Raw genomic sequence first — 72,089 nt, 5'->3', positions numbered from 1 at the left:
TGCGTATCTATCTATCCAAATGTTGTGTGGAAGGAGAAGGAAAGCGAGAAGAAGGAAAGAGGAACAATTCCAAAGAAAGATGTAAAGAAAAGAAAGTCCCAAGCTGTTCACAAGGAGAGCAGAATTTAATGAAGGCGGATGCTCTAAGCAATGTGCCTGCTGCCTTAGCTCTCGATAGGGAATGAATGAGTTATTTAGATGGTCGATATAAAATTTGTATGACCAAACCTTCTGGATTAGTCGACCCAAATATTTAGATATCTGATCAGAATGACCGTGGCAATTATTTGGGAGGGCAGACCGGACGGCCGGTCCGTAGAGGATAGAACCAAGAAGGCTCAGAAAAAAAAACTCCGGCCTGATTAGGTGGTCCAGCCGACGATTAAAATGCCTGATTGGTGCGGTAATTATTATTAATCAACAATTTTCGCGATAGGGGAGAATTGGACCGATCACATGCGCCGCACGTGATGAGAGGAAGACGCGACACGGAAAAGCGGTGGAAAAAAATGGGTCGAGATGCGTTAGTTGGGATTGGGTTTAATTGGGCTTCTTCTTATTGGACCTCAAATCATCTAATACTATTTAATGATACTTTAATTTTAATATTCAATTTTCTCCTTAAAAATATAATTTAATAACTCACCATTGTTTGATTATCACGAGAGTTAGGACATGATTTAGTAATACATTTGATACGGTTGGCGATGGAGGGGCCCAAGAGGAAAGGATTAGAAAAGTCAAGGTCATATGGCGGTCAAAAGTCAAGAGGATGTGGCAGTCAATAGTCAAGGCAACTTGGCGGTCGAATAGTCAAGCTGACGGGGCAGTCAGAGTTGAGCATAGGGGGTAGCCAAGGGCCAGGCAGACTTGTTCATCGAAGGGGCAGAGCTGTAGGAGAACGAAGAGAGACGACAGGGGGAACACCAGGCACGGGTCGGGATCGGCAGAGCTGTATAGAGGCAGCTCGGTCTGCAGGTCCACCATTCGAAGGCCCGGGAGTGCAAGTCACAAATCACAGGTCGGGCGCGGCAGAGCTGTGCAGAGACGGTTTGGTCGGCAGGTCTGCGAGTCGAAGGATCGGAAGTGCAAGTTACGAATGATCTACAGACCTGCGGTAGAGGGCCAGGGAATACAAAGCACAGAGGTAGGTCGGGATCGGCAGAGCTGAGCAGAAGCAGTTCGATCTGCAGACTGCGATAGAGGGCTAGGGAATACAAAGCACAGAGGTAGGTCGGGATCGGCAGAGCCGAGCAGAAGCAGTTTGATCTACAGGCCTGCGGTAGAGGGCCAGGAAATACAAAGCATAGAGGCAGGTCGGGATCGGCAGAGCTGAGCAGAGTCAACCCGTCTGGCAGGTAACACTTAGAGGCTAGAGTCGATCAGAAGAGGCGAGGCCGGTGCAAGTCACAATGGATCGGAGAAGCTAAGTAGTGCGGGGTGCGGAGAATCTCAACGGTCCGTCGAGGATAATCATTACATTCCAATAGTGCGAGCGAAGGCGAAGGTTCCTAAAACGAAAAGATGCCCTCACAACCAGTAGCAGCCTGCCAGTTGTCCATCACTACAAGACAAAACCCATGTGCGAAGGCGGAGGTCCCTAAACAGAAAGATGCTTTCACGACAAATGGCAGTACGACAGGTGTCCGGGACTAGAGGACAAAGCCCCAGCGTCTAACGTTTTCTGACAGGATGGCAGGTTCTAAGGGAGGAGGAAGCATAAAAAGGGAGAGATCCCTCGTACGCAGGTACGCGCACACATTCCCTCGTCACTTTTTTCCACAACTGTTCTTTTCTTCTTCTTCTCTCTGCTTTTTTCTGGGGAAAAAAGGACCTAACTTGAGTGTCGGAGGGCCCGACCCGGGGACTTTTTCCCTGGGTTCTGGTCTCTAACGGGAAGAGGGGGGATCGTCTGAGTGTGCGCAGGGTCCTGCAGCAGCGTCAGCCACCCGTGGGAGCCGAATCACCTGCGACTTTCCGTCAACGCCCAGTCCACCGCGACCAGCCTCCGTCCGACCCAGCTTCCGGACGGGATCAAATTTGGCGCCGTCTGTGGGAAACACAAGAACCTGATCCGGAACGTGAAGATGGAGGAATCTGGTCGAAGCTCCAGCAGGAGGATTAACGTTACCATGACCGCGGGGGAGTATGAGCTTTTCAATGAGGTCAGAAAGCAGGCCGCCTCCGAAAGACAAGGCACAGTTTCACGACCTCGCCTAGTCCCTGAGGCATCCAAAGAACTGGCTCCCGCTTCAGACAGGAGCTCAAAGAGGAAGCAGCCGGAAGAACTCCCGCGTGCTTCATTTCGAGAGCCCCGCCGCGATTATCATCGGCCCGGACCTCGCGAGCGTAGTCCAAAGAAGGAGGAGCCGCCAGCTTCAGTGGCGGAAAGCTCTCTACACCCGCCTCGGGGTTCAGGAAAGGGGAAGGCTGTGATCCCGGCTGAAGATCTGCCTGAAGATCCTGACGACAAGGTACCCTTCTCTGTCCAGATCTTGAAAGAAACCCTGCCGAGGGGTTACCGAGCCCCAAACATTGGAGAATATGATGGGAGTAAGGACCCAGAAGAGCATCTGCGAAAGTTCAAGAACGCGGCTATATTGTATCAATATAGCAATGCCGTCAAATGCCGAGTCTTCCTACACACCTTGTCCGGATCGGCGCAAAAGTGGTTCGACGGATTGCCCCCGGAATCCATCAGCCGCTTCATGGATTTCAAAACGGCCTTCTTGCGCCGTTTCGCCAGCAGCCGTAAGTACCAAAAAACCGACCACTGTCTTTTTGCTATCAAGCAGGAGTCAACCGAGCCCCTGCGAAGCTACATCAATCGATTCGGTCAGGTGGCCAACGACATCCCCTCTGCCACCTCTGAGATATTGATGAGCGCATTCTCCCACGGGCTACGAGAAGGGGAATTCTTCAGGGACCTTATCAAAAACCCTGTCCGGAGTTTCGACGACATGGTGGAAAGGGCCTCTTGCTACATCAAGGTAGAAGAAGCTCAGGCTGCTAGAAGGAAGGCCGAGAAGACGGTGGCCCCTGGCAATCGACCTGAAAGGAGGGTGCCCCAGCCGGCTCAGCCCTTTCAGCGCGTCCAGCCCAGACCTGCCCCTCAGCCCGCTCAGGGGGCCAGGCCAGCTCCGCGAGTTGCTGCTGTACACGCGCCTCGACCTGGACCAAGGGGGGCGCCGTACTGCACGTATCATCGGTCCCGTACGCACGATCTCAGCAACTGCTTCCAATTCGCTCGTGATTCTAGGCGGGCTGCTGAACAAGGCTTGCTACCTCCGGAGTTAGCGCCTCAAATACAAAGGATGGAAGAAGAGCGAGCCGCAACTGGACGCGCTCGTCAGACCCAGCCCGACCTGGCCGGCCCCTCTAATCAGGCTGGTCCCCGGGAAGATCAAAGAGATGCCGGAGAGCTGGAAAACCGGGGTAACGCCGCTGTGAGAGAGATCGGCATGATCTCAGGAGGGCCCACAGATGGGGACTCGGGCCGGGCTCGTAAATCACATAGCCGGCGACTATATGTAGGGGCCGTGGGATGCAGCTACGAGCAGGCATCTGGCCCTGTCCTTAGCTTCGGGCCCCAAGACTTGGAGGGTTTAGAACTGCCCCATGATGACGCTCTCATAATTAAAGCTGTCATCGCTAACAGCCGAGTAGCTCGGGTCTTCGTGGATACAGGGAGCTCAGTCAATATCCTGTTCAAAGCTGCGTTTGAGGAGATGCAAATCGACGCCGAGGAGCTCCAGCCCGTGACCACCTCTTTATACGGGTTCACAGGTAACGAGGTCAAACCCATGGGCCAGATCAAGCTGGCCATCTCCTTAGGCACTGAGCCGCTGGTGCACACTAGGAGGAGCACCTTTATCGTGGTAGATTCACCTTCCTCCTACAATGTCATCCTGGGGAGACCAGCTCTGCATGAGTTCCGGGCGGCTGTCTCAACTTTTCACCAAAGATCAAGTTTCCAGTGGGCGAGCTAGTTGGGGAAGTTAAAGGAGAGCAAAGGGTGTCTCGCAGCTGTTACATTGACATGGTTCGGGTGGAGGCACGTAAGAGTCGTAGGACCCAGGATGGTGGGGTACATGCTATCCAAGAGGAACTGCTACCCGTTACTGAAGAACCGATCCCTTGGGAGGAGGTCCAGCTGCACCCCGACAGATCGGAAAGCATCACCCGCATCTCCAGTGACTTACCGCCGGAGCTTAAAGTGGAGCTGATACAATGTCTGAGCCGCAACCGAGACGTCTTTGCTTGGTCGCCGGAGGAGTTACCCGGGGTTAGACCAGAGGTGGCCGAGCACAAGTTGCACCTAATACCCGAAGCTAAGCCGGTCAAGCAGAAGAAGAGAAATTTCCCTGCCGAGTAGAATAAAATTATCCGAGTTGAAGTAGAGCAGCTCCTGAAGGCTGGACATGTCCGAGAGGTGCAATTCCCGTCTTGGCTCTCTAATGTTGTATTGGTCAAGAAACCTAACAACAAGTAGAGGGTGTGCATAGACTTCCGCGACCTCAACAAAGCCACCCCCAAGGACTGTTATCCTCTCCCGCGGATCGATCAGGTGGTGGACTCAACTGCTGGTTGTGAAAGGATATGCATGATGGACGCTTATCAGGGATATCATCAAATACCCTTAGCCAAGGAAGACCAGGAGAAGGTCAGCTTCATAACGGCTGACGGTACTTTCTGCTATACCGTTATGCCGTTCGGGCTCATAAACGCGGGGGCCACATACCAAAGGATGATGGACAAGGTTTTCCGGAGCCAGATCGGGCGAAACGTCGAAGTTTATGTTGATGACATATTGATCAAGTCCCCCCTGGCTTCTAACCTCATTAGAGACGTGGATGAAACTTGCGGGACCCTAAGGCAATACGGCGTGAAGTTGAACCCCTTGAAATGCCTGTTCGGGGCCAAAGGAGGGAAATTCCTGGGGTATCTGGTGACTGAGCGAGGGATCGAGGCTAATCCGGAGAAGGTGCAAGCGCTCCAGAGTATGCAGATCCCTCAGAATCTGAAGGAGGCACAAAAGCTGGTCGGTAGGATAACAGCGCTGTCCCGATTCATCTCCAGATCTGCGGACCGAGCCGCACCCTTCTTCAAAGTACTCAGGAAGGGGGCTAAGTTCCAGTGGACGGAGTAGTGCACCCAGGCCTTTGAAGAGCTGAAGCAGTACCTGGAGTCCTTGCCATCGCTGTTTAAGCCTGTTGAGGGAGAGCCTCTTTGGGTCTACTTGTCAGCCACCCTCGAGGCCGTGGGGGCCGTGCTAGTTAAGGAGCAGGATAATGTACAACGGCCGGTGTATTTTTTCAGTCATCTATTGAAGGGGGCCGAATCTCGGTATACGGCCCTGGAAAAGTTGGTCTATGGACTTTTTCTCATGGCCCGGCGTCTCCGACCGTATTTCTTGGCGCACCTCATTACCGTCTTGACGAACAGTACAATGGGCCGAGCTCTCACCAAGGTGGAAGTGGCGGGTCGGCTTATCAAGTGGGCAACTGAGCTAGGAGAATATGACATACAATATCAGCCTCGAACCGCAATCAAAGCACAGGCTCTGGCGGATTTTCTGACAGAAGTACACCCAGTGGACTCAGAAGAGGTCTGGAAAATCTACGTGGAAGGGTCGGCTACCCATCGGGGGAGTGGTGTAGGAGCACTTCTCATATCCCCACAGGGAGATATCATGCAGTTGGTCGTGCGGTTAAATTTCAGAGCTACCAACAATGAGGCAGAATATGAAGCTCTACTAACAGGCCTGCAAGCAGTTCGGCATGTGGGGGCGAGCCGAGTCATCATATACTCCGATTCCCAGCTAGTAACTCAGCAGACAGCCGGGCAGTTTGGGGTGAATAGCGAGAAGATGCAAGTTTATAAGGAGGCTTATGAAAAGATGAAGGGAGAATTCAAGGAGGTCACAGTCACGAAGATTCCTAGAGCTGAAAATGAAAGAGCAGATGAGTTGGCTAAAATGGCTAGTTCCCTGAGCACTTGGACGCTCGACAGATCTATAGCGCAGACCTTCCTTGTAGCCCAGATAGATCTACAGAGTAACGCAGGAGAAGTAATTGATTGGAGAGCGTCCATAATAAGCTTCCTTCAGCAAGGAGCCATACCCGCCAACCCCGAGGAAGCGCGTATGCTCAGGAGGCAAGCCCACTCTTATGCAATGATTGGGGATCAGCTGTACAAAAGGTCTTTCTCCAGACCTCTACTCAAGTGCCTGAATATGGAGGAAGCGGACCAGGCTTTGCAAGAGATACATTCGGGGTGCTGTGGTAATCACGCTGGGGGAAGAACGCTGGCTCGGAAGGTATTGCTGGCTGGTTATTTCTGGCCTACCCTGCAGAAGGACGCACAGAAGTTGGTGAATACCTGTCTATCATGCCAGAAGTACCAGAGCCTGACGCACCGACCTACAGAGCTGCTGAGAACTTCTATAGTATCCTGTCCCTTCGACCAATGGGGTATGGATATCGTGGGGTCTTTCCCGATGGCTACCGAGCAGAGGCGCTTCTTGTTGGTAGCAGTAGACTACTTCTCCAAATGGGTAGAAGCAGAAGCCTTGGCCAGAATCACTGAAGACGTGGTGATCCAGTTCCTATGGAAAAATATCTTTTGCAGATTTGGCTTACCCCATAAGTTGGTATCGGACAATGACAGACAATTTCAGGGACACAGGATACAGAATTGGTGCAAGGGGTTCGGCATAACTCAGGCCTTTACCTCAGTGGCTCATCCTCAAAGTAATGGTCAGACCGAGGTAGTCAATCGAGAAATAGTACGCGGGCTTAAAGTCAAACTGGATCACATGGGGGGCAGCTGGGTGGATGAGCTCCCAGGCATTTTGTGGGCCTACCGTACGACGCCCCGAGAAAGCACAGGTCTGACACCCTTCCATCTGGTCTATGGTAATGAAGCAGTGGTTCCTCTGGAGGTCGAGATACCTTCTGTAAGAAGGATGCTGTACGACGAAGGGAACACCGAGCGGCGCCTGGCTGAACTAGATTTCATCAGCGAAATTCGTGAGCAAACAGCTGCCAGGTTGGAAGCCTACAGACAGAGGATGAGACAGAACTATAATAGGAAGGTGATCCCTCGGTTCTTCGGAGAAGGTGACCTGGTCTGGAAGCAGACAAAGCCCTTAGGGGAAGTGACAAAGTTGGCACCTCGATGGGACGGACCGTACAAGGTCGTCAAGAAATTGGCATCGGGGGCCTATTATTTGCAGGACGCTCAAGGAAGGAAGCTGGATCGACCTTGGAGCTCTAACTACCTACGGCCCTATCGGGTTTGAGGGGCTAGCTCCGCTAGTACAGAAGGGGTCAGGCCAGAAGCTCGGAGACAGTAAAATAGTCAAGTAAAAATTAGAAGATGCATATGTACATGTAAAAATTTTTCAGTTCAAACGACTGGTACAGATCATTTGAAAGGAGCAAAAATTTCATCCGGGAAGCCTTGAATGATTTCGCCCGAGTCCAAAAAGCTAGCGGGGGGGATAGAGTTCAAGAAATTCTGCGCGTGAAGCTGTCGGATAGCCCCGGCCGCCGTATACGGTATGGTCACGGAAAATCGTGCTCTAGCTTGAGATAAGAATTCAGGGGAAGTCAGATAAGAAGTTCGACTACGCAGGCAACGAGCCTCTTCTCCCTCTTGATAGACTGACAAAGCGGTGGACACTCCCGTCAGAGCCGTCCGAGACTGAGACAGTTCCTCCCTCAAGGCCTTCAGCTCTGCTTCTTGGGCTGCCAACTTAGCTGCCTGAGCCTCCAGCTTATTGTCCTTCTCCCGTATCAGGCTCTTTCTTCACGCATAGCTCGGAGCTCATCTCTGACCTGCGTCAGAGACCTTTTTTGCCACTCAGTCTGGTTGGTTAGAGTTCGGATCTCGGCTCACAATGCGTGGCTGGCTTGAGCAGGATCATTCAGTTGTAGCTCTAGTTCAGAGACTCTGTCCCGGAGTTCTTTGCTTTCATGGTGGAGGGTGTGGAAGGATTGGTTCAGTACTAGGGATTCTGCATGAGTCTGGACCAAGAATAACAGCCCTCAGTTAAAGCAAACTCGCATCCAGAAGGAGGAGCAAGGTACTTACTTTAGCCTAAGACTTCGAGAACTTATTCATTTGAGCTAGGGGTGACAAGCTACCCATTTGACTCATGCTCTCTGCCCACAAGCTGCCAAGGCAGCCTTTCATCGCCAAGACGCTAGTAGGGACATCATGTCGTCAAGCCTGAGCTGCCTCAGAGGGGATAGTGGTCCTATAACAATGGCGGGCAGGTTGAGAAGGGCCTGCATCCGAGCCGGGAGGAGCAGGAGGCGGCTCGGGAGTGGGCTCGCCTGATGCTGCGCCACGTTGCTCACCTGGGCTGTCCTCCTCCTGAGGAATGGGGGCAGAACGAGACGCAGAGGGTCTTCCCCTGTAGGGGTTGAGGGAGGCTGCCAGGGAAATAGCGCAGCAATAACAAGAGGAAATGATGTTAGAGCCAGCCGTGATGACGGCAGGGAGCACTGCGGTGATAAAGGAACAGCATCGAGTCTGCAAGAAGTCAGACCTGGTCTTCGGCGCCTTCTTTGAAGTTGGGGCTGACCATTAGAGCCAGAGTCGTCAGAGCGAGGGAGACCCTGGGGGGAGGCCGCGGCGTCACCACCCGCAGCGCCTCGACCAGACAAGCCTCGGCCCGCACGATGAAGAGCGGCGTGACCCCGTCTGGAGGCCCGGGGGGCCCTCGGAAGACCCGCCTAGCTCGAGGGCTAGTCTGAGCGTGACCCCGATCCCCGCTTGGGGCGACTGGTGGAGGAGGAGCTTCATGCGCAGTGGGGTCGGAAACGGGTTGAACTGCCGCCCCAAAGGAAACGGGGCCGGGATGAGGGAGTAGCCTCCTCTCCAAGATTACTCGACCACGTCGCATTATTTTCAGATCGTCTAGGGGCAGGGGCAGAACTTCTGAGGCACGATACAAGGCCTCCGCTGTAGGCGTCGACACGGAAGGTTACCCTTATAGAGAAAACAAGCGTAAGCAGGAGAGGAAAGCTAAGCGTGGATTTACCTAATGAGCGCGGAGCCCCGGAGAAGGAGGGATTCAGCCGGAAAAAGGAAAGCATGTCTTCAGATAACAGTCTCGTCAGATCCAGGCGCCAATGCTCCATTCTTGTCGCCGCTGCAGCATAGGAGAGGTCCATGTGAAACTCTTCCAACGCCGGAGGCGGAGGAAGTTCAGGTTGCCAATGCGTAGGCCAGCCTGTCTCCTCGAGAAACCGGAGAAAAAAGAACTTCTTCCTCCAGTTGGCGCGAGGAGAAGGGAGACGGAAGAAGAAGGCAGTTTGATTGCGAGCTTGAAAGTCAAAAAGACCATCGGCACGCCGAGCGAGAGCGAAGAAGCAGTGAAAGAGAGGAGCAGACCAGGAAACTTCGCAAACCTCACAGAGTATCACGAAGCCACATAAAATCTTTATGGAGTTGGGAGTTAACTGACCCAAGGAGATGTTGAAGTAGCGGCACACTCCAGATAGAAAAGGATGTGGAGGTAGACGAAGGCCAGACACAAATTGCTCAGTGAAGAAAGTACACGAACCCGGCGGAGGATCGAAGTAAAGGTTTGCACTGGTAGGGATGATAGGGCGGAAGCTAGCAGGGATTTCATAGGTGTACCGTAGGTCATCCCAATCTAACTCAGCGAAGGTCGAAATGCCTGGAAGATGCTCCGCCAACAGAGAGACCCAGGAAGGGGAGGCCATGGCAGAAGATAGCGCCTTGGAGGATGGAGAGGACAACCGCAAAGGAGCGCCGAAGGGAACGGGACGGACCGCAGCGAGGTTTCGGAGGAAATTAGTCGGCGGCGGCGACGTTTGAGTGCTTTACTGTGATGGCGAAAGAAAGAGTCAGATAATACTTATAGGTATGGTGGGTGGAGGACATTTTCGTAAGTCAACAACTGATGGTAGATGCAGGGTCTGAAGTAGACGGGGGACGCTCTGCGATGAGCTTCGAGAAGATAACCAGGGGGCATTAAGGGAACGACAAGGGCTCGAGATACGAAGCGCCTCCCTAGGAAATTGTGTCAAACAGGACAAAAGCGTACGGAGGGGTCACCAGAAGGCGGATAAGTCGAATCAATGGGCTGCACGGACACGCAAGGTAACCTTTAGCCCAGACAAGCTCATTAGAAGGGCGGCGATGGGAGGAAAGGCTACGTAGCGAAGGAAAAGTAGATAAGGGAAATCTGATCATCGGAGCTCGGCCGAAACCAACGAACAACTTGCCGAAGAAAACAAGCTATAAGTACGCGAAGGGGACGCGGCACAGTTGTAGGATCGCAGGGGAAATCGAAGACAAACAGGCCGAGGTCAGTACCATTACACAAATGCCACTGAAGAAAAGCCGGTATCAACGCATCAAAAAGTAAGCAGCATAACATAGTTCTAATTACACTACATTCGGAGAAGGAGGAGACGGGTCATCAAGAGCCGACCGAAGGGGTGCCGGGTCGGCCGGCTCAGCAGGGGAAGGGGCAAGGGGATCAGAAGCTTCGAGGACGGCGACAGGAAGATCCTGGGGAGACACCTCTACGGGGGTTGGATCGGCCGCAGGAGGAGGAGCAGCCTGGAAGAAGAGCCCGTCATCCACCTCGAAGGAGGGGAAGGTGTCCTGCGGCAATTCCCGGGCCAGGCGAGCAGTGTCCAAGAAAGTGGCGGGGGGCGCTGCACGCAAATAACCTTGCTCGAAGGCTTGTCTCACCCCGCCAGCAGCCCCGTAACTCAGCAGCACGACCATCCAGCGCCCCAACTTCTGAAGGAAAAAAGGAAGAACGGACATAGGCCAATCGGTAGGCCTTCAGCCGCCCGAGCTCTCCCGCCAGGTACTCTGCCAGGGCATTCTTGTCCCGGGCAGCCTCCGCGCGAGCTGCAGCTAGGTCACTCTGGCCCTGAGACACTGCCTCCTGGGCCCGCGAAAGCTCCGCCTGCAAAGATTGAAGCTGGGCCTGGCAAGCTTCCCACTGAGCTCGCAGGGTGGTTTCCCGACCCACAGCAACACTGGCCACGGCTTGGGCATCAGCCAGCCCCATCTGTAGGAGCTCCCGACCCTGCTTCAGCAGAGTCAATTCCCGGGATTGAGCAACCAGCTCTGCCTCTCGGTCTTTCAGTTCAGAGGTCGCCGCTTGACGGCGTTCCACTTCAGAGGCCAGAGAGGACTCACTCGCCTTTAAGGCCGCCTCCAATGCCCGTAGCTTGTCGAATGCGGCGTGAGAAAGGGCCAGGGCGGAGGCCGCTGATTCCCCAGCGGCACGCAGATACGAGTCCAAGCCTCCCAGGGAGGGCTCAGAAGGAGCTGTGGAAGATGAAGAGGGCTCCAGTTCCCGGAGACGTGCCTTGAGTGCCGCATTCTCCCGCTCTAGCTCGGCCGCTCGCTAAACTACGCTCAGACTCGCCGAGCAGGTCTGCAAGTGCCCATAGGAAGGGAAATGAGGTTATGGAAACACACGCATGCCCAGAAGAAGGAAAAAAGGAAAGAAGAGACTCACCGCGACCAGAGAACAAGCAATCTGGTCGAACTCTTCCAGAGGGCAATCGCTTTCCCAGAACTGCCGATTAGCCGATTGCCAGGAGTTGGCCAAGGCCCCGTGGAAGTCGACCCTGCCGAAAAAAGGAGATGGGTTGGCAGCCGGCACGTTGGCCGGGTCCGTCTCCGAAGGAAGCCTCCAGAAGGCCCTAAAGGCCTAGTCCGAGGAGGGCGGTTCCGAAATAGGCACGACCGAGCTCGTTGGTATCAGAGGGGAGGAGGCTGGAGAAGTCAACGAACCCAGGGGTTGGCCACCAGAAAGCGAAGGCGGGGCAGGTAGCACGCTCTGGAGTGGCGTCGGAGTGAGTCGGTCTGATGGCGGGCCTGCCACCTCCAGGTCATAGGCCTCCTCCTGGCCCAAGCTAGTCTCCTGGGCCGAGTTCGTGCCCGAAGACTTGGAGGGGGAAGAGAGAACCACCACGCGTTGGCGCTGCGAAGGTGGAGGAGAAGCGGCGGTGACCGGGGCCGTCCGTTTGCTCTGGCGCGTCACGCGCAGCCGCATAGTAGGACGGAGAAGAGGAGCCTGTCTAGCGGGCGAGGAAGCAGTTGCAGGTTGATCGGAGGTGTGGGACAATGCTGGATCTGCAGAGCTGGGAGCAGGTAGCACTGCGAGCGGCGGGGCAATCACAACATCAGAGGTTGGGGGCGCTGGAAGTTGAGGATCGAAGGCAGCAGCTGGATCAGAAGGCAGGCCTGGCGTCAACTCCTTATGCAGAGCTTCCAGGACAGCAACTGCAGGCGTCTCTTGACAGGCGAAGGAACGGAGGATAGCAGCCGCTACAAGAATAAAAAAGAAAAGGCACCTCAGTTAGCGAAGAGCGGCGTGCAAGAATAAACGACTTACCAAAGGGAGCTCCGATTTCTGCGGGGACAGGACTAAGACCGAAGGTGTATAAAATGCCTTCCAACATCAACACAGACAAGCGAACAAGAACGCCGGTCAACTTGTCCGCAGCTGCGAAGCAGGCAGATTCATGAACATGTTGGGGAAAATCCGAAGCCAGGATGGGTCGCCACTGAGAAGACCCGGCTGAGGGGGCGGGGGGTTTAAGAAAGAAAAAGCGGGACCTCCAACCCTTATTGGAAGAAGGTAGGCCGTCAAAGAACTTATAACCCGGCTTGGCCTGAACGTTGAATATCCCCGCCTCAGCTCGCCGGAAAGAATAGAAGTGCTGGAATAGGTGAGGCGTCAAGGGAATTCGATAGATACGGCATAAGATGACGGTTCCACAGATAGCTCGAAATACATTGGGAGCAAACTGGGAGATGCTGATGCCGCAATATTGGCACAAGTTAGAAATAAAGGGGTGCAAAGGAAAGTGGAGACCGCCTACAATCTGATCTCTAAAGACAGTGATAAAGCCTTCGGGAGGAGACGAAGGATGTTCATTGGATGCCGGAAGACGAAGTTCATATGAGGAGTCCAATCGCAGAAGGGATTGTAAGGCCGACAGGTCACGGTGATCCAAATCTGAAAGATAGCATGAATACCAGGGGAGGTCCTTACCATCCATAGTCATGAGGAAGAAGCAAGCAAGAAGGTTGGAGACGAGAAGGATCACAGGCCAGGAGTGAACAGGAGGGCAGAGGGGTCGCGAGCTCAGGCAAGAAGATGGCAAGTCGCACTAACCAGGACGGGCACGGAGGAGGAGAGGAGGAGAACGAAGCGTTGGAAAGAAAGCGGCGAATTACCTTTAGGGTTTATAAAGCCCATTCATGCCTAGGAAACATTGAGAATCGGGCCGAGTATCTTTTTGGGTAACCCGCCCCGCGCCGTCTGAAGGGAAGTAAGCACGGAGGCGTGTGAAAAAGGTATGGAAAATGACGTCAGGAAGCGTGGACCATAAATGCGACGGACAGGTGTCAACATTAGAAGAAACGTATTCAAGATAGGTGCGGCGGGGTAATCATGACGAGGTGCGGCTCTAAGAAAGAGGCATCCATCGGTGAGGTCAAGCGGGAGATTTTACAGAGCTGCAAAGGCCAGGCAGTTCAGTAGGGGTTGCGCAAGGGACAAGGCTGATCAGCGGAGGTCAGGAAGGCGCGGGTAGGCAGTCAGGGGGACTGCTTACTCGGAGTAGCTAGGCAAGCGTCTTGATGGAGACCTCTCCCGAGCTGGTTCGTTAACTACACCAGCATGCGAGGGCACGCGAGGCTCCCACAAGCTAGAAAGAGCGTGGCAGGACAAAGGCCGAATAAGGTTCATGTTCCCTCTCTCCCGCCCACATCCTGTACTATGCATAATATGCTTGCAGGAAGACGAGGGATGCGAATGAGCAAGCGCAAAACTGGCGAATAGCACCCAGCCCGGCAGAAGTAATGAAGGCGGTTCAGATGAGGCAAATGGAGGCTGAAGAGAGCATCACATCTGTGCTACTGGCGAGGAGGGTCCGGCAGGTCTTGGACCAGCGCCATAGCCACCGGTCTCGGACCGGAGTATCATTACTGGTCTCGGACCAGCTCCATCGCCACCGGTCTCGGACCGGAGTGTCCAGACTCTCGCCTCAGTACGAGTTATAAGTGAGCTCTGCTCTCACGCCCAACGACCTTTCAGGTCGGCTCCCATGCGAGATTCAAAAGTGAGCCCTGTGCTCACGCCCAACGACCTTTTAGGTCGGTAGCCCCAGACTCTCGCCTCAGTGCGAGTTATAAGTGAGCTCTGCTCTCACGCCCAACGACCTTTCAGGTCGGCTCCCATGCGAGATTCAAAAGTGAGCCCTGTGCTCACGCCCAACGACCTTTTAGGTCGGTAGCCCCAGACTCTCGCCTCAGTGCGAGTTATAAGTGAGCTATGTTCTCACGCCCAACGACTTTTCAGGTCGGCTCCCATTCGAGATTCAAAAGTGAGCCCTGTGCTCACGCCCAACGACCTTTTAGGTCGGTAGCCCCAGACTCTCGCCTCAGTGCGAGTTATAAGTGAGCTCTGCTCTCACGCCCAACGACCTTTCAGGTCGGCTCCCATGCGAGAATTAAAAGTGAGCTCTGTGCTCACGCCCAACGACCTTTTAGGTCGGTAGCTCCAGACTCTCGCTTCAGTGCGAGTTATAAGTGAGCTCTGCTCTCACACCCAACGAACTTTCAGGTCGGCTCCCATGTGAGAATTAAAAGTGAGCCCTGTGCTCACGCCCAACGACCTTTTAGGTCGGTAGCCTCAGACTCTCGCCACAGCTGCTCTCACGCCCAACGACCTTTCATGTCGGCTCCCATGCGAGAATTAAAAGTGAGCTCTGTGCTCACGCCCAACGACCTTTTAGGTCGGTGGCCCAGACTCTCGCCCCTCTGCGAGTTATAAGTGAGCTCGCTCTCACGCCCAACGACCTTCGGTCGGCTCCCATGCGAGATTTAAAAGTGAGCCCTGTTCTCGCCCAACGACCTTTAGGTCGGTAGCCCTGCACTCTCGCCTCGGTCACGAAGTTATAAGTGAGCTCCGCTCACGCCCAACGACCTTCGTGGCTCCCATGCGAGATTCAAAAGTGAGCCCTGTGCTCACGCCCAACGACCTTTTAGGTTGGTAGCCCCAGACTCTCGCCTCAGTGCGAGTTATAAGTGAGCTCTGCTCTCACGCCCAACGACCTTTCAGGCCGGCCCCATGCGGGAATAAAAAATTAACCCCTCTGCGAAAATCATAAGCGAGCTCGGTGCCCACACCTGACTGCCTTTCTGAGGGATTCGCCTCGCATTGAGCGGAGCATTTCCAATAATCAGGTGAGCTACATCTGGCTTTATTTTACGCAAATTGCAAATATGCAGCAAATACGCAGGGCAAAGGATGCGAGTGGCCATCTACCCTACTCCTATAGCGTCGATATTAACTACGAAATCAGGTTTTCCACGTCTACTACAGTTTTTAAGCTTTATATCAGTTTTACTGTCCAAAATTCATACATGAAAAGGAATCATGAAACAATTCTGGGCTCTTACATACGAGCCAGTTTCTAAGAAAATACTTGCTAGATGAAAATTGAGCAGGAGAAACTTAGCCAAAAGGGGACGGATGTACAAGCATTGCAGCACAATCCAATAAGAAGGCGATACAGCCAAGGCCACAAGCAGGAACGCCGTATGACAAAGGAGCCACTGAGACAACTATTCCCCAGGCCAGCTGTGACTCGTGGAAGGGATTGGCCATGGAGAATGAGCACTTCCGCGTGAAGACCTGTCGGGAGATTCAGGGGCGTTCACAGCTCGAGCCAGCTCCGCGTGTAAAGATCTGATGACCGTTTGCTGCTGAGTGATAGTGCGTTGCTTATCCTCGAGGCCCACGCGGAGGAGGGATAGCTCCTTTTCGTGCTCTCGACGCAACTGTTCCTGGAGACCAAGTTGACGCTGCAGGCTAGCCTGGCATTCTCTTTCCTCGCCTTCTCCGCATGCACACAATGCTTCGCGACACGATACTGGGCTTCCATGGAGTGCAGGGCAGCTGTCTGGCGAGCGCATTCCTGGGACACGCACTCAAGTTCACGTTCTCTCGCGACGAGCAGCGAGGTGAGTTGATTTATCAGCGTTTGGGAGGGCGGCTGATCAACTTCGTCGGAGGAAGGAGAATGCATCGCGGAGGGAGGAAGTTGGCAGAACACGGGTTGGCAAGAGAAAATAGGAAAGCAGAAATGAAGAAGGATGGAGTGAAGAAGTGATCGTGAGGCTCTTTATAGAGGAGGCGGGTGGCCAAGTCAAAGCAAATACATGGGAACGGTGCCCCAAGCGACTGGCGACGCAATAAAGGAGGCATGGTATCCCAGGTGACGCGACACAAAGGTTGATGTGAGAGCCCAGGCAACGTGACGCAAGAGATATGCGCGCAGAGATATGCTGAGATCACAAGGATATGCTGAGGCAAAAACATAGAGATATGCTGAGGTTCCAGAGATATGCTGAGGTCACAGAGATGGGCGGAGGTCTAGTCAGTCAGACTGTCGTCCTCCTTCGACTAGACTTGCGGGGGAGGCTTGTGATACGGTTGGCGATGGAGGGGCCCAAGAGGAAAGGATTAGAAAAGTCAAGGTCATATGGCGGTCAAAAGTCAAGAGGATATGGCAGTCAATAGTCAAGGCAACTTGGCGGTCGAATAGTCAAGCTGACGGGGCAGTCAGAGTTGAGCATAGGGGGTAGCCAAGGGCCAGGCAGACTTGTTCATCGAAGGGGCAGAGCTGTAGGAGAACGAAGAAAGACGACAGGGGGAACACCAGGCACGGGTCGGGATCGGCAGAGCTGTATAGAGGCAGCTCGGTCTGCAGGTCCACCATTCGAAGGCCCGGGAGTGCAAGTCACAAATCACAGGTTGGACGCGGCAGAGCTGTGCAGAGACGGTTTGGTCGGCAGGTCTGCGAGTCGAAGGATCGGAAGTGCAAGTTACGAATGATCTACTGACCTGCGGTAGAGGGCCAGGGAATACAAAGCACAGAGGTAGGTCGGGATCGGCAGAGCTGAGCAGAGAGCTGAGCAGAAGCAGTTCGATCTACAGACCTGCGAACCAGGCAGAGGTAGGTCGGGATCGGCAGAGCCGAGCAGAAGCAGTTTGATCTACAGACCTGCGGTAGAGGACCAGGAAATACAAAGCATAGAGGCAGGTCGGGATCGGCAGAGCTGAGCAGAGTCAGCCCGTCTGGCAGGTAACACTTAGAGGCTAGAGTCGATCAGAAGAGGCGAGGCCGGTGCAAGTCACAATTGATCGGAGAAGCTAAGTAGTGCGGGGTGCGGAGAATCTCAACGGTCCGTCGAGGATAATCATTACATTCCAATAGTGCGAGCGAAGGCGGAGGTTCCTAAAACGAAAAGATACCCTCACAACCAGTAGCAGCCTGCCAGCTGTCCATCACTACAAGACAAAATCCATGTACGAAGGCGGAGGTCCCTAAACAGAAAGATGCTTTCACGACGAATGGCAGTACGACAGGTGTCCGGGACTAGAGGACAAAGCCCCAGCGTCTAACGTTTTCTGACAGGATGGCAGGTTCTAAGGGAGGAGGACGCATAAAAAGGGAGAGATCCCTCGTACGCAGGTACGCGCACACATTCCCTCGTCACTTTTTTCCACAACTGTTCTTTTCTTCTTCTTCTCTCTGCTTTTTTCTGGGGAAAAAAGGACCTGACTTAAGCGTCGGAGGACCCGACCCGGGGACTTTTTCCCTGGGCTCTGGTCTCTAACGGGAAGAGGGGGGATCGTCTGAGTGTGCGCAGGGTCCTGCAGTAGCGTTAGCCACCCGTGGGAGCCGAATCACCTGCGACTTTTCGTCAACGCCCAGTCCACCGCGACCAGCCTCCGTCCGACCCAGCTTTTGGACGGGATCAACGTTAATGAAACTATTTTAAAGGAATATATTCATAAATATATAAGAAAAATTCTTTTGTACAGACAAGAAATTCTTTACCTATAATCTATTTTATAGGGCATTCAACAAAGTAGAAGACAAACGCAAGCTTCAACTAAGCTACCTCACCTTTACTTAGTTATATAAATAAACCTAAAATAAAATAAAAAATATAAAAGAAAGAAAAATAAAAATAACCTGAACCGTACAAGTGTCTTGATCTCGGTTTGGCCTTGAGCTTCGGTCCATGAAAGCGAAATTTTATCTCTTCTGCTGGCTGAGGCCTCTGCCCCATACGCTCGCGCTCAACGGTGTCCCCTGTTTGTGGTGCAGGATTCCCTGTGGCGATGACGATGGGCCTCTGGCCCCATTGCACAGAAATATTTGTACGGGTGCTGCCATAATATTTTTGGATTTGACGGCTTTTAATTTGGATTTCCTTCGCCAATCGACACCGCATTCCTCTGTTTTTTTTAAATTTTATTTAATAAATTGACTAATTCATTAATACTTAACGAGGTCTAATTAATACTGATTTAGACTCCCACTAACCGGGGTCGCTGTACTTTCCAGCACGTGTTTGCCAGCAGTAATCAGGCGCGTCTTGTTATCTAAAAATAGTATTAAATTATTAGATTTTGGACCGACAGGATTTACTGACTGTTTCTTTGTCTGTTATACTCTCCGAGTTTGTTGGACCGATTTATGGTTGTTGGATCGTTCAGCCTAGATCATGTTGATTGAGCTCAATAAATTGATAGATTTGGGTGGGACCAGATGTGTCGTCATGTGAATTGGAGTGGTTGACTCAACTTAACCCGTGAAACATAGCTAGTAGTGGTTGGCAAAGATAAAATTAAAAGTTAACTAGATGCCGCCCGAGTTTATAAATAAGTCAAGCCTAGTTGAAAGATATTTTTAAAAATATATATATTAATTTTTATATCGTAAAATTAATTCTTTAAAACATTTAGTTAATCTTATACTTTATGAGATTTTAATAAATGTATAATTATTTTTCTGAGAACCAATTACTGACACAATTAATACACTGAAATTATATGATTATATAGATTTATTTAGGAAAATTTGCTAGGAGGCTAAGCAAGGCATATAAAATTATAAATTGTATTAATGAGTTAGGAAGATTATATATATATATATATATAGCGCGCGCCAACCACCATGGGGTCTCTCGCATAGAATGCACCTGTATAATTTTGATATCATATTCATCTTTTTGCGAGTGGCGGTGGGCCGCATCCAATGTGATCATCTGATACAGCTTTGATCGAATTTTTTTAATCTCTCTCAAGTCTCATCTGCATGCAACAAATTTTCTCTCCTTTAATTACATTCAGCATACACAACCATCACTGTGGTGTTGTTCTTTAAAAACCAGCACCACCTTGGTGCTAGTCTTGGTACTAGATTACCAATAAAGGTAGTATTGATTTATAGAAATAAGTACTAAGGTAGTGTTGATTTCTACAAACCAACACCACTTAGCCGTGGTGTTGGTTTTTACAAACCAACATCACCTAGGTCTTGATTTCTATAATTCAGTACCAAGACTACAAGCCAATACCACTTAGTCTTGGTGCTAGTTTGTTGAAACCAACACCAAGGCTACAAACCAGCACCACTTAGCCTTGATGCTAGTTTATAGTGGTGTTGATTTCTACAAACTAGCATCAAAGCTAAGTGGTGCTGATTTGTAGCCTTGGTGCACCACTTAGTGTTATTTTTTACAAATGAACACTACCTTAATTGTGCTTATTTCTACAAATCAATACCACATTTGTGTTTATTTTTACAAACCAATATCAATTCTGGTTTGTAACCTTGGTGCATCACTTAGTGTTTGTTTCTACAAACCAACACCAAGGTGGTGTTGGTTTATAGCAATCATCATCACCTTGGTGTTGATTTGTAGAAATCAACACCATCATGGTACTGGTTTGTAGTCTTAGTGCACCATTTGATGGTGATTTGTAGAAATTAGCACCAAAGTGGTACTGATTTATAGAAATCAGCACCACCTTGGTGTTAGTTTATAGCATTGGTGCACCACTTGGTGTTGGTTTGTAGAACTAGCATCAAGGTTGTGTTGGTTTGTAGAAATGTTGGTTTGTATCCTTGGTATAGCACTTAGTGTTGATTTCTATAAACTAGCACCACCTTAGTGCAAGTTTGTAGAAATCAACATCATGTTTGTGCTGATTTATAGTCTTAGTGTACCACTTAGTGTTAGTTTTTACAAATCAACACCAAGGCTACAAACCAATACCATCTTACGTGAGAGAGAAGAGAGTTTTATGCATGCAAATAAGAGAGAGATTAAAAAAATTTAGATTTGGTTGTGTTAGATCATCTACGCCACGTATATATATCGGATGTCGCTCACGGTCATTTGTATAAGGTTACCCAGCTAAATCCTAATTTTTTAAATCTCTCTCTCATCTGCATGCAAAAAATTTTCTCTCTTTCCTCTAAAATTCTTTCTTCTCTCTCCTTTAATTACATGTAACAATCACTATTGATCTGGTAGTAAGAAAGGGGGCCCCACCAGGGAAAGTCAACGCCACGTGGAAGCCATGGTGGTAGACGTCCGCCCGGAGAGGGATGGGTCCGATCGGCTTGCCGACCGGACGATATACGGCTGATGTCGCCCTGTCGAAAGCAGGGTTCCGGCACTCAGGGGAAAAGGTCGTGGGCCGAACGGACCCCACGCTCGGCCAAAGCCATAAGGTAACACTGCTAATAGTCCCCATAAAACATGTGATGGAGAATCTCCCTAAGTAAACCACCGCATATGTCCGGCCGGATGTTGAGGGAGATGTCCGGCCGGACGCTAGATCTGTAGTAAAGGGGAAAAAGACAAGGGAGGTCTTTTTCTGACAGCAGGTATGTTTCACTTGTAGGCCATGCCCCAAATCTTGTGACAGGGGATTCTGCTGTCCCATCGAAGACATGCTTTGACTGTAGCGGTATGGTGTCAGGTAAGCTCTCTGACAAGTACATACCGAGGTATGGGTTGCTGACACGTCTGCACCTCGGTGAACGTGCATTAGTTCTCTCCTCACTCTATATATAGAGCCTCTTACTTCGCCGCAGGTATGCGAAAAATCATCTCTGGAGCCACCTTTTGCGTTATTTGCTTGCCTGACTTGAGCGTCGGAGGGTCGACGCCGGGAACCCTTCCCTGCCCGACTTCTGTGCAGGTTCACCGGAGATTCGTGCGACTAGACGGAGGCCTACGTCCTTGACTAGGAGCGCGCCACGTGCCCAGCGTCCTTTGGTTCGGTGATTCGGACAGGATCAATTTGGCGCCGTCTGTGGGAACGCCCCTGCATCCGATCGGAAACAATGGACGAGGCTGGACGACAACACGTGGTGACGCTTTCGAACGAGGAACTCGACGCTCTGATCGAGACAAGGGCCGCCAAACTTGTGGAGCAAAAACAGAAAGCATCTGCCGAGCGACCGGAGCAACAAGCAACATCAGCATCTGGTGGCCGAACGGAAGCACCACCTGCCACCGTCGCATTTCATCGGGCTCTATTCCGCACCCCTGAAGCCTTACCAACTCACAGAGATAAGGGATCATCTTCGGAGGAAATGCCTCGACGAGACGACAGGAAGGGGAAAGCCCCCCGAGCGGACGCGTCGCCCGAGCGGATCAATAGCCAATTTTCAGAGGTCATTCTACGAGACCCTCTGCCCAAGCACTACACGCCCCCGACGATCGGCGAATATAATGGGACAACCGACCCGGATGATCACCTGGGTAAGTTTGATAACACGACAACCCTCCATCAATACACAGATGGAGTAAAGTGTCGAGTTTTTCTCACCACTCTCTCGGGATAGGCTCAACGGTGGTTCCGGAGGCTGCCGGACGGATCTATCACAAGCTTCAAGGACTTCCGAACGGCCTTCCTCCACCACTTCGCCAGCAGTCGGCGTTATCAAAAAACAAGCGTAAGTCTGTTCGCCATCAAGCAAGAGGCCTGAGAATCGCTTCGAGCTTACATCCAGCGATTTAACCAAGTGGCGATGGACATTCCAACGGCCACTTCGGAAACCATGATGAATGCCTTCACACAAGGCCTAGTGGATGGAGATTTCTTCCGATCGCTCATCCGAAAGCCGCCCCGGGATTATGATCACATGCTACATCGGGCTAATGAGTACATTAACGTGGAAGAAGCACAGGCGGCCAGGAAAAAAGAAACTCCCGCCGAGCGGAAACAGCACACCACTCATCAGCCGCCTAGAGGACCAAGGGATGAAGCAATCCGATCTTCCCATGTCCGGTCCCATGTGCAGGAGGTAGCCGCCGCCCTGCCCAAACCGAAGAAGAGGTGGACCCCGATGTTCTGCTCCACCGGACGGATACGCACAACACCGGGGATTGTCGGTCTTCCCTTCGTGGCTCATCCCGTGCCACGGAGTGCTGGACGGCGATCTCCCTCAGTCGATCGGTGACAGAGAATTCAGGAAGCCGATCGGACGCGAGTTGATAGGCCACGGCAATAGACTCCCATCGCTCTCCCAGGCGAGAGAATCGCCGAGCGTCCAGAGAACGGTCCCGACCATCCGCTCGGGAAGAGGAAAATAAAAACAACACTTCCCGAGGCGAAATCAATGTCATCGCTGGCGGGCCGACCGGAGGAGACTCCAATCGAGCTAGAAAGGCGGGCGTTCGGCAGCTCCAAATCCATGCCGTCGGTTGCAGCAGAGAGCGAGCAAGCGGACCTGAAATCAGTTTCGGGCCCGGGGACTTGGAAGGAGTTGAAGTGCCATTCCTCCCTCTCACCGCATGGGTAATACACACGAATTGAGTGTCAGCTGACGTGGAGGCTTACTAACAATATATATCAAAAGGGTGTTGGCAAAAGAGGGACACCCCTGTTTCTTCTTGCTTCCTCTCGATCACACACCCGGTGAGTAGTCTTCCAACAACGTGGTGGTTGACTCTCCCTCATAATTTTGGGACGACCGGCACTCAGCGAATTCCGGGCGGTCGTCTCAACTTTTCATCAGAAGATCAAATTCCCCGTGTAGGACCATGTGGGAGAAGTACGAGGAGACCAGCTAGCAGCTCGGCGATGTTACATCGAGATGGTCCGAGCAGAGGCCAATTCTGCTCGGAAAATGCCCTGGATCGAGGTAAACGCCATCACCGAAAGGCCACCCTCTTTAATTTATGAAGAAAAAGAGGAAGTGCAGATTCATCCGACCCGATCGGAGGCCACGACTTTTGTTGCCTCTGATCTGGAGGAGAAGCAGAAGGAGGAGCTGATCCAATGCCTCCGACGAAATCATGATGTATTCGTCTGGTCGACACATGAATTGCCCGGAATTTCGCCGAGCATAGCGCAGCATGAGTTGCATGTCCGACCGGACGCTCGGCCAATAAAGCAGAGAAAAAGAGATTTCAGTACCGAGCAGAACTCCATCATCCGGGCGGAGGTCGAGAAGCTTCTGGAGGCCGGCCATATACGAGAAGTACAGTTTCCGAGTTGGTTGGCTAACGTAGTATTAGTCTCCAAGCCGGGCGGCAAGTGGAGAGTCTGCATTGATTTTCGGGACTTGAACAAAGCATGCCCCAAGGACTTTTATCCTCTGCCCCGGATAGATCAGCTGGTGGACTCTACGGCCGGCTGTGAATTAATCTGTATGCTCGACCTCGCCCGGGAAGATCAAGAAAAAGTAAGCTTCGTAACGGCCGACGGCACATATTGCTACAATGTGATGCCGTTCGGATTGAAGAATGTCGGGGCCACCTATCAACGCTTGATGAACAAAGTGTTCAGAGAGCAGATCGGGCGGAATCTGGAAGTTTATGTGGACGACATTCTTATCAAAACCGCCCGAGCGGCCGATCTCTTCAAGGACATGGAAGAAACCTTCCGAACGCTACGCAAATATGGAGTCAAGCTAAATCCCCAGAAGTGCCTGTTCGGAGCAAAAGGAGGGCGTTTCTTGGGGTATATAGTGACCGAGCGGGGAATTGAAGATAATCCCAGCAAGGTGAAAGCTCTACAAGACATGCCGCCTCCAAGAAATACAAGGGAAGTGCAGCGTTTGACCGGTCGGATAACCGCATTGTCCCGATTCATCTCCAAAACTGCTGACCGGAGCCTCCCTTTCTTCAAAATTTTACGCAAGGCAACTAAATTTCACTGGGACGAGGAATGCGACCGAGCATTCGAAGAATTGAAGACATATCTTAATTCTCTGCCTATACTAGCCAAGCCGATCGGGGGTGAGTCACTTTATATTTATCTGTCTTCAACCGAGCATGCTGTAGGCTCGGCACTTGTAAGGTCCAGCGGCGAGGAACAGCCGGTGTATTTTCTGAGCCACATCTTAAAAGATGCCGAATCTCGTTACACTGGGCTCAAGAAGTTGGCCTTTGCTTTGGTTCTAGCCGCTCGGCGCCTCCGACCATATTTCTTGGCTCACACCATCATTGTCCGGACGAACAGTCCACTAGGAAGAGTACTGTTGAATCCAGAAGCGTCCGGACGGCTCATCAAGTGGACGACAGAACTGAGTGAATTTGACATCCAATACCAGCCCCGCTCGGCGATCAAAGCGCAATCCTTGGCTGATTTTGTGACGGAAGTGCAGAGGCCAGAGCCGGAAGCTATGTGGAGAATATATGTGGATGGGTCTTCCACTCGGGTCGGAAGTGGAATTGGAATATTGCTATTCTCACCCCAAGAAGAAAAGATGCACTTATCCGTCCGGCTGGATTACAAAGCTACCAACAATGAAGCAGAGTATGAGGCCCTCATAGCCGGATTGCAGGCAGCACGACATGTGGGAGCCGGTCGGGTGACACTCTATTCGGATTCACAGTTGGCCGCTCAGCAACTTTCTGACACCTTTGAAATCAACAGCGTTCGGCTTAAACTCTACGCTGAGGCCTTCAAAAAACTTAAAGCTACCTTCCGAGAGGTTCTTATTCAGAAGATTCCCCGAACGGAGAACCAGGCAGCCGATGAGTTAGCCAAACTTGCGAGCTCAATAACGCCGGTCGACATACAGCAACCCATCGAAAAAGTACTGTTGGTAGCGCACGTCGACCGGATGAAAGGTCTCACATTTCCCAGCGATTGGCGGACACCCATCATAGAATTCCTCCGTTCGGGCGCCACACCATCCGATGAATATGCAGCCCGGCTCCTTAGAAGGAGAGCCGGTCGGTTTACACTCATTGGAGATCAGCTTTACAAGAAAGCTTTCTTGCGCCCGTTGCTGAAATGCGTAAGCTCGGAGGACTCAGCTTACATCCTCCAGGAAGTACATCAAGGATCATGCGGGGGGCATCCGGGCGGGCGCTCGTTGGCCAAGAAGATCCTCTTGGCCGGATACTTTTGGCCAACTTTACAAACAGACGCCGCTCGGACAGTATCTACCTGCCTTTCCTGCCAGAAGTATCACAACTTCTCCCACCGACCGGCCAAAGAAATGAAGGCGTCAAGCGTTTCATGCCCGTTCGACCAATGGGGAATGGATATTGTCGGTCCATTTCCGATGGCGGCCGGACAGAAGAAATTTTTACTAGTGGCGGTCGACTATTTCTCCAAGTGGGTGGAGGCCGAGCCACTAGCCAGGATCACCGAACATATGGTCAAAAAATTCATCTGGCAACACATCATCTGTAGGTTCGGTATCCCTCGCCGATTGGTTTCCGACAATGGGCGGCAATTCACAGGGAAGGTGCTAGAAGATTGGTGCAAAAGCTACGGCATCGAGCAACACTTCATGTCCGTGGCTTACCCCTAAAGCAACGGTCAAGCCGAAGTAGCCAATCGGGAAATTCTCCGTATTCTGCGTGCTCGGCTCGACCACTTGGGAGGAAGTTGGCCAGATGAAGTGCCGGGCGTTTTATGGGCCATCCGAACGACTCCTAAGGAAGGAACGGGCGTCACACCTTTTCATCTAGTGTACGGCGGCGAAGCGGTCATTCCGGTTGAAGTCGGCGTCGAGTCCGTCCGGGTCCAATGTTACGATGGAGGCAACGCCGAGCGGAGGAACATGGAGCTGGATTTGGTTGATGAGGAGCGGGCCAAGGCATCCGTTCGGCTGATGGCGTACCGTCAACGGATGAAGCAAAACTACAACCGACGCGTCATTCCCAGATCATTCCAGGTAAGCGATCTTGTCTGGAAGAAAGTCAAGCCGGTCGGCGACGTCGGCAAGCTTGAAGCTCCGTGGGCAGGCCCCTTCAAAATCATCGAAAAGCTCCGCTCGGGCGCGTATTATTTGGAGGATGAGGACGGCCGACAGCTAGATAGACTGTGGAGCGCGAACCACCTCCAGCCTTACTGGGCGGGGTGAAAGGTGTGCCAATGTAAATCATCCTGTGTACTTTTTTCGACTGAATACTTGAAATGCAGAAATGAAAAATCAAGAGAACAAATATAAGGCATCGTCAACGAGGAACGAAGGCCCCGTACCGTTCGGACGGAGGTAAATTGTCCAGATCAATGCTCAATGCTGAAGACCCCGTGCCGTTCGGCCGGGCGTACGATACCCAAGCATCAACACAAAAACCGGAGGCCGTCTAGCCCAGACGTTAAACCGTAGAGCCGCGCCGACCGGCTATAAATAACCGCGCCGTCGAGCACCGACGTTAAATATCGAGAGACGAGTCGGCATCTATAAACGTCCGAGCAGAAGACCGACGAGCTCCATCGTTAAAGATCGAGAGCCGCGCCGACCGGCTATAAATAACCGCGCCGTCGAGCACCGACGTTAAATATCGAGAGACGAGCCGGCGTCTATAAACGTCCGAGCAGAAGACCGACGAGCTCCGTCGTTAAAGATCGAGAGCCGCGCCGACCGGCTATAAATAACCGCGCCGTCGAGCACCGACGTTAAATATCGAGAGACGAGCCGACGTCTATAAACGTCCGAGCAGAAGACCGACGAGCTCCGTCGTTAAAGATCGAGAGCCGCGCCGACCGGCTATAAATAACCGCGCCGTCGAGCACCGACGTTAAATATCGACAGACGAGCCGGCGTCTATAAACGTCCGAGCAGAAGACCGACGAGCTCCGTCGTTAAAGATCGAGAGTTGCGCTGACCGGCTATAAATACCCGCGCCGTCTAGCCCAGACGTTAAACCGTAGAGACGAGCCGGCGTCTATAAACCCTCCGAGCGGAAGGCCGTCTAGCCCAGACGTTAAACCGGAGAGCCGCGCCGACCGGCTATAAATACCCGCGCCGACGAGCTCCGTCATTAAAGATCGAGAGCCGCGCCGATCAGCTATAAATAACCGCGCCGTCGAGCACTGACGTTAAATATCGAGAGATGAGTCGGCGTCTATAAATCATTCGAGCGGACAACTGCAAGTGTCCGAGAAGGTCGTCGCCAATATCGTTCGACCGACTCTACGTTCCTCTCGGCTCAGGACCCAAAGGTTCTTGTCGGTTTATAGCGAGCGACTCTTGATAGAAACAGAGAATGATAGTTGTCCGATCGGAAGGACTGGGCATATGCCGAAGGTAGGATAATAGGCGAGCGGGTAACACACATATTAGCAAGGGGACAAAGTGCAAGAAGATAGAGTGCACGAAAGGAAAGCATTTCATTGAAATTAAAACATTGGGCCGAGTGGCCTAAGTACAAAAAGGTTCACATTCAGCCGAGCGGCCAAATTACAAGAATTACTCAATATAGTCGTAGAGGTTCCTCGGAATATTGCTCAGGAGCTCCACCTGATCGCCGACTGGAATATTGGTGGACTCCGGAAGAAGGCCCTTCGACTTCAGATAGGTCATGGTGGCCATAATGGCCAAGTTGAAAGCTGAGTACATCCGCTCGCAAATCTTCTCCGAGAATTCAGGCGATCGGATGTGGTTTTGTCGAAGGGCGGCCACTCGGCTCGGCTCGGCATCCTGATATTCTTTGAAGGCCGCCTGGGAGCTTGTGAGGGCCTCATTCAGACGCTCAATCTTCTCCGTGTCGGCCGAGCGGCCCACCTTCTCCCGGTCAAGCTGCTCTGTCAGCTCCTTTATCTTCAACTCTAGGCCTCTGGCCTCAACATTCTTTTTCTCCAGATTGGAGATAGCAGTATTCTTCCGAGTGGTAGCCAGAGTTATTTTTGTGTCAAGTGATTTGACTTGTCACTCGGACTCGGCCAGGGCGTGGGCCTGGTCAGCTGTTTTCTTCTGCTCAGCCGCCAGTAGAGTTTGAGTTTTCTTCAGCTCCTTTTGTAACTCGGCGTACGAGGGGCCTTGAGGGCCGCTCGAACCTCCTGCCGCCCGCAGTTGCCTTATCTCCTCGTCCGCCATAGCCAGGCGGCTGGAAACCGCTATCTCTTCCACCCATCTCTGAAGCAAGAAGGCGTAGTTGTTAAAAGCCGAGCGGAAAAATTACAAGTAAAAAAAAAAAAACGAACTTACCCCCGTAGCCTCCCGCATGTGGCTGTTGGCTAAGTTCTTGAGGGGGATCATTGCAACTCGCGCCCGAGCGTCGGCCCACATCTCGGCTAGGGGCCCTTTCAAAGTAATGGTGTGCTCGGGCACGGTTGGTCGATCGGCTTCTGGTAGCAACTCTTCAGTAGGGAGATGTAGAGTGACCCGTATTGTGCGGCCGTGACCAGGGATCGCTCGACCAGGATCAGAAGCCGGCGCGGAAAACCGCGAATGGATAGTTGAGCGTTGGACTGAATGGCGAGCAGGGGGGAGAGTGTTGACCGGAGTGGCCTCAACCGGAGCAGTCAGCTCATCCCAGTCAGAAGGAGTCCGATCGGACGAAAGGGTTTCTGCCATAGGCGCTTTGCCTCTAGCAGTCTCGGCGGCCCGGTCGGAGGGTTGGACCGCTGAGGTAGCCGAGCGCAGCGGAGTCTCCACCCGGCGCCTCTTTTGCAGGGGCTGTTCCTCCTCCCGGGCGGACCCTTCCTCGGGGGCCGTTGGTTCCCCGGAGGGGATAGTTCCGCTGGCCACCTGCTGTTGAGAGGCCTGAGCGGCCGATTCAGCCTGGGTGCCGCTCTCTCCTTCGTGAGAACCGACCGGCTGAATACCCAACGCTTCCATTTCCTTAGCCGCAGCGGCCTCCAGCGCCGCTGCCTTTCTCTTCAGAACGCCGGCCATCACCGAGTCCATGACGATGTCAGCTGCATGAAAAGAAGAAGAAATCAGTTAGCAATTAAAGCAAATGCCCAAGCAAAATTCTTACCGAAGCCGGTCGGAAGTGGGGTCCGTATAGGACTCAGCCCAAAAATGTACATCACTCCCTCGTGAAGAAGTTTGTTGATGTCAAGCCGCAGACCGGCTAGTACATTTGCGGCGTGAAGATAATCCGGTCGGGTCTTGAATTTCTTCAACTCGGGAGGAGGAGGCAGACTGACCTGCCACTGGGTCGGGAAGTTCGGCTGATTGGGCATGCGGATGTAGAAATAATAGTCCTTCCAATGTTTATTGGAGGTGGGTAGTTTGTTGAAGAAGACCAAGCCGGGTCGAGCTTGGAACATAAAGGTGCCCGGCTCGGCTTGCTTAGGGTAGTAGAAATAAAAGAAGACCTCCGGTCGGAGGGGGATGTTGTGAATCTTAAACAAAACAACAATGCCACAGAGGAGACGGAAGGTATTGGGTACTAAGCTGCCGAGTGACACACCAAAATAATTACAGACATCTACTATGAAGGGATGTACGGGAAACCGTAGACCAGCGGTAAATTGGTCACGAAAGACACAGAAAGCGCCGCGCGGCGGTCTGTTTGGCCGAGCGGAGGGACCAGCGAGGCGAACTTCGAAATCCTCGGGGATTTCGAAATTGTCTGTCAAAATATCGAAATCCCGTTGTTCGAATCGGGATTGCATGGTAGTGTACCATGGGCCGAGGGATTGTTCTTCGGGATGAGAGGAACTGGCCATGGTCCGGACGGAAGAAATCAAAAAAGGAGTGGAAAGGCCAGAGGAAAACAATCGACGAAGAAAAGAAGTTTCAAAAATTGGAGCTAGGGAAAGAAATGCGAATGAGACACCGGAAAAGAGGGACGAAAGATATAAAACCTTACTGCGGGGAGAGGGATTAAGGAAAGGCGCCGGAGAGCGTCGGAGGGCAGAAACAAGATCGCCGGAGCTCCAAAGCGCAGAGGGCAGTAGCAGAAGTCGCGGAGGCGAGTGAGGGGGAGAAGGAAACGAAGAATTTATAGGGTGAAGGCCGGGCGGCCTCAACCGTCGGATCCAGGTCGCGGGAATCAAAGCATGCATCTAGCCGTCCATTTCGAATTGCTTCGATCACGTCAAAATATCATGCTACCGCCGCCGTACACCGAGGACAGTGCTCCACGTGGCATTCAATCATTCGGAGCATTTAATGAAAGCGTGCTCAACCTTGATGTCGAAGATTGGCGCAGAATACGAGGAGATCCGGTGAAGACCATTGTTGATTCGCGTAGGCTACCTCTACGGTTAGCCAAGCGGATGATACAAGCACGGAGGAACCGCTCGGCCGGATTCTTAGTCTAGTCAGTCGGGCTATTCGCCTCCTTCGACTAGACTTGAAGGGGAGGCAAGTGATCCGGTAGTAAGAAAGGGGGCCCCACCAGGAGAAGTCAACGCCACGTGGAAGCCATGGTGGTAGACGTCCGCCCGGAGAGGGATGGGTCCGATCGGCTTGCCGACCGGACGATATACGGCTGATGTCGCCCTATCGAAAGCAGGGTTCCGGCGCTCAGGGGAAAAGGTCGTGGGCCGAACGGACCCCACGCTCGGCCAAAGCCATAAGGTAACACTGCTAATAGTCCCCATAAAGCATGTGATGGAGAATCTCCCTAAGTAAACCACCGCATATGTCCGGCCGGATGTTGAGGGAGATGTCCGGCCGGACGCTAGATCTGTAGTAAAGGGGAAAAGGACAAGGGAGGTCTTTTTCTGACAGCAGGTATGTTTCACTTGTAGGCCATGCCCCAAATCTTGTGACAGGGGATTCTGCTGTCCCATCGAAGACATGCTTTGACTGTAGCGGTATGGTGTCTGGTAAGCTCTCTGACAAGTACATACCGAGGTATGGGTTGCTGACACGTCTGCACCTCGGTGAACGTGCATTAGTTCTCTCCTCACTCTATATATAGAGCCTCTTACTTCGCCGCAGGTACGCGAAAAATCATCTCTGGAGCCACCTTTTGCGTTATTTGCTTGCCTGACTTGAGCGTCGGAGGGTCGACGCCGGGAACCCTTCCCGGCCCGACTTCTGTGCAGGTTCGCCGGAGATTCGTGCGACTAGACGGAGGCCTACGTCCTTGACTAGGAGCGCGCCACGTGCCCAGCGTCCTTTGGTTCGGTGATTCGGACAGGATCAACTATGATACTGATTTTAAAAAACCAACACAAAGGTGATGTAGCTGATACAACCTAGTAGCTACTACAATATATAACAATTACTGTGTAGTAGTTGCTACAACGTGTAATAATTAGTAGCTGCTATAACATAGTAGTTGCTTCAATGTTAATAGTAGTTACAATGTGTAGCAGTTATTGTATAGTAGCTGTTACAATGCAGTAGATGTTATAACTTAATAGCTGCTACAACATGTAGTCGTTATTGTATAGTAGTTGCTACAATGTAGTAGTTATTATAATGTGTAGCAGTTTCTGTGTAGTACTTACTACAACTATAATTATTTTTCATGTTATAGTAATTACGGTTTTGCAGCTGTTACATAGTTGTAATAGCTATAAAACCATAGCTGCTATAACATGTGTAGTTGCTACAATTATATAGTAAACTTCCGAACACCATAACTTTTAACTCGGATATCATAATGAGACGATCTTTTTTTTTGAACCGAAGCTCGTTCAGATATCTATAATTAAAAAAACAAGTCTCATTCTGATATCCAAGTCAAAAGTATGGTCTTCGTAAGTTTTCTACATAGTTGTAGCAGCTACATGTTTATACTAGTTGTAGCAGCTACGCAACTGTAGCAGCCACAACATGAAAAATAATTGTAGTTGTAGTAACTATGAAACCGTAGTTGCTACAACATGAAAAATAATTATTATTATAGTAGTTATGAAACCATAACTACTACAATTGTGTAGGAAATAATGCATGTGTCAGAAGAGAGACATGATGCATGCATATTGTACTGGAGGGATAGATGTCGCACCCATCGCACTGGAATCGTTGTGCGTGTGTGTGTGTGTGTATATATATATATATATAGAGAGAGAGAGAGAGAGAGAGATAAACCTAGTTAGCTTTATTGATTATCCCTAAAGGTGATTGACCCACCCTATAGAATTTTTCCACTGGCCATCAGGGTACCGGGAAGCGCGCGCGGTGGGCAGCCCAAGAACCTAGCATCCTTTGATTAAGCCCCCCTCATTTGGATGAAAAATTCTTGCAAATACTTCATAGCTGGGATCAAACCGCAGGTGCCTAGGTGACAACCTACATGTCCTACCATGACACTATAGCCCCGGGGGCTAGAGAGAGAGAGAGAAATGATATCCTATCTGATGCCTGATGCTCGACTGTGAGCGACATCCAACATAGGCGATCTAATACGACTAAAATTTAATTTTTTTAATCTCTCTCTCATCTGTATGCAATAACTTTTATCTCTTTAATCTTAAATTAAAATAAAATTCTCTTTTCTCTCTTCTATAATTACATGCAACAATCATTCTAGTATTGATTTTTAAAGGTAGTGTAGCTGCTACAATGTCTAGCAGTTACAATATAATAGCTACTATAATATTGTAGCAGCTACCACATAATAGCTGTTATGACGTTGTAACAATTATTGTGTAGTTATAGCAGATATAACGTTGTAGCAACTACTGCATTATAATAGTCATTACACAGTAACTGCTACTACATTGTAGCAACTACTACGTTATGGTAGCTACTACTTTATAGTAGCTATTGTGTAGTTGTAACAATTACTGCACAATAACTGCTACAATATTGTAGTAGCTACTATAAAATAGTAGTTGCTACAACGCTGCAGTAGTTACTACTACTTAATTGCTATAATATTGTAACAGTTACTATATTGTAATTGTTACATGTTGTAGCAAACGTGTAGCAATAGCTATACCGTCTTTAAAAATCAAGCACTACAGCGATTATTACATGCAATTAAAGGAAAGAGAAGAGAAAATTTTATTTTAATTTAATAGTAAAGAGAGAAAATTTATTATCTAGTGGCTAGCGAATGATGTGCTACTATCATGAGATCTGGGGTTCTAATCTCGGCATAACCGAGGTAAATACCTCCCTCATATGTCAGTCGCTATTCCAAAGGCTAGTAACCACCAATGATTTACCTCCTTTGTGTTGGCCTTGGGACTGTTGGTGGGAGAACTGGGGGCGAGTGTAGTCGCCTTTTACCACCTTGTATGCAACATCTTGTCCCCTTGGGACAATCTAGTGGCTAGCGCATGAGGTGTTACCAACTTGAGGTCTGAGGTTCGAATCTTGGTATAGCGGAGGTAAATGTCTCCCTCATACGCTAGTTACTATTCCAAGACTAGTAATCACTCGTGATTTACCTCCTTCGTGTTAACATTGGACGGGTTGGTGGGGGCACTAGGGGTGAGCAAAATCATCTTCTGCCAACTTGTATGCAACATCTTTTTTGGCAGTCGGTAGAAAATTTTCATGGGGCCGAACAGGTCATCCCAGATTCGATGTTACTTAGTTCAACATTTGTATGCAACATCTTTTTACTCTTTTCTTTCCTCTTAAATTAAATTAAACTTTAATAAATAATTCTTTATTGTTTTTATTCTTTATTTTAAAACTTTAATAAATAATTTAAAAATATAAAAGAAAGTTAATTTAAAAATAAAAAAAATATATTTTTTCTTCTATTTTTAAATATCTAATTATAAAATAATAATAAAATAAAATTAATAAGAAAATTGATTTTATTTTAAAAAATGAAATAAAAAAAATATTTTGGTGTTGATTTTTAAAAACCAATGCCAAAACTTAAATATCAATATCCTTATAGTATCAGTGTTTAAAAATTAACACCACAACTTAAACGTCAGTATCGTTGTGGTGTTAATTTTTTAAAAATAGTAAAGAAGAGTATATTTGGTCTGGAACACTGTAGAAATATACAAGAGTTATAATGAATTAAATCAGAGCTTTCTAGATTTATCAATGAATTTTTGGGTCCATCAATAGATTTCGATAAAAAATCCATTGATGAACTTAAAAGAGTTCTCATTAGACTGATTCCAAGTGCTATAGATTTTTGAAGTATCCTTGAGTCTATATGTGCCAAGATATATTAGCTTGAATTAGTTAACATCAGATAATTGACACACACATATAACTTATTACAACAATATCACTTTTTTAAAAAAATTAATACTACAATGGTGTTGATGTTTAAGTTGTAGTGTTGCTTTTTAAAATCAATACCACTGTAATACTAGTTTTTAAACACTAGCACCACCGTGATATTGATTTTTAAAAACAGTACAACAATGATACTAGTGTGTTAAGTTGTGATGTTGGTTTTTAAAAACCAACACCACAATTGTGTTGGTTATTAAAATCTAATACCATAATGATACTGGTGTTTAAAAATTAACATCAAAGTGATACTGATGTTTAAAAATTAATACCATAACGATACTTATATTTAAGCTTTGGTGTTGATTTTTGAAAATCAACACTAAAGTGATTTTTATTTCACTTTTTTATTAAAAAAATTAATAGTTGTTGTTATTATTATTTTTAATAATTCTATATAAAAAATATTTTTTTATTAATCTTCTTTTATATTTTTTAATTTTTATTAAAGTTGTAACATTAAATAAATTTAGATGATTATTTATTAAAATTTAATTTAAGAGGAAAGAAAAGAGATGAAAAAAAATATCGAATCGGGTAACACTAAATCTAAGATGACTGATCTAACACACGAAAATTTCCTAATAGCCATAAAAAGAAAGCGTATGAAAAATATTATATGCTCAACTTTAATAGATGGGTAAAATGGAAAAGAGAGAAAATTTTTTGTTCTCAAATTTTTATGTCTCTTTTATGGTGGCAAAAGATGATTTGTTCGTCCCAGTGCCTCCACTAGCTCGAGATAAATCACATATGATTACTAATCTTGGATAGTTGAATAACACATGGAAAAGAACAGACACCCACCTACTAGATGAGATTTAATCTCATGATAACAACAATACTATATGATAATTGATGTGGTGATGAAAAGGGGCCTCATTAGTGGATCAAAGTAGAAGAAAAGTAGCAGACGTGGAGGTCAAAGTCAGAACAGTCAAAGGTCCAGACCCATGAAGCAAACCAATTAAGTCGAGTGGTGGCCTCGTCTGTCCGACCGGGCGTGACAACTCGGTCGGTCCCAGTCTTGCCCAAATGATTGCTTTGGAAAAGCCTACGATTAAGGCTAATAGCCAAGCAACAACTCTCCCGGACTGCTATCCCGAGCAGGATGTATGTCCAGTCAGACAAAGGCCAACCTTCTGACAACAATACAATCGAACGGAAAGTAGGACAATAATTCTATGCATTATGCTCGGATGGGGACTACCTGGTCAAGCAACGGTTGGTCGCCCATGTGTGGGCCTACTAACTATCTTATTATATTCTTTTGGGAGTTTGTGTCGTTGACAGTAGAGCATGTCCAGCAAGTAAATTATACTTTAGAAGCTTCCGAACTGTCACATCAAAAAGTTACATGACTGCTTAAGGAATGGTGTAAGGAACACTTTTTGACTTATCTTTTCCTAGAACACCTAGAAAAATGTGCCTATACTTTGAAATACATGCATGAACACTACAGTAACATTATAAAAAGAGGTTCCCATGTACAAGAGGAGGTATATACAACTTCATTTTCTTCACGTCTTGGTTATAGTTCTCTATTTCTTTATATCACAAGAGACTGACTTGAGCATCGGAGGGCCAACGCCGGAAACTCCTTTCCAATCTGGCACTGACACTTTTGTGTTGCAGGACTGCAAAGAATTTCATCGTGTCGAACTTCCAACCACATCCCTAATTTACCACCATCTCTATTGTCAGATAGGATCAATAACTAACTATTTATCTGAGGGAACAATTTTCCTTTTAGGCAAGACAAGCCCAGGATGCGATTTTGAGATATTATTTAACAACAAGAACTATTTTTTTATATAAAAAAATATGAAATAAAAAGAATATTTTAAAGCTGAATTAATTTTTAAGTGGCATTTAGTTTATGTAGGGGATCTTGCGACCGCCTAGAAGGGGGGTTGGATAGACGGTGCCCCCAAATACTCGCTTCCTATGTATTTGTTAGAACAGCGGAATACAAACAATACAAATATAAATACGAAAGCTAAATATGAAAGGAAAGAATGCAAACAAACCGACACGCCGATTTACGTGGTTTGGAGATAAGACTCCTACTTCACGACTGCCCGTAAGGTGGACGATCCCTATCTGTCAGTGGATTACTCCCCGGAAGACCACCGGCTAGCTCACGTAGCTCCTTGTGGGTGGAGAAATCTCACCACAACTCTCACAAGAACTCTAGAGATGCTAGGGCACTGGTAGAATACTAATAGGGGTCAATCACCTCTATTTCGTCAACCTTAACCAAGCTCCCAAGGCTTGGTTATATAGGTCGTGGGTTGGAAAACCCCGCCTACCAGTCAACTGCTAAAACCATCAGTCGACTGTCCTATGTGGAAATTCGACCGTTACATCTCAATGGCTCGATACCAGTCGACTGCTAAAAGTACTAATCGACTGCTCCACACTGGTCGAGTGAACAAAAACATTCTGTTCGCTCCCAGTCGACTGCCCAGTCAACTACACCAGTCGACTGGTGTTTTTACCAGTCAACTGCTATAGTACTGCTACAGTAACTGTTGCAGTAAAACCCTAAACCTAGGATTTTACCCTGAGTACAATCTCTCATGTACTCGTACCCTCACGACTCACTTGACCCTTCATTGCAGCCTTGACCTCTAGCCTTCAAGCCTACTTCCTTTGGCTCTCGTCCCTCAGATGCATCCAAGCCCGCGGCTTGTCCCCAATGCCATCCTTTGCGTATGCCTCGAAGTCGTTTCCCTCGGCCCTTGTCCTTGCTACCTTGTCCACGGTCCCTCGGATACTCTATCATTCACCGGACCCGAAGCTATCAAGTTGAGTCATATGTGTATCCTGCAAACTTGCACACTCACATACGCATATCAAATAACAAGAGTGAACCTAACTTAAACCCTTTGCCCAAACACCAAAACACATGGTCGCACGGACTATTGGGATTGCTCCAACAATCTCCCCCTTTTTAATGTTTGACAATATGTTTAAGTTAGGGGAAATAAATAGCAAATAAATATGCTAAAAATAATGGACTTACGATGCCAAGGCTACACACTTGTACTTACACCGTCGAATGAACTTACGTTGTCAAGGCTACACACTTGGACTTACATCGCCGAATGGAAAAATAATGCAACATGCATTTGAACTTATCCCAAGGCTCCCTCTACACCTAAGCTCCCCATTGAGTTAGGAATTTGATCACAGAGCTATTTAAGAACCTATCACAAGGCTCCTCCTATGCAAAGACACTTAAGGTTTTCCCAACTAAACCTTACTTCTCCCCCTTTGCCTAATATCAAACAGCTCTCAACAATATCCCAATTATTGAAAACTTAATCATCAAATTGACCCTAAACTCGGGTATTTATTTCCCATGGATCTCATACACATATACGAGCTGATCCGGTCAAAATTCAGTGCTGAAAATAATCTCAAACTGGTATCAGTCGATTGCCCTTATCGAAATGAGCTTACATAGACATTCTGTGCTCAAAAATACTGTTACCAGTCGACTGATAACTGCACAAGTCGACTGGTATCCTATTTTTACAAAAATCAACCTTTTCTAACCAACTTCAGAAATACACCAGAAATTTCACATACCTCCAAAAATTCTTAAATTTTGTGGAGAGGTCTATTTTATCAATATCTACTTGGAAAAAATATATATAAAAATATATTTATCACAAATCTCAAGATTGACACAAAAATCAAAACTAGCTAAATGGTTCATTGAACCTTGACCTAAAGTCCTAGTTTTGACTTTCTCTTGATGTATTTGCCCATACTAATCCACAATGCATCCCTAGCATTGGTTTATATGGAATTTATACATCCAAAATCAATTATCATGCAATATGACCCCAATGTCATATTTCTAAGCATGAAACATAAATCAATTGTGTCAAATCCCTAGGTTTAAGACTCAAGTTCGTCTCCAAACTACTTGGCACATTACATGGCTCGTCTAGACTCCTAAGTAAAGACCACCTGAGATCCATTTACCATGGGTCCCAACTTGACTCTTAGAACTCCCCCTAGAGCTCTTAACCTTAGCCACTTCCCTAGGTGACTCATCTACAATAGCTAGACCACATCGGTGCACCTCCAGTGACACTTGGACTACAAACCTAACTTTCTTAATCTTGGACACCTTGTCCTTGGTTAATTTCTTCTTACCATTAAATGACTTTCTCTTTCCATTTACTAGCTTCTCCTTGCTATAGTCATATGCAACCCTAACATAAGACTTTCCCTTAGCTTTGGAGACACTAGATCAGTATCCGAAACCCGATCTTTCATTGTTCGGTCTTTGGCTATCCAACACCATACCTAAACCCTTAGATCCAACATTGAATCTTTCTAGGGGTTTCTCCAACTTATCAAGCTTTGACTTCAAAGCTTGATTTTTCCTTTCTAGATTCCTAACCCTAGAGTCAACATGTCCACCTTGGACATTCCTAGATCTATCCATTTTTCTAGGCATATGTCTCCCCTTCTTGGGATTAATGCCTTGGATGTCACACCCCAGAGGAGTCCCTGCCAGAAAAAATTTCGACAGCATCTCCCCTGTATGGGTGACAATCTGAAACTTTCTACAATGCCCTCAGGGCCACATATACGTTGGCCAACATGGTCGGAACAACAACAATAAATAATAAGCAATCAACACGCAGTTTAATAGTAAAACTAAACAAATGCAACGATAAGGAAAACCAAATCAAAAATCCTACTCAACTACACCCATAAAACTCAAAACCGATATCCTACTCCACTATACCCATAAAACACAAATCACAACGATCTCACCTCTTCTGCCATCCAGGCAAGCATGTAGCAAAAACACATCGACAATAAAGATAACACAATATCCCGGTGTCAAAACTAGAACAAGTCTAAAAAGTACAATAGGAAAACCAAAAGATAAAATACATCCTCGCGATTTGCAGGGGACCAACGACTGGAACTCCTCCGGACAACCTCAACCTGAAAATAGTAAATATCCACGGGGTGAGTCAACTCCTCAGTGGGTAATATTGACATGCATAGTAAGAAAATAATAACTAGCACTAATCATGCGTACAGTCTTTTGATATAAGAATGATAAATACAACTGAAATAAACAGGAGAAAACTATACCAACCAGAACCTGGTGTATGGATAATCAATCGAGAAGTATAGGAATCCTATATGCATGTCAAACAAATGCATCCATCCAATATGCAGCATACAAGTGCAGCAAACACAAGCAATAAATGCATCTATGTGTATGATGCCAATGACATGTCCTGGTCACCCCTACTCTCCAGTCAGCCGTCTCACACACGATGATGAGACCGAGTGGGTAGGGCTGTGACAATTGTGCACTCTGCCATCACTGCTCCTAATGAGTGACCGAGTGGGCGGGATGCTGTCGGAGTACACCTATCCTCCTACCCCAAATCATAAGTGGGGGAGCTCAATGCTCTCATCTCCCTGAGCAAGTCCAGAGGAGGGATCCTTGCCAGCTACCACGCTGTGTCACACTACCCATGAGCAGACCAACGAAGTCAAACAGAGCAAACTGTCTGTCGGCTACCACGCTGCGTCTCCAGACCAACGGACCCTAACAGAGCAGAACTGTCTGCCGGCTACCACGCTGAGTCACCGGACTAGCGGAGCCTAACAGCAGAACTGCCACACACCTGCCTGACATACTACTAACCCATGAGTGGTGGTGTGTGTAGATCTATGTAACTGACGATGTGCTCAATAATAATGGAGCCGACTATCACACAACATGCAATTATGCAAGATGGTGCATGACACTAAGCATGGAAATATCCTGAACCTATCCATCTCTACATAATGTGAACCATAGGAAAATGAATCAAATCAAAGGTCTAGGTACACAGATCAGATGAGGTATAAAAACCTAGGTTCTAAACATAATAAAACATGGTTATGTCACTACCCTTATAAGCATGTATAATCAGGTAGGTACTAATGAAGTGCATAACAAGTAAACAAAAATAAACATGTAACAGGTATCGGGTAGTGACCAACCGATACAGATAAGAAACATAATTATTACTATTTGTTAAAAACATTACTATGTATATCAAATGACAAATCTAAAACGATAAGTCAAAATACACGCCTCCAATAAGAGAATTGTATTCGAAATATATCCCTCATCGAGACACCGTCTCGAATCAACCTCCTGTAATCACATGTTACAACTAATTCTATCATTAATTAAAATAACCAAATCCTAAACTTATTAGGAATAAATCATAGTGAATCAACCCAATATATCCACATCCCCTTCACAATTCACCACATGTCCCTAATAATCCTGATTTCAAATCTAAATTTCCAATAGCAAGAACTAGATCAAAACACAATTTGGGTAATCAACACTTACCCTAATGTCACCAATCCTCTACTCCACCAGAAGCAACTAGCTGTTCCGAAAGCCACACAACACCTCCTCTGTCATAATCAGTCCACAGATAAATTCTCTGTTAGGATCCTTTGTACGGCTAGAGAGGGGGGGTGTGAATAGCCGCCCCAAATCGCTCGCGTTTCTTCCTACACTTCGTTAGCGCAGCGGAAAAATAAACTAGAAACGAAAGGAAGAATATCAAACCTTAGACGCAGCGATGTAACGAGGTTCGGAGATGATACTCCTACTCCTCGGCGTGTCCGTAAGGTGGACGAGCCCTATCAATCCGTCGGTGGATGAGTCCCCGGAGAACCGGCTAATGTCAAACTCCTTGTGGGTGGAGAAACCTCGCCACAAACGTTTGCAAAAGCAAACAAAGAGTACAAGTACAAAGAATAAGCAAGAAATACAGTAAGAATACACAAGCACTCTACCAATCTTGCTTTCTCGTCGACTGGAGTAGCAGCTGAAACCAATCGAAGAGGTCGAGGAAGCTCACGCGAAGCTTGCGAGGAAGGAACTCAACAGAGCTCAAGCACCAGGCAGCTCAGTAGCGTAAGAGAAGAGGAAGAAGAAGGAGTGCGGCGGCCTCGGCCCCTTTATACCGCGAAGAAAGCGGTGAAGAAACTAGCGCTGCGTCGCGGCTAGAACCTGATCGATGCGTGGACCGATCAGTAACATCTGATCGTGGACCGATCAGCAACATCTGATCGGCGGACCGATCGGAACTATGTTTCGTCCCTGATCGGTTCATGGACCGTCGGGCCTGCGATCGGTCCCGGGCCGTCGGCGATCTCTGAACAACATGCGTACTCGATCGATGCGTGGACCGATCGGGACCTCTGGATCGGTCCACGCCGATCCCACCGGCTCTTCCTTCGCGGCGTCGTCTCGATCGGTCCCGGCCGATCGGGACATAACTGATCGATGCGTGGACCGATCACCTCTCTTGCCTCGCTGGCGATTGGTCACCGATCGATCAAGAATCGAAAGACCGATATCCGATCGGTCACCGGACCGATCGAGCAAAGTATCTGATCGGTCCGGTGACCGATCCAGAGCTTGGTTTGGCCCAAACCAAGTCCCAAGACTTCCAACCAATATCCGGTCAACCTTGACCTGTGGTACTTCATCCCTAGCATCCGGTCACTCCCTTGACTGCTAGAACTCCCCGCCAAGTGTCGGTCAATCCTTTGACCTACTTGGACTTTCCTCAACACCGATGTCCGATCATCCCCGATCCATCTGGATTTTCCTGGCTTCACTTACAGGACTTTCACCGGCTTCACTCACCAGGATTCAACCGCCTAACATCCCGTTAGGACTTTCCCACTCGGCTTCACTCACAGGACTTTCACCGCTTCACTCACCGGGACTTTCCCTTTCACCTAGCTTCACTCACTAGGATTTTCACCGCTTCTCACCGTGATTTCCACCGCCTAGCTTCACTCACTAGGTCTTTCCCCGCTCGCTTCACTCACGGGACTTTCTCCAATGCTTCACTCACGGGACTTCCATCGCTGGCTTCACTCACCAGGACTTTCTCCCGTGCCAAACTCCCTGGTTGGACTTTCCCCGTGCCAAGTCTCCATACTTGGACTTTCCGCGTGCCAAGCTACCTGCTTGGACTTTTCCCCGTGCCAAGTCTCCGTACTTGGACTTTTCCAGTGCCAAGTCTCCATACTTGGACTTTTCGCGTGCCAAGCTCCCTGCTTGGACTTTTCCGTTTGCCAAGTCTCCATACTTGGACTTTTCAGGTCAACCAGGTCAACCTTGACCTAGGGTTGCACCAATAATCTCCCAACCTTCTATTCTTGTCTCACATCAAGAATACAACTCTTCCACGAGTGTCAAACATCAACATGCAACTCAACTAGGTCAATCTTGACCTAAGGTTGCATCAACAATCTTCCCAAGTCAAACATCAAAATACAACTCGAGTCAAGTCAACTCGAGTCGGGTCAACCAGGTCAACCTTGACCTAAGGTTGCACCAACATTCTCAACCCTTTGATATACCCTTGATCCCACCAATAGGATCTAGATCTAATAGGACAAAAATAATCAAACCAAAACTCATCAAATTTCGGATGCTCCCCTGTTAGTTCACTGTCAGAGGTACACGCTGCGATACCACTCAGATTTGGCAGCTCCAAAAGTTTTCCCTCGCTGCCGGACCAGAGATTCGACGGTGGGACAATGCTGGTTCCAGCAAGAAGCCACAGCTTTCCTCGGATCTAGCCGGAAGTGATGAGATCCCTGCGCAACTCAGTTTGGTTGTCAAATTCAGCAAGAATAACACTAAACTCCTAAATCTAGATATAGGAGGAAAACCTACCTCCAATCCGGCCACCGGAAACCCTAAGTCAGCGTTGTCACAAAGAGCTTACGTGACTGAATCGGGCAAAGGGAAGAGATGTGCAGGTGAACTTGAGCCCTAGGCCAAATCTCCACTGCTCAAAAGGAAGGAAGTGCCGGAAAGGGGGCGCCGGCGGCCGTGGACCCAGTCTAGGGCACAATCCAACATACGTTGGTGCTCGGCTGCGTCATTGACCTCTAGAGAAGGGGAAGGTTGCCGTCAGTAGGTAGCAAGCGCTCGCGGCCGACGATCGGCTGAGAGGGGCGAGGTGAAGTCGGCTAGGGCAGAGGGAGTCGGTGTCAGTTGTGGGCGACGCAAGGAAGAGGTCGGGTTAAAGGAAAAAACGAAGCTTTCCCTTGGCCGATGGCTTTAATTGCAAGGCGTGCGGTGGTTTTGCGGCGCCGGTTGGGAAGAGCGGTTAGGGCAAAGAAGAAAGGATCAGCGCGAGGAGGGAATCAACGTCAGGGGCACGCACGGGGTTCGCGGGGAAGAAATAAAAAATGAAATAAAAAGAAAAAGGAAAAATCAACTATTCCTTGCTTAAATGGGATACCATAAACAGGCTTTCCTGAGACCAAATTTTATCCCCATAATCGAAACCATACGGTGTCCGAAAAATTTCAAAAAAAAATTCTAAAAATTTCAGAAAATTCCCTTATGGTAATTCGCCCTTTTTCGGTATTTTACATTGGATCTCCTTAGGTCTACCATTTCTAGAGTTATCATGAATGAGTTTCCTAGGGTTATGATCCACATTTACCCTGCTCCTATCATGATATTTAAAACCAAAGTTATGCATGGGTAAATAATAACAATTATTTCTAGCATGCATGGAGGAATTTAAATTTGAATTAAACTTCAAGTTAGGATATACCTCCGATACCCTTGAAGCTCCCCCTTGATTTGAGCTCCTCTTCTTCTTCTCTCACTTCTTTAAATGCGCAAGCTTCTTGATCTCCCTCTTCTTGGGGCATTTTGTGTGGTAGTGTCCCTTCTCCCCACATGTGAAGCATACGATGCACATTCTCCTTCTTTGGGCTTCTTCATTCCTACAACCCCATGTTAGTATTTAAAACAACTTGATTGGGTTTAGGAGTTACCTTCTTCTTACCCATCGGAAACCTACTCTTGTAGTATCCCTTCTCATTGCACCCGAAGTATATTATGTGGTCCTTTGACTTCACTTCGGTGGAGGTGCTTGCTAGGTTGACCACTTCCAAGACCTCTTCTTCATCCTCTTCACTTATCTTGGATTCTTCTTAATAACCTTTGAGGATGTCTCCTCATCCACACTATTGGATGACATTTCTTCATCCTTCTTCTCTTCGGATGTTGAGCAAGGCTCATCTTCCGTTTGCTCCTTCTCAACTTGAGCCACTTCATCCTTTTCTTCGGATTTGTCCTCTTCGTGTGTAGGCATGAATTCTTCTCCTAGAACCATCTTTACCTTGCTCCATAAATTGTGGTTGTTCTCGTATTCACCTACACGACTCATCACATTAGAAGGCAACATATCACTTAAAATTGATATTACCTTATTGTTTGCCTCCGATCTTGAGGGTTGCTCCTCCGTCCAATACCGTGGTCGGTGATTTTTTCCTTTCTTGTCTTTCGAGACTTTGAACGGTTCCTTGATCACCATCATGGTATCCCAATCCATGTCGAAGAAGACCCCCATCTTCATCATCCAATAGGTGATGTCCCATAAGCCTCCGCCTTCAAACTTTGATGGTTCAATCAAGCCGATCATCTTCTTGTATTTGCTCTTCTCAGCGATTAGTCCAATGAAGTGCGACCTCGGTTTGGAAATGAAGGAATAGATTCATTCCCAAATCTTGTGTTTAGTTGATAGGAATGAAATCAAGATTTTGGAATGAAATATAAAAACTTGGGTATTGATGAAACCTAGGGGTGCAAATGAGCTGAACCGCTCGTAAGCCGCTCGTGAGCAGCTCGGTCAAAGCTCGACTCGAGCTTGAATTTGACTGAGCTCGAGCCGAGCTCAAGCCAAGCTCGAGCCGAGCTTAAGCCGAGCTCGAGCCGAGCTTGAGCCGGCTCGTTTAACATTCGAGCCGAGCTTGAGCTCATTTAACATTGGTTCGAGGGCTCGTCGAGCCTTGTCAAGTTAGGTTAATTTTAATATTTTAATAATTAAAATTATTATTACTTTTAAAATAAAGAATAAGTTAAGGAGTTTGTGGCTAGAGCATGTTATTTGATGTATTTGAGGTCTATGATTTGAATCCTTACTTGAATAGGTTTTTAATTTTTTTTCCAAGTCAGGCTTGAGCTTGACTTGAGCTCGACTCGAGCTCAAACTCACAAGCTCGATCGAACTCGAGCTCAAGTCGAGCCTTTGTAGTTTTCTCGAGCTCGAGCTGGCATGAGCTCAAGCTCGGCTCGATTATATCCCTAATGAAACCCACCTTTTTCCTTAAATTTTGATATGAATGAGAATGAAATTAAATTTTGGACAAAAATACCCTTAATATATTTGTTTAATTTTTCCTTCATTTCACTTTCTCTCTTTGTTTTCTTTCATCATACTTTCTCTCTTCTCATTCTTTCTCATCACACATTCTCTATCATTTCTCCCTGTATTCTCTCCCATCACACACTATCTCTTCTTATTTTCTCTCTCTTCATTATCTTCTATCAAACTTTCTCTTTCATTACACTTTCTCTCCTATTACACACTCTCTCCTAGGGGTGGTCGCAGATCGAATTGGTTCGGTTATTAGGATAAAAAACTATCCGACCCTACTAGATCAGATAATACAATATCAGGACCTACATCTGATCCTATATCCGACTGTTATTATGTATCAGATATCCAACGGATTGTCAGTTATTTGGATATCCGACCCTATATCCAATGGAATATAAAATATAAATATAAAACAACAAAAAAATAAAATATTTTAAAATGATAATAGACATTATTCATTATACGTTGTAGCAGCTGATCACCAGTAGCTGCTACAACGTGTAACAGCTTATTGGCAGTAACTACTACAATGTGTAGCAACTTATCGACAGTAGTTGCTACAAGTAGGGGTGATCGCGGATCAGGTTGGTTCGGTTATTGGGATAAAAAACTATCCGACCCTATTAGATCGGATAATACAATATTAGGACCCTACATCTGGCCCTATATCCGGCTGATTTTTTTTTTGGTTCGGTTCGGGTCAGTATAAGCGGGTTGGTCGGTTTGACGGATTGACTGCTCATCCCTACCCTCTCCTCATTTTTTATCACACTTTCTCTCTCCTCAATCTCTCTTATCATACTTTCTTTTCTCATTTTCTCTCATCACATTTCCCCTCTATGCATTCTCATTCTCTCCCATCACACTCTCTCTCCTTATTTTATCTCATCACACTTTCTCTCTCTTCATTTTCTCATAACACTTTCTCTCTCATCATTCTATCTTTCTACTTAATCTTTCCTCATTTTCTCTTATTATACTTTCTCTCTCTTCATTTTTTCTCAGTACACTTTCTCTCTCATCATATTTTTTCTCCTCAATCTATCCTCATTTTCTCTCATCACACTTTCTTTCTCTATATTTTTTCCATCATACTTTCTCTTTCATTATTCTTTCTTATTATATATTTTTCTCATATTTAACTTTCTCTCACATCTAATTTTTTATAATTTTTCTCTAAGGATAAAAAAATTTAGATTCATTCTAATTGAAAATATTCAACTAATTAAATATTATTTTTAAAAATAATATCTAAATTTATATCTATTTTTATTTTATAATATCATGATATTTATTTTTCATTTCGATTCTGAGGAGTGAACTAAATACCATCTTTTACATTATAGTAATAATTATTTTTTGTTCGTGACAGAAATGGCGCGCGAACCCTTCGATCGCCGACTAGCCGCACCATACCACGTGATTCTGCGCCTCATCTCACTCCAATAATTGCCCAAATTGACCGGCTTCCGAGCTGCTTTTCGACTATGCGACAACACAAACGGTTTCGAGTGTCGCGGACCAGTGCACCGACACGTTTTGAGCCTAATTCCAATTTCCACACGCGGCGGTCGCACGCAACCGGCCACCGACGGAGGGCGCCATCAGCACCACCGTGAAATCGGCGGAGGAGAAGCTGGGCTCGGCCAATAAATGGCAGGTCTGGGTGATCATTTTAGTCGTGCTCCTTCTACTTTGCGAAGGAGAACTTCCTCCTCCGGCGTGAGTTTCCCTTAAATTCCGCCACAATTTCCTCACCGATTTTGTCGATTCTCTAGCTTCTGGTTTTCAGGCGTCAAGATCCGTTTTTTGTTCCGTCTTTCTTTAGAGAACAAAAATCATCTTCTTTGCGTGCTCCGGTTCGAAGTTTGTACTCTGATGCATAGAGATGGAATTTTGGGCATTTTGTGATCTTGTTCCGTGTCACATTTCGGAGTGGTTGTTGTTTGAGGGGTGCTGAAGTAATTAGGGTTTCTTTCTTCGTCTAGAGTCTGGAACCATGTCCAAGTTTTGATCTGGTGGATGTGGTGTTGGAATCCCTGAATAAGGTCGGAAACGCTCAGTAGTGGCTGCCGGCGTCATCCATTAGAGGTAGATGGAGAAGGCGAGTGGTAAACCTCTGCAGCCGTGTGTGTGCCTCCTCGCCAGCCTCTGCGTCTTTTTCTGGGCTTTCATCTTCTATTTCCATTTCCAAGTGCTCAGTAGCAGCAGTAGCACCTCCAACCCGGCCCAGCAATCCTTTTCCTTATTCTCAATTTCGATCAATCCCCGACAACGACAAGAAATTGCAACTGACAGCACCCTACCTGGTGAATTACTTGCTCCCCGTTCATCTCAATTGGGGCCTCCGCTGCTGCCCGAACCCAAGCCATCGATCCACCGTCGAGGATGGCCCAAATCGAAGCCATCGGCCAGCCCTTCAGTGCCGCAGAAGCCCTTCTTCCCCTTCACGGATGCTCTGAAGATGCTCGACAACAAGAGCGACCCCTGCGGTGGGCGGTACATCTATGTCCACGACCTCCCTCCGCGGTTCAATGATGACATGATCAGGGACTGTAGAAAGCTGAGTCTTTGGACGAACATGTGCAAGTTCACCACCAATGCTGGCCTCGGGCCGCCCCTGGAAAACACCGAGGGCGTCTTCTCCGACACCGGGTGGTATGCAACAAACCAATTCGCCGTCGACGTCGTCTTCAACAACCGGATGAAAAGGTACGAGTGCTTGACCAATGACTCATCAATCGCGGCCGCCATCTTTGTGCCGTTCTATGCTGGCTTCGACATCTCGCGCTACCTTTGGGGCTACAACACCTCGGTGAGAGACGCTGCGTCACTCGATTTGGTCGACTGGCTCATGAAGCGGCCAGAGTGGAGCGTGATGGGTGGGAGAGACCATTTCTTGGTGGCAGGGAGGATTACTTGGGACTTCAGGAGGCTGACGGATTTGGACTCAGATTGGGGAAGCAAGCTCTTGTTCTTGCCGGCCGCCAAGAACATGTCTATGCTGGTGGTGGAGTCGAGTCCATGGAACTCCAATGATTTCGCAATCCCTTATCCCACCTATTTCCACCCTGCAAATGATGCTGATGTCTTTGCCTGGCAGGACCGTATGAGGAAGCTGAAGAGGAAGCATCTATTCTCCTTCGCAGGAGCTCCTCGCCCTGGCAGCTCCAAGTCAATTAGAGGCCAGATCATAGAGCAGTGCAAGAATTCCAAGGTTTGCAAGTTGCTGGAGTGTGACTTGGGAGAGAGCAAGTGCCATTCCCCCAGCACCATAATGCAAATGTTCCAGAGCTCTTTGTTCTGCTTGCAACCGCAGGGTGACTCATATACAAGGAGATCAGCTTTTGATTCGATCTTGGCAGGTTGCATACCAGTTTTCTTTCATCCTGGATCGGCATATGTCCAATACACTTGGCATCTTCCGCGAAACTTCTCCACCTACTCGGTGTTCATTCCTGAGGATGATATCAGAAAGAGAAATGTCAGTATTGAAGAAAGACTGAAGCAAATTCATCCTGATGTTGTTAAGGTGATGAGGGAGCAGGTCATAGGTCTCATACCCAGGGTCATTTATGCAGATCCTCGGTCTAAACTGGAGACGCTGAACGATGCCTTCGATGTGGCAGTGCAAGCAATGATCGACAAAGTTATGAAGTTAAGAAGGGACATAATAGACAAAACCGAAGATAAAGACTTCATCGAGGAAAATAGTTGGAAGTATGCTCTGTTGGAAGGACAGAGGAGAGTTGGGGCACACGAATGGGATCCTTTCTTCTCTAAGTCCAAAGATACCAATGCTGTTTCTAATAGTTCGTCTGCTGAAGCTGCTAAGAATTCTTGGAAGATCGAACAAAGGGATCAATCTTGATCTAAATGCAATGTTCAGTTGGATTAAACACTCCAACTTAAAATTAGTGACTTATGCAATGAGATTAGCTGATTCTGAGGCTACTTGGCACCACATCATGTTAATTTTAAGGAGCTTGTAAGTCTTGACTACCCTTTCTTCCACAGATATAGAAGGTAGCAGGAGTTCTATCTTTGTTATGTTAATACTTTTTTGTTTCAATGGTACATTTTCTTTCTTGTTTAGCATGTTTTACAAAGATATAATAGTGATGGTTTTCTTGCTATGATATACACTCTCAGACTTTATCTAAGGGTTTAGCACAAATTGCAATTCCCCTTCGGCTACTTATGTATTTGCAGCTAGGTGTGCTTTATAGGCTAACAAAGTTGAGGTTGACATTGGAAATGGTGAACACTTCAGGTGGCTCCAGGACATTCATAAATCTGTCGATCTAGAATCAAGTCATTGTCAATCATTGAGAAAAGAAACTAACAAAGTTGTATGCTTATTGAATGTTAATATAACATATTATCCATTACATCTCTGTTCCAGTAATGTTGAATGACTGGATTGTCTGCTTAATGGCATCATGATCGATGATCCAAACGCATACACTAGACTCTGGAAAAGGTGAAAGAATTGGTGAAGTTAATTGGTAGAAGACGAGGAGGATGTTGATTTTGTGTATTCTGCATGCATAAATTAATCGAGGGTGACCGTCATAGTACAAAATGTTATTCTGTAACATGCTGTTGAGTTTTTCTACAGTTGTAGCCTTGCCACTTAAACCGGCGGTCAAAGACAATAACTTTGATCACCAATAATTGACGAGGTTTTATAAAAATATTAATAATTTGATGATGTCCAGAAATGTAGAGATAGATATTTATCAGCCTGTCGCATTCTTTTTTATTCATCAACTTTTATATGTTTTGTATGTGTATAGAAAATTAGATTGATAGCTAAATGTTATCCAACCAATTCTTGGATACATACATTTGTGGCGGATAGGCGTGCTTTGATAGAAGTGATTAAAGCCAAATGACCTCAGATGTACTATAATGGTCTTTTATTTTGTTGCATTAGTTCTAGAGGGAATTACAGTAGATTTTTTTTTAGAATTCCAAGAGATTAAAAAGCTATGCACTTAAATAAGAATCTATTTAATGGAGGTAGTGGTTCTTTGATTTATGGTTCAGAGAAACTTTAAGTATGCAGTCAACTAGTTAGAGGATAAAATCATGCTTGAAATGCCAAATGAACACCATAATTAGATTTCTTCAGATAGTATGTAAGTTAGGAGGGCGGTCCTCCTTTCCTAGTGGCCCATGAATGCTATGGGTTGCTTAACCTACATTGCCTTTTCCTCTGATGTGAATAATTAGACGCTGAGCTGTGGATTAATGGATCCTTTGCATTTTAATGACCCTAGAGAACGATAGCACATTTGGCAGTTGGTACTTTACTTGTGTGGTTGTCCGTCCAAACGAACATTAGCTTGATACAATGGCCTGTCACCTACAGGGTGATGCCTAATGACAACTAAAAAAAACACTAGCTTGATCCAAATTAAACACTGCTCGTTACAACTTTTTTCCAATTATTTCATTAGTGAGATTACTTTGCAAGCTAAAACCTCCTGCAATTATTTATTTCTTAATCCACATATTTAATTATTAACCAGAGTGATAATTGATAAAGATGAGCGCAGCTCCTAATCCGATCGGCCGGAGCGTTTCATGCCGATGAACATCTCCTCTTAATCCTGGCCTTGAATCCATTCTTCATGTGAAGGATTATCGAAAGCTTCGGCTCCACTACGTGCCCTTCCACCGCCTCCACCTGGAAATTGTAGAGCATGGCCGCCGCCGCCACCTTCATCTGAGTGAAGGCCACCTCCTTCCCCAGGCATGTCCGCGGCCCCGAGTTGAAGGACATGAACTTGTACGAAGGCTCATGCCGCAGCCTCCCTTTCTCCGAGATCCACCGCTCCGGCCGGAACTCGCAGCAGTCCTTCCCCCACACCCCCTCCATCCGCCCGATCGAGAACAGAGACACCAGCACTCTGGTGCCCCGCTCCACTCTCTGCCCGCTCGGGAGCGTTTCAGGTAGCACCGCTGCCTTGTGCTCGAATGGAACCGGCGGGAACAGCCTCAGCGCCTCGCATAGGGCGGCGTGGAGGTACACCATCTTCCCCAGCCCCTCTGCCTCGAAAAGAACCGTGGCGGAGCTCGATCGATCCTTTTCTGGAGATATGGTCTTTAGTTCCTCCAGTATTTTGGCTTCCGCCGTGGGATTCTTGGACAGCAACCAGAAGAACCATGACAGAGCTGCACCGGTGGTGTCCCTTCCGGCGAGCATAAAGTTCATGGCCGTGTCGCGGAGGAACTTCTGGTGGAATGCTGCTCCTTCTTGGTCGTCGTCGTTCATGTAAGACGAGAGTAGGTCGGTGTTAGTTTTGTCGTGGTAGGAGTTCTTCTTCCTCTTCTCCGCCACGCATTTGGATATGAAACCATCGATTTCCTTCCAAGCCGCCGCCATCCGCCTCTCCGCTGCGCCGACGCGGAACCGCCTCATACACTTCCACAACGCCGGCGGCACGGTATGGCGGAGCAGCAACGTCGCCATGGCGTCGTCCATGGCCCGCGCGAAGGGGACAGTAGGGAAGTCGATGGAGAGGCAGCAAAGGTCAACGCCGAAGACCAAGTAGGAGGTCATGTCGAAAGTGAGCCGGAGAAACACGTCCTGCAAGTCCACCGCCTCGTCCCGCCGCGCGAGCTCGTCGAGGAGCGGTAGCAGCCCCTTCTCGACCTTATTGCGGCTGGCGGCGAAGACGAAGGACCGGAAGCTCGGACCCATGAACAAGCCGTGCGCCTTCGCTCGCTGCCGCTTCCACATCTCGCCGTCCGCGTTGAATATTCCGTCGCCGAAGATGTCAAAGATCTCGGCGAACTCGTCGCCCTTGGGGTAATTGGAGAAGTTGGCGTTGAAGACGTGCTGCAGGTTCGCAGGGTCGCAGGTAAGGACGGAGTCCATGCCCATGAACCAGGGCCCCCGGAACGAGAAGGTGCACCCGGTCTCCCGGAGGATCTCGGTGGTCCAATCGTGCAGTCCGTTGAGGTTGGCCAGAAGGCCGGGCAACATCCCGGCGACGGGCCAATTCATCGGCACGGCGGTCGGATTTTTGAAAAAGAGGCGGAGGTAACAATAGAAGAGGGCGAGGCAGAGAAAGGAGACGAGGAACTCAGGCCAGAGTTGCAAGAGAGACATGGAGAAGCAACTAGTGCCTAGTGCCATTGGCAGCCACCATTGTTTGGACCTAATTTGGAGGAGGAAACTTAATCTCGATCGGTGGTAGGATATCTCCTTTCATAAGGAAACGTATTAATCATGCGAATATATTTATATATAAATAATTTAAGAGAGAGACTTATTTGATACCACGATTATGGTGGCCCCGAGTCGGATCAAAGTTTAGGATACTGATTGATGTGATAATTAAAGTTAAAGAGAGATCCACTTTTCAATTGCAGTAAAAATGTGAAACCCTCACCCCCAAGGCCCCCATCGGTCGGACCCACGATCATTATGAGGGAGGTAAATCGTAGCACCCGAGCTAACATAGGACGGACCGGGTGGGATACAGGGATATGGGATTTATTCCCCCGTTGCCACTGAGTTTCGACCCGGCGGCCTCATTACAGCAACCTCCGCCCCATGCCATCTCGGATGACCTACGGGGTCCACTTTTCAAGCCACCATAGTCGATCGTCAAGGGCGAAAGTTTGTCAGATCGAACTATGGGTCGGTCGGACGTCAATTTCCTCAATATTAATGAATAACTTAAGACGAGTTAACATTCTCTAGAGTCAAGACTTCTTTGCCACTTGAAGATAGCACGATTAACTAGCATAGTTGAGTAGTCCAATCGATCAGAACTATAGTTCGATCGGATAGAGTGGACACTCGGTCCGATTGAATTCTTTGGCTAAACAAATAGGAAAAGTGAAGGACGAGTTCTTGACAACACTCTATTAGTCCGATCGACTCATCCTTATGAGCGATTATTAATCGAGTCATAGGAGGAACTCAGTCAACTTGGCATGGAAGCATATTGTGGGTTCCTTAACCCAACAACCTTATATTCCTTTTCGGAGTTTTGTACCATGGAGGACAGAGAATATTTCTACATGCAAGCTGTACATTAGAAGCTTTCTCTCTGCCAAACGTAGAGATTGCGGGTCCGTGTTGAAAAAGGTGTCAAAACATTTTTATGGTCTATCTTTTTTATGGAAATACTTTGAGATTTGTGCACAAACAAATAGTAACACTGTAAAAGGGGTCTTCATCTATAGGCGTAGGTACTAGTTCGGATCTTCTGTCCCCATTTCTCTCTGTCCCCGTGTCCCACTGCCGATCGGACGGGTCAGATTACATCTCAATGCATCATGACATTTTTAAGATGTGTGCAATATCCTCGTGATGTGCAAGGCATCCTTGAGATGTAATCTGATCCGTCTGATTGGTAGTGAGACACGGGGACAGAGAGAAATGGGGACAGAGGATCCAAACTGCGTAGGTACGTGAGGCTACATAATTGTACACGCTTATTCACTCTACTCGACTCGATCACTGACCTGAGCGTCGGAGTGCCTGCACTGGGGATCTTTTTCTTAACTTGGTTGCTAACGCTCTTTTTGATATACAGGACCGCTTGGGGTCATCTTTTGCAGAGTCAGGGTCTTCCTGCAGTCAACATCAGAGCCACATTTCCCAGCTAGCTATCTTCTTCGCTTTTGGATAGGATTATACTTGGCACAGTCTATGGGAGCTTCACCTGCATTCGAAAAGTGAAGATGGATGAGACTTGACGACTCACCACAGTGACTTTGTTGTAAGAAGATTTAGAACTCTTAATAGCCGTCCGAGCGGCCAAATTGGCGCAACAGCAGCAAGCAACGATCGGGTTCCCTCTTCCCGATGACCCTGCTATATTTATAATTGTCCTGTAGGCCAAGTGTGGAACCATAATGGAAGGCCCCGATCTAGTTCCAACCGATCCACCCTCCCCTAGTTTCCTTCCCGCAAGCACTTGTGTAGTCGACTAGCCTTCCGCCTAGGCGTGTAAATGAACCAAGCCGCTCGTGAGCTATTCGAAGCTCGATTTGATAAAAGCTCGTTTGAGCTCGTTTAATTAGGCTCGTTAAGATAAACAAGTCAAGCTCAAGTTTCACAATACTCGGCTCGTTAGCTTGTGAACACGTTCGTTAAGCTCATGAATCAACTTTTAAATAAAAATAATAATAGATTTTACACTCTACTTTTGAAAAATATAGACAAATACATTAAATTTATTTATTAGAATAAAATTATAAATTTTAATAAAAATATTATAGTTTTCTCTAAATATATAATTTAGTTTTTAATGAATATTTAAAATTATAATTTATATTTATTAAACTCGTTTAGACTCGATAAAAGCTCGAATAAGCTTGTGTGTCATGAATATATTCGTTAAATAAAGCTCAAGCTCGATCGATTATAAACAAGCCAAGCTCAAACATTCAAGAGTTCGGCTCGGCTCGACTCGGCTCAATTATACCCCTACTTCCGCCCGTGCCCCCATCGCCGATAACATATCACCGAGCGTTGTTTTGCACACCTCTTGATGACATGAGTGAGAAGAAAGGCCCCAGGGATCGTCTTATGAAAATGTACTCGCCCGGGACCTTCGTAAAGGTAAGGCCCCAATAATCAATAGTTCTCTCGAGTGGGAAAACATGTCGTTCTCCCAAAAGATCATGGAAGACAAATTGTCTGCTCATTTCCAACCTCTGTCAATCGGGGAATATGGAAGGCCGACCAACCCTGAGGATTGCCTACTCAAATTTAAGAATGCCTCTGTTGTCTATCAATACATGAATGGAATCAAGTGTCGAGTGTTCCTCACCACCCTCTCTGGTTCGACACAGAGATGATTTAATAGGCTCCCATTCGAATCCATATGTTGTTTCAAAGATTTTCGCCGACAAGGGCCCAAGGAGACATTGATGACATACATTAAGAAATTCAATTAAGTAGCTATGGACATCCTCTAAGCCACTCAAGAGATTTTAGAGAGTGCTTTCTCCCAAGGGCTCGCATATCGCATTTTTTTTTTCTGATCCCTCATTAAGAAGCCTTCAAGGCACTTTGATTATCTGCTTGGATGAGCCTCCAAATGCATCAATGTGGAAGAGACTTAGTCCACTAGGAAGATGGAGGTTGCCCCTTTTGTTCCCGCCTCTACTCCCGAGCGTCAAGTGCCCCGCCTCTAGCCTTGCCGCTTAAAGGGCCCTGACTGGATCATTCATTGTATCACAACGAACCGAGGTCACATGTGGTTCAACATGTAGAAGCTGAGCTTATACGTTTCCCTGCACCCCACCAATAGACCCAATGTTTTGTACCTATCACCGATTGGGAACACATAACATTGAAGATTGCTACCATTATAATCAAGAGCTACATCGACTGGCTAATTAGTGGTTTCTCCAGCAATCCCCTTCTCCTAGCCATCAACGTCATCACCGACCGAATGAACCCCCAGGCTGGAGCCCTACAAGGTCCGATTGGAACCAACAAAGGCGCCAACAAAGAAATAACCGAGCACTGGCTCGAGCTTCTACAAATTAACTTCACCAATTGACCCGAGAAGAAGAAAATCGTAGCAATACTGCTCAGGGCGACATTGGTATGATAGCGGGTGACTTGACCGATGGTGATTCCAATTGGGCTAGAATGTTACACGCACGCCAATTGGAGATTCTTGCAGTCGAATGTAGCTAGGAGAAGGCACAGGGGCCAAAAATTAGTTTTGGACCTAAAGACTTAGAAGGAGTGGAGATACCCCATGATCATACTTTAATTATTAAAGTTGTGATAGCTAACTATAACATTCATCGCACTTTTATTAACACAAGCAGCTCGGTCAATATCATTTTTAATAAGGCATTCGAGCAACTCCAAATAGATAAGAGGAAGCTCTAGCTAATGATAACACCTCTATATGGGTTTACTGATAATGAGGTGCAATCGATTGAATAAGTCCGATTGGCTATCTCTCTTGGGGAGGAATCGCTAATAAGCACTTGTAAGTTAAACTTCATCATGGTGGATGCACCTTCAGCTTATAATGTGATTTTGGGTTGACCAACGATGAACGAGTTTCGAGCTGTTGTCTCCATATTTTGCTAGATGATCAAATTCTCGGTAGACAACTTAGTCGACTAAGTAAAATGAGATTAGCTGGTGGCATGTAAGTGATATGTTGAAGTGGTGAAGACTGAAGCTCGTGCTGTTCAGAAAACTTAGCAAGTCTAGGTTAATTCTATTCCCCGACTCTAGTTTACAAGGAAAAAGTGAAAGTGCAAATTCAACTCAGACAATCGGAGGCCACCACTCAAATAGCCGTCGACCTGAGCCCAGAGAACAAAGTAGAGTTGATATCCCGCTTGACGCGTAATAATGACATTTTTGCTTGGATGCCCCGTGAACTCATAGGTATCTTACCCATAGTGACGAAGTATGCATTGCATGTCTGCTCGGACGCTTGGTCAATTAAATAGAGGAAGATAAATTTTAGAGTCGAGCATAATTAAATTATTTGAATGGAGGTGGACAAACTACTTGAAGCTGGACATATCCGTGAAGTTCAATTCCCAAGTTGGCTAGTAAATGCGTGGATTTCAAAGACTTAAAGAAGGTGTGTCCAAAAGACTACTACTATCTGCCACACATCAATCAAGTGGTGGACTCAACCACTGCTTGCGAGTTGATATGCATGCTGGATGCATATTAGGGCTACCATCAAGTCCCCTTGGTAAAAGAAAATCAAGAAAAGGTTAGCTTTATCACTATTGAAGGAATTGAAGGCGTTGGAATTCCATTCTGTTTAAATTTTCCCGTACAAAAATTGTACAAGAACGGAACTTTTCCTAGCAACCCGCATGTTCGATCAAACATGTGTTCGATCAATCAAGCAAGTTCTTGAATGATCAAAGCACACCTTGATCGAAGTATACGATCGCTGGCCTCTTGTGTTGGTATTCGAAATCGTTACGAAGAAAACAAAACTAATTGCATAGCGAAATTAAAGAATTAGTTGTACCTTTCTTCGTAGCTAAAGACCTCTTGATCTTCTGCCGTATTCCTCTCCTCTTCTTGGACGTCGTGTGGGCGACGATCTACCAAGACAACACCACCCTCCTTCACTTCTTGATTTCCAAACCGCCGGCTACAAAAGGAGGCTCTAGGATGGGGCACCTTCTAATCTTCTTTCTTCTCTTCTTCCTCTTCTTCCTCTTCTCCAAGCCACCAACCACCAAGTGATCTAACAAGGAGGGGCGTCAACCCTAGTAGGAGGGGCGCTGGCCCTCAAGGATGAGGGGAGGGACGCCGGCCATAGCTTGGGAAGAATGGCACCGGCCCTAGGTGGAGATGGAGGTGGCGCTGGCCGCCAAGGAGGAAGAGGGGAGATGAGGAGCGTCGGCCACAAGGGGAAGGATGTGTGCCACCGGTCCTAGGTGGAGAAGGGGATTGAGGAAGATTAGGAAGAATAGAAAGTTAGGTTTTAGGGGCCACCACCTACTCCTTTTTATAGACTCGTCGTCGGTTACAAAGAAAGAAACATTAACATAATTTTGTTTAGAAAAATCTAAACCAAAACCAAGTTAAACCAATCCAAGTTAAGTTAAACTAAACCAAGTTAAGTTAAACCAAACCAAGTTATGGATGGGTGGATGCGAGACTTTATATAGAGGCTACAATAGGGACCTAGAGGAGGAATTGGTTTACGCCTTCTAATGGACTTGGGCTTCCTGTGTTCGGCCCAAACACCCAACCCAAGTCCATCAATAATAACACATACCATTAAAGGGTTATTATTGAACTACCACACCAATTCCATATTACAATATGAGCTCCTTCTTATCATGAGTGTGTGAATCTCCCTGTGTTTAAGATATCGTATGCCCGTTAATTAAATGAGTTACTGACAGCTCAATTAATTAACATCTGATTCCAAGAGTAGTACCACTCAACCTTATTATCATGATGGACTAAGTCCACCTGTAGGGTTTACATGATAATCCTTATGAGCTACTCAAGGGGACATCATCAACCTAAATAATTAGGATATAGATTCCTTCTATAATCAACAACACACCATATAAATAGTAATATTTCCCAACTCATCGGGCCTATTGATTTAACGAATAAATCTCACCAATTGATAAGTTAAAGAAATAAATACTAAGTATATGTGCTTGTTATTATATAGGGATTAAGAGGACTCACATCTATAATAATAGAGGTTCTGTTATTTCATATAGTTAGTATAAATCGAACAACCTCAAATGGTCCTGCTCAATACACAGATAGTGTACTAGTGTAATTTTATAGTAAAGACAGACTAATACCAAATTACACTACAACCGTTCCAATGGTTTGTCCCAATCCATCTTGGTTGTGAGCTACTATTTATAATTTATAAGGAACCGATAACATGATCTTCTGTGTGACACCACACACCATGTCATCTATAATATAAATTAAATTAACAACTGCATTGACATATATAAATATAAAATGTAAACATTTGACCAAAGTGATTCTCATTTCAAAACAGATGTTTATACAAAAGCTAGGCTTATAGTATACATTCCAATAATCTCCCACTTATACTAAAAAAACTATGTTGCCATAAATGCTGCCATACATCTGATTCTCATCCCCTCAACATGGCCATCAAAAGCTTTCGCCGGAAGGGCCTTGGTGAAAGGATCTGCCAAGTTATTTGTTGATGTAATCTTGGCGACAAAACCTCTCCTCGTTTTACGATGTCTTGTATCAGGTGGTACTTGCGCTCAATGTGTTTACTTGCCTTATGGGCTTGTGGTTCCTTCGAGTTTGCTACTGCACCACTGTTGTCACAATAAATTGTGATAACTTTGGGCAAACCAGGAATCACATCTAAGTCCATCAAGAAGTTTCTGAGCCATACAACTTCTTTGGCTGCCTCAGAGGCTGCCACATACTCAGCTTCCATAGTGGAGTCTGAAACATATTTCTGCTTAACACTCCTCCATGTTATGGTTCCACCTCCCAAAGTAAATACATGCCCCGAGGTTGACTTACTACTGTCCTTATCTGATTGGAAGTCCGCATCCGTGTAACCCACAGGGAGCAAATTATCTGCCTGGTAAACCAGTATATAATCTCTAGTCCTTTTCAGGTACTTTAATATATGCTTTACGATAGTCCAATGTCCATGTCCTAGGTTACTTTGATATCTGCTAACCATGCCCACGGTAAATTAGATATCCGATCTCGTGCATAGCATCACATACATTAGGTTTCCTATAGTCGAAGCATAAGGAACTGTCTTCATCTCTTCTATCTCCTTTGCTGTCTTAGGACACATTTCTTTAGATAAAGGTACTCCATGTCGAAAAGGTAGAAAACCTTTCTTGGAGTTTTACCTGCTAAAATGAGCTAGGATAGTATTAATGTATGAAGCTTGGGATAAGCACAACATCCTTTTCTAGTGATTCCTTATTACTTTAATCCCAAGAATATGTCCACATTCTCCCAAGTCCTTCATATCAAACTGTTTGAACAATCATACCCTTACATCTGACAACACTTTGACATTATTGCCAATGAGCAAAATGTCATCTACGTATAGTACAAGAAATACCACCACGTTTCTGTCACATTTCTTGTATACACAAGACTCATCCGGACACTAAATGAATCCAGAAGACTGGATCACTTCATCAAATCGGATGTTCCAAGATCTCAAAGCTTGCTTTAGTTCATAAATGGACCGATTGAGCTTACATATTAGATGCTCTTTGCCCTTCGCAATGAATCTCTCTGGTTGCTTCATATAAAAGTTTTCTTCAAGACTTCCGTTAAGGAAAGCTGTCTTAACATCCATTTACCAAACCTCATAATCTATATGAGCAGCAATAAATAAAAGAATCCGGATAGACTTAAGCATGACTACCTACGAAAAAGTTTCCTCATAATCGATTCTCTCTTTCTGAGTATACCCTTTCGCAACAAGTCTCGCTTTAAAGGTTTCCACCTTCTCGTCTGTTCCTGTTTTCCTTTTGTAGATCCATTTACATCCAATGAATTTTACACCATTTGGTGGCTCTACAAGCTCCCAGACCTGATTAGAATGCATAGATTCTATTTCAGAGTTCATTGCACTTTGCCAAGATGATGAATCTTTATCTTGGAGTGCTTTATTATATGTCCAGGGATCAGCTTCATGTTCACCAGGGATCAAGTCCGAAGACTCTCCCAAAAATATTAATCTATTAGGTTGCCTAACAATTCTCCCACTACAATGAGACACTATCTATAATTGTGCATCATTTGTGACACGTGTTACAGTTACTTGTGGTATCTCCTCTTGTACCGTTGGTACTAAAGTAGAAGTGTCATCTCTTATCTTCTCAAGAATAATTTTACTCATGACCTTGTGGTTCATTACATAGTCTTCTTCTAAAAATCGAGCATTGGTGCTAACAATGATCTTCTGATCCTTAGGACTATAAAACAAACCACCTTTCGTTCCTTTAGGATATCCCACGAACAAGCGAACTTCTGTACGTGATTCTAACTTATCAACGTCTCCCTTTAGCACATGCGCTAGACTACCCCAAATCCGAATGTGTTTTAACTAGGCTTACGCCCATTCCATAATTTTATGGGAGTAGAGGGTACTGACTTAGAAGATACCAAGTTCAAAATGTACGTCGCCGTTTCCAGAGCATATCCCCAAAACAAATTTGGTAATTCTGAATAACTCATCATTGATCTAACCATTTCCATAAGAGTCCTATTCCTTCGTTCCGCCACACCATTCTATTGGGGTCTACCCAGTGCAGATAATTGGAATTGAATCCCGACCTCTGATAAATAACTCCTAAACTCTCCTAAGAGGTACTCTCTGTTGGTGCGGGTAGCACTAACGGTCTAACCCAGGTTTTGATGAATGACAAATAGGTTAAGTTAGTTGTGTTGTTGTCTGACACTTTGATCAAGTGTACAGGAAAAGTCCAGCTAGGTCGACGGGCTGACCGGATAGCTGGCGAGAAGTCCAAGCGGGTCGACGGGCTGACCGGACGCTTGGCGAGAAGTCCAGACGGGTCGACGGGCTGACCGGACGTCTGGCAGGTAAGTGAGGTAAGTCACTGGAGGGGAGTGACTGTGAGGACGCGTTCCCGGGAAGGGGACATTAGGCGTCGATCCGGCTTAGATCCATTTCGGATATCTAAGTCGAGATCGTGACTAGATTCCGGTCTCGGAAAGACGGAATCTAAGTCATACTTTGCTTATCGATAAAACTGTGCTAACATTCTTTGCTGCAGGGTACATTTGCCTCGGACTAACCTTTTCTTGCAGGAGAAGGACTTTCTGGAGAAGAGGGGTCCGGGCGCCCGGAGGGGATCCGGGCGCCCGGAAGGGATCCGGGCGCCCGGAGGCAAGTTTTATCCCCAGGACGACGTTGACACTTGGAGAATGCTGGTTGGGAGTGTTACGTCACATTCCAGGCGCCCGGAGCAGCATATAAAAGAAGCCCCAGGTAGGAGCTTCAAAACATCAGTCTTCTGAGAACTCTGAATCCAATCACTCTGCTGCTCTGCGCTCCAACGACACTCACAAAGCTCCGACGACTCACTCCGGCTCTCCTTCTTAATTTATTGTTTGTCGGTTAGCTTTGTTTTCCTTCTTTTCATTAGCAATATTTGTACGTAAATTGTAATTATCCGAATTGCTAGTGAATTGCCCAACGAAAGTACTCAAGGAGTACGGGCCTTCGAGTAGGAGTCGTCACAGGCTCCGAACGAAGTAAAAATCAACAGTGTTCATCTCTTTACTTCCTTACATTTCCGCTGCGTTTTAACTCGAGATTTTCGAATCGATATTCACCCCCCCTCTATCAAATCCAACGGTCTTACAAGTGGTATCAGAGCAGGTACCGCTCTGATTTGGTGCAACCACCAATCAGACAGGGGGTGAAATAATTTTTTTTAATTCCAAACTGATATTATTATCTTTTTGGAAGATTTTTTTTCGTTGCATTTAAAATCTAAATTGGTACAACACCAACTTAGAGCTTCTATTTTTTCCCGCACTGCTAATCCAAGACGAAGTCTTGGGATTTTCTTTTTCCAGTTAATTTAGTGTGTGCAGGATAAGATGTCTCAACAAGAAGGCTTCAGCACAGTACGTCCTCCTCTATTCAACGGGGATGATTTTTCGTACTGGAAGAGGAGAATGGAGGTCTACATGAAGACAGACTACGACCAATGGATGAGCGTCACAAGGACTTACAAAATTCCAGTAGACAACTCCGGGAACATACTAGACCCTGAAGACTGGACAAATGATATAAAGAAAAAGGCAGCAATTGAAAACAAAGCCATCAATACTCTACACTGCGGACTAACACGAGAAGAACTGAACCGAGTCGGACCGCATCAAAACGCTAAGGAGCTTTGGGATAAACCGATCGAGCTGACGAAGGAACAAGCGATGCGAAGGTAACAAAAGAGATTTCTTGTTAAATAAAATTTTAATATAACAATGCAGGAAGGAGAAACGGCAAGTCAGCTCCACGCGAGGATCAAAGATATCCTCAACGGTCTCCACGCGATAGGCCACCAAATGGAGAACCGAGACTTAATAAGGTACGCGTTAAATGCTTTTCCGCGAAATAATTTGTGGGCATCAATTGTAGATGCCTACAAAATTTCAAAAAATTTATCTAAATTAAAATTGGATGAACTCTTCTGTGAATTAGAACTTCATGAGCAAACTAACGCCGGGGTCGAGAAAGGTGTAGCTTTATTCGCAGGTTCCTCTAAAGAAAAGAAGAACAAACCCGAATCTGAAGAAGATTCCGATCAAGACTCTGAAGACGAAGAACATGTAACGAAAGTTCACCAGGAAAAAGAGAAACTTCAGCAAACAGGATCTTCAGAAGATCAGTTCGCCAGCCGACTCAAGAAATGTCACATGTTTCGGATGTAACAAAAAGGGGCACTACAAGAACGAATGCCCAAGATTGAAACTTGACAAACCAAAGTCAACAAAGAAGAAAGCCCTCAAAGCAACATGGGACGATTCCTCCTCAGACGAATCGGAGGGAGAAAGGCAAAAGCACCAAAGTCACCTCGCGCTGATGGCTCGCGAAGCTGAAACGGAAGACGAATCAGAGGAATCGGAACCCGAATCAAGCCACGAGTCCGCACTCGTTTCCGAAGGTTCCGAAGAGGTATACCTAAACTTAAATCATAAATTCTTTAGAATTATCTCGTGTTTAAATAAAAAATTAGTTAAATTGGAAAATGAAAGTAAATCTCTTCTTGAGGAAAATCAAAACCTCAAGGAACAATTAAAAAATTCGAATCCAACTCAAGACCGAACACTTGAGGAGGAGAATTTATCATTAAAAAATGAAATTAATAAGTTAAAAGAATTGTTGGAAAAATTCACAACAAGATCTAAAAATTTAGATTTAATTCTAAATAACCAAAAGGCATGCTATAATAAAACCGGACTTGGATATAAGTCAAATTCAAACAAAACCTTTAAATCATTATTAACCCAACACAAAGCAACTAAACAAGCTTGGGTCCCGAAAGCGTGCTTAACCTCGCAAGTAGGACTTAATCAATTCTATGTACCTAAAGATAAAATACATTATAATAAATCAGATCAAAAACTAAAATATAAATTTAATTTAAAATCAAAACTCAAAACTCAACAAAATTTAGATTATCACCAAATTGATTATAATTATAAAAAGAATCGACACAAACCCAAAATCTAAATTAATGGCCAATAATTCAGGGGGAGGCTCCAGAATAGCTGGCACCTCCATAAGTAACATACCCGACAGGGTAACCCAAAACAAACCAACCCGACAGGGTAATTAGGATTAGTTAAAAAGAGACCAAGTTTAACTTGACTCATGGTACTGGTGAAGTTTTTGGATGATAGTACGTTAGGGAAGCTTGGGCATCGCATGTCTAGAAAGATATGGCTTCGATCTGGTGCATTTGGCCAAGTAAAACTGACCGAAGCTACCCTTAAACGAATCCTAACCAGTTAGACCAAGATTTAGTACTAAGTTCCGTGGATAGGACTATTCGGAAAACTTCGAAAGGTTGGTTACTTCTAATGATGTCCTTGTGACTCACCAAGCTTAGAAGTTTATCCGAAGAATGCCTATTTGTGGAAACCAAAGCTAAGTCTGAATCTAACACTAGTTAAACCGAAACTCTATAATCAAACCAATTTCATCTCACAAAAACCATAGGTTTCCCTGATTGATAATACAGATCGGGTGAGATGAATTAGGATTAAAAATTATTTTCAAAATTTTAACTTAAAAATTTGTTTTTAAACTTAAAAATTACTTTCAAAATTTTAACTTAAAAATCTGTTTTTAAACTTAAAAATTACTTTCAAAATGTTAACTTAAAAATTTGTTTTTAAACTTAAAAATTATTTTCAAAATTTTAACTTAAAAATTTGTTTTTAAACTTAAAAATTACTTTCAAAATTTTAACTTAAAAATTTGTTTTTAAACTTAAAAATTATTTTCAAAATTTTCACTTAAAAATTTGTTTTTAAACTTAAAAATTATTTTCAAAATCTTAACTTAAAAATTTGTTTTTAAACTTAAAAATTACTTTCAAAATTTTAACTTAAAAATTTTTTTTTACTTAAAAATTATTTTCAAAATTTTAACTTAAAGATTTGTTTTTAAACTTAAAAATTACTTTCAAAATTTTAACTTAAAAATTTGTTTTTAAACTGAAAATTATTTTCAAAATTTTAACTTAAAAATTTGTTTTTAAACTTAAAAATTACTTTCAAAATTTTAACTTAAAAATTATTCTTAAAAATTTGGTGTTAAACTTAAAAATTATTTTTAAAAATTTGTTTTAAATTATTTGCAAAATTTTAAAAATTTCAATTTTAAACTTAAAAATTATTTTCAAAACTTTAACTTAAAATTTTTAAAACTTAAACTAATTTCAAAACTTTAATTTTAAAACTTAAATTAATTTTAAAATTTTAATTAAGATTTTTTTTACTTAAATAATGATTGATTAAAAATTGATAAACTAAGACTAACATAAAAATCCTACTTGTTGTAGGAAACCAAGTGGATTTTGGACAGTGGTTGCTCCAAACATATGACTGGAGATCACACCAAGTTCACTCAATTAACCTACAAAAGCCTAGGAACAGTTGCCTTTGGAAACAACGGTAAACTCAAGGTAATTGGTATAGGTAATATTGAATTAAAAATAGATTTCATAATTACAAATGTTCTACTTGTTGAAAACTTTAAATACAATCTCCTGAGCATAAGTCAATTATGTGACACTAGGTATAAGGTAAAATTTCTATCCACAGAATGTTTGATCAAACATCTAGATAATCCAACTATAAGCCTAAAAGGCTTTAGAAAAGACAATATCTATGCCATTAACTTAACCACTTCTTCAGTCAAGTGTTATTTAACACAAAAAGAAGAAACCTGGCTATGACATAGAAGAATGTCACACACACATTTCAGAAACATAAGTAAATTAAATGGTCTAGTTAGAGGCTTACCAAAATTACCTAACTTAGATTTAACAATATGTAATGCTTGTCAACAAGGCAAACAAACAAAATCTACCCACAAACCAATTAATGAATCCCAAACCAACTCAGTCCTAGAACTGTTACACTTAGACCTATTTGACTCCCATGGAGTTAAATCAATAAATGGAAGTCTATACTGTTTAGTTATAATAGATGACTATTCTAGGTACACTTGGGTCAAATTCTTAAAAAATAAAGATGAAACCTTTGAAATTTTTACAAACTTCTGCAAACAAATTGAAAATGAAAAAGGCATAAAAATTAAAAGAATCAGAAGTGATAATGGAGGAGAATTTAAAAATCATAATTTTGAAAAATTTTGCCTTGAAAATGGCTACCATCATGAATTTTCTTGCCCTAAAACTCCCCAACAAAATGGAATTGTAGAAAGGAAAAATAGAACCTTACTTGAAGCATCGAGAACTATGCTAAATGAATACAACTTACCTAAATATTTCTGGGCAGAAGCTGTTAGTACAGCCTGCTATGTACAAAACCGAACAACACTAAACAAAAAACACAATAAAATATTTTTTGAAATATTTTACAACAAACAACCTAATATAAAATACTTTAAGGTATTTGGTTGCCCAGCCTTTATCCTAAATACTAGAGAACACTTAGGCAAATTCACTTCCAAAATAGAAAATGGAATTTTTCTAGGTTACTCTCTGAATAGCAGAGGCTACAGAATTTATAATAAAGTCACTTTAAGAATTGAGGAAACCACCAATGTAAAATTCAAAGAATCCAATCAAAACCTAGAACAAGCCCAACCTCAACTAGTTGACTCTGTTCACGAACATATCAATTCTGAGGGAACAAACCAAACCCAAAATCATGAAGAAGAAGAACAACTACAAGAAAGTCAACCTCCTAGAACCATAAGAGTAAACCCAAACCATCCTACTAATCAAATAATTGGTGACCCAGACCTGAGGGTCCAAACTAGGTCATCTTTCAGAAACCTAAGTCAAATCTCGTTAATCTCAAACATTGAACCCAAAACTGTAGCTGAATCTCTACTTGACCCAGACTGGGTCATAGCTATGCAAGAAGAATTAGCTCAATTTGAGCGCAATGAAGTTTGGGACCTAGTACCTCCACCTAATGATAAGAAAATAATAGAAACCAAATGGGTATTTAGAAACAAGTTAAGTGAAACTGGAGAAATTACTAGGAACAAGGCTAGGTTAGTTGCCAAAGGGTTCAGTCAAGTTGAAGGACTTGACTACGATGAAACTTATGCCCCAGTAGCTAGACTAGAGTCCATCAGAATGTTACTAAGCTATGCAGCCCATAAAGGATTCAAACTATACCAAATGGATGTCAAGTCTGCCTTTCTTAATGGATTGATAAAAGAAGAAGTTTATGTAGGTCAGCCACCAGGTTTTGAAAGCCTAGAACACCCTGATTATGTCTACAAATTAAAAAAGGCATTATATGGACTTAAACAGGCACCTAGGGCATGGTATGAAAGACTAACCTCTTACTTAACCTCCAAAGAGTTCAACCAAGGTCAAATTGACCCAACACTATTTGTGAAATCAATAAAAGAAGATATTTTTATAGCTCAAATTTATGTAGACGATATCATCTTTGGTTCAACAAACTCAGAGTTTTTAAACGAATTTACAAACCTAATGGAACACGAATTCGAAATGAGTCTGGTAGGAAAATTAACTTATTTTCTAGGGTTACAAGTCAAACAAACAAATGAAGGAAATTATATTTATCAACAAAAATATACTAAGGAATTACTTAGAAAATTTGGAATGGAAAATACTAAAGAAATAAAAACACCTATGGCCGTCAACACAATCCTAGATGATGATCCTAATGGAAAATCAGTAGACTTAAAACATTATCGGAGCGCAATAGGTAGTCTACTTTACCTAACTGCAAGCCGACCTGACATTTTATTTGCAGTTAGTATGTGTGCTCGATACCAAACCTAGAATCTCATTTGACTCAAGTCAAAAGAATCTTTAGATACCTCAAGGGAACCACAAATGTAGGAATTTGGTATCCTAGGACCAACAACTTTGAATTAATAGGATATTCTGACTCAGATTATGCCGGATGCAAATTAGACCGCAAAAGCACAAGTGGTGGATGCCAACTACTTGGTCCATCCCTTGTCAGCTGGTTTAGTAGAAAGCAACACTGTGTTGCACTATCTACAACTGAGTCAGAATACATAGCTATAGGGGAGTGTGTTGCACAAATATTATGGATGATGCATACTCTAAAAGATTTCAACTTAAATATCACAAATGTAAAAGTATTAATTGATAATATAAGTTCGATTAACTTAACCAAGAATCCTGTACATCATTCAAGAACCAAACATATTGAAGTTAGGCATCACTTCATCAGGGATCATGTTACTAAAGGTGATATTGAACTCAAGTACATTGAGTCTAAATCAAATTTAGCTGACATTTTTACAAAACCACTCCCTGAGAGTGAATTTAGCAACTTACGACGAAAATTGGGGATGTGCTCAATAGACTAGGAAATTTCAAAATACTTTCAAAAATGGTTTTATCAAATTATAGGTTAAACTTGCTTGTTTTCGAAACTTTCCATTTTTAGATTTTTCAAAAATAGTTTTGGCCTAAGACTAGTTTTGAATCCTTAGAAAGCATGTACCCATAGGTTTAGTTTTTGAGCATCTCACCAACACCCTAGGGTTACCTTGCTTGTGTTTGACAAACATAGAAAGGGGTGAGATGCATAGGCCAACTGTCTGGACTTAAGATGCTAATTTCAGTGCATCAACATAAGTCTGGACGTTAAATACAATTCAGATATTAATCAGATTAAAGTTCATCAGTCAAGTCAAACACTGACTGGTTGTAATTAACTCAATCTGACTAACCAAGTGAAAGCTACTATCTTCTGATAGTTAGTTAGTACCTAATTGGTTAGACAGCTGGTTAAAGTGATGTCAGGTTCAGGGGGAGGAATTAATTAAAAATTTTTTCCTTTATATAAAATATTTTAAATCTTGTTTGAAAAATGTTCTCCCAAAAATTTCTTAAACCTACTTTTGAAAACTAACTCTTATAAAACTAAGTTGTTTTTAAGAATTGGGTTTTACTTTTTATTGAAAATTGATTCTGAAAATTAGATTTAACTTAGTTTTGAAAATTATGGAAATTAGATTTTTCAAAACTTAAGTTTACAAACTAAGCTTCTCAAAATCACTTTCCTTACTTTTGAAAATCAATTTTCAATATCAACTTGCTTAAAATTGTGAAAATTCTTTGTTTTAAATCACAAACTTTTTATCCTTTTTACTTAGTCTTTGAAAACTCAACTTTTCAAGTATTTTAAACCATGGTTTTGAAAATAGTACTTTTGAACTTTAAAATTTTGATTTTTGAAAATTAGTTCTACCAAACTCCTTTGAAAACTAAAAGTAAAGTTCAAAATCAATGTTTACAAACTGAAATTTGATTTGCAAAAACTCAAGTGTTAAAAATTATGAAAGTTAGATTTTTTCAAACTTAAATCACTGTCAAAACTTAAGTTTTAAATTAAATCGTTTACAAACTTAGTGTTGAAAAATAAATTTTTCAAACTTAGTTTTGGAATTCTGGTTTTTGAAAACTTGTGTTTGAAAATCAAAACTTAACTAGCTTTCTAAAAGTAAAAGCTAAATGCTTTAAATGAATTTTCAAAAGCTTAAACTCCCCCAAGTCAACTTGACTATCTTTTTGCTGTTAATTTTATCAATATCTTTGAATTTTTTTAACCAAACTTTTTATTACTCTACACTATGCTTGTTTACCCCTGCTTACTTTTTTATGAATGCCAAAGGGGGAGAAGGGTTAGGTGGTTAAGTTAGCTAAACCAATTTGAAAACACAAACTAACTTTAAAACCACACAAATGCATGTTGTTTCGTACATATGCTTTCACTAACTTAACAGTTGTCATTCCATCAAAAGGGAGGAGATTGGTGCGGGTAGCACTAACGGTCTAACCAGTTTTGATGAATGAAAATAGGTTAAGTTAGTTGTGTTGTTGTCGACACTTTGATCAAGTGTGGAGGAAAAGTCCAGATAGGTCGACGGGCTGAGGAGAAGTCCAAGCGGGTCGACGGGTGACCGGACGCTTGGCGAGAAGTCCACCTAGGTCGACGGGTGACCGGATAGCTGGTAAGCAGGTCGACGGGCCGACCGGACGCTGGCGAGAAGTCCGACGGGTCGGCCTGACCGGACGTCTGGCGGTAAGTGAGGTAAGTCACCGAGGGGAGTGACTGTGAGGGCGTTCGGGAAGGGACATTAGGCGTCGATCCGGCTTAGATCCATTTCGGATATCTAAGTCGAGATCGTGACTAGATTCCGGTCTCGGAAAGACGGAATCTAAGTCATACTTTGCTTATCGATAAAACTGTGCTAACATTCTTTGCTGCAGGGTACATTTGCCTCGGACTAACTTTTTCTTGCAGGAGAAGGACTTTCTGGAGAAGAGGTCCGGGTGCCCGGAGGCAAGTTTTATCCCCAGGACGACGTTGACACTTGGAGAATGCTGGTTGGGAGTGTTACGTCACATTCCAGGCGCCCGGAAGGGATCCAGGCGCCCGGAGCAGCATATAAAAGAAGCCCCAGGCAGGAGCTTCAAAACATCAGTCTTCTGAGAACTCTGAATCCAATCACTCTGCTGCTCTGCGCTCCAACGACGCTCACAAAGCTCCGACGACTCACTCCGGCTCTCCTTCTTAATTTATTGTTTGTCGGTTAGCTTTGTTTTCCTTCTTTTCATTAGCAATATTTGTACGTAAATTGTAATTATCCGAATTGCTAGTGAATTGCCCAACGAAAGTACTCAAGGAGTACGGGCCTTCGAGTAGGAGTCGTCACAGGCTCCGAACGAAGTAAAAATCAACAGTGTTCATCTCTTTACTTCCTTACATTTCCGCTGCGTTTTAACTCAAGATTTTCGAATCGATATTCACCCCCCCTCTATCGAATCCAACGGTCTTACACTCTCCACCACGATCAGAGCATAGTGTCTTGATACTTTTATCATGACGTTTCTCCACATCAACCTTGTACTCTTTGAACTTATCAAATCACTCAGACTTGCAGCGTATCAAATAAATGTACTCATATCTCGAATAGTCATCTATAAAAGAGACAAAATATTCGAAACCACCTCTTGCCTGGACAGTCATAGGCTTACACAAATCAGAATGAAACAATTCCAACATTTCTTTGGCTCTATACCCCTTTGCCTTAAAAGGTCTGTTGGTCATTTTTCCTTCCAAGCAAGACTCGCAGGTCAGAAAGTTTTCCACTACCAATGAACCCAAAGGTCCATCGGCTATTAACCTTTGAATCCTACTCAAGTTAACATGACCCAACCTTAGATGTCAAAGATATATTTGATTCATTTCTGAAGGTTGTTTTCTCTTATTAGAATTAGAAGATGTGTTATTAATTTTCATTTATTGCATCGTGGAAGTTTTTGGATTAAGAGTATACAAATTGTCAACTAACATACCAGAACAGATAATCTCCTTATTTTTTTTGACAACCACTTTGTTATCAAAAGAAATAGAATATTCATCCATAAATAATTTAGAAACTGAAATCAAGTTCTTTCTAAACGATGGTACGTAAAGACAATTTCTCAAAATTAAAGTTTTATTCCTATCGAAAGATAAATAAACATCTCCCACTGCAACAACCTCCACTTTCGTAGCATTGCCCATGTAGACGGTGATCTCCCCTTCATTTAGTCATCTGGTTTCTTGGAACCCTTGCAATAAATTACAGACATGATCAGTGACTCCTATATCTACACACCAAGTACCGGTAGATAACACCACTAAACATGTTTCGATGACTAATGAATAAGATATACCTTTATTGTTCTCATTTCTATGAGGACAGTTCATCAAATGAGCCATCATCTTGAGGATATGATCCCTCACAGGTGTCCCCTCAGTCATGGTGGTCGTCATTAAGTTTCTCAAGGCCTCCTGCCCGGCAGCCTGATTTTGGTGTTCGAA

At 45.5% G+C, this 72,089-nt stretch overlaps 3 protein-coding genes across 5 annotated transcripts in view; 1 reads left to right on the top strand and 2 right to left on the bottom strand.

Annotated features, from left to right (window-relative positions):
• LOC121981291 (ankyrin repeat domain-containing protein 13C-B-like) overlaps positions 1-240 on the bottom strand; it is a 10,330-nt gene extending 10,090 nt beyond the window's left edge. Inside the window, exon 1 of one of the 3 annotated variants that reach the window (XM_042533734.1) lies at positions 1-240. This exon is cut by the window's left edge and continues 1,786 nt beyond it. The gene's annotated coding sequence lies outside the window, so the exon portion shown is untranslated. The other 2 variants (XM_042533736.1, XM_042533735.1) reach the window with 2 other exon arrangements.
• Positions 241-46,976: 46,736 nt separating this feature from the next.
• LOC121981290 (xyloglucan galactosyltransferase KATAMARI1 homolog) lies at positions 46,977-49,579 on the top strand. Its single transcript, XM_042533733.1, has one exon. It carries the CDS (start codon positions 47,580-47,582, stop codon positions 49,353-49,355), a length of 1,776 nt encoding a protein of 591 aa, XP_042389667.1. The 5' UTR covers positions 46,977-47,579; the 3' UTR covers positions 49,356-49,579.
• A 1,299-nt stretch (positions 49,580-50,878) lies between these two features.
• Positions 50,879-52,704, bottom strand: LOC121981288 (noroxomaritidine synthase-like). Its single transcript, XM_042533732.1, has one exon. It carries the CDS (start codon positions 52,632-52,634, stop codon positions 51,075-51,077), a length of 1,560 nt encoding a protein of 519 aa, XP_042389666.1. The 5' UTR covers positions 52,635-52,704; the 3' UTR covers positions 50,879-51,074.
• Between the last annotated feature and the right edge of the window lie 19,385 nt (positions 52,705-72,089).

The sequence above is a fragment of the Zingiber officinale genome, chromosome 5A (assembly GCF_018446385.1).
Source record: "Zingiber officinale cultivar Zhangliang chromosome 5A, Zo_v1.1, whole genome shotgun sequence".
In the NCBI taxonomy this organism is placed as follows: domain Eukaryota; kingdom Viridiplantae; phylum Streptophyta; class Magnoliopsida; order Zingiberales; family Zingiberaceae; genus Zingiber; species Zingiber officinale.
Note: the sequence above shows the minus strand (reverse complement) of the source record. Positions and strands in the feature narration are given on the sequence as shown.

What these genes read in the sequence shown, in the direction of transcription:
- LOC121981290 (XM_042533733.1), top strand. Translation starts at nt 47,580, where the DNA reads ATGGAGAAGGCGAGTGGTAAACCTCTGCAGCCGTGTGTGTGCCTCCTC.
- LOC121981288 (XM_042533732.1), bottom strand. Translation starts at nt 52,634, where the DNA reads ATGGCACTAGGCACTAGTTGCTTCTCCATGTCTCTCTTGCAACTCTGG.